The sequence below is a fragment of the Oncorhynchus keta genome, chromosome 34 (genome assembly GCF_023373465.1).
Source record: "Oncorhynchus keta strain PuntledgeMale-10-30-2019 chromosome 34, Oket_V2, whole genome shotgun sequence".
NCBI classification, from domain to species: Eukaryota; Metazoa; Chordata; class Actinopteri; order Salmoniformes; family Salmonidae; genus Oncorhynchus; species Oncorhynchus keta.
This window is the reverse complement of record NC_068454.1, coordinates 39446642-39518730: the sequence shown is the minus strand read 5'-3', so window position 1 is coordinate 39518730 and position 72089 is coordinate 39446642. Positions and strand designations below refer to the sequence as shown.

The 72089-nt window shown below is 41.6% G+C and overlaps 3 protein-coding genes and 1 long non-coding RNA gene across 19 annotated transcripts in view; 1 reads left to right on the top strand and 3 right to left on the bottom strand.

Moving 5' to 3' along the window:
* The window catches only part of LOC118367118 (bromodomain adjacent to zinc finger domain protein 2B-like), a 96643-nt gene extending 94201 nt beyond the window's left edge, over window positions 1-2442 (bottom strand). For 6 of the 11 annotated variants that reach the window (XM_052493846.1, XM_052493849.1, XM_052493850.1 and 3 more), the window contains exon 1: window positions 2238-2441. The gene's annotated coding sequence lies outside the window, so the exon portion shown is untranslated. Of the gene's footprint in view, window positions 1-2237 lie in introns of all 11 variants that reach the window. The other 5 variants (XM_052493842.1, XM_052493844.1, XM_052493840.1 and 2 more) reach the window with 1 other exon arrangement.
* An 8185-nt stretch (window positions 2443-10627) lies between these two features.
* LOC118367115 (CD302 antigen-like) lies at window positions 10628-16272 on the bottom strand. The gene is made up of 6 exons (XM_035750179.2): window positions 16074-16272; window positions 13813-13938; window positions 13288-13398; window positions 12443-12625; window positions 12132-12155; window positions 10628-12030 (listed from the first exon to the last, which is right to left on the bottom strand). Exons 1-6 carry the CDS (start codon window positions 16156-16158, stop codon window positions 11813-11815), a joined length of 747 nt encoding a protein of 248 aa, XP_035606072.1. The 5' UTR covers window positions 16159-16272; the 3' UTR covers window positions 10628-11812.
* Window positions 16273-26022: 9750 nt separating this feature from the next.
* Window positions 26023-70960, bottom strand: LOC118367114 (RNA-binding motif, single-stranded-interacting protein 1-like). Of its 6 annotated transcripts, none has more exons than XM_035750177.2 (14): window positions 70710-70960; window positions 52533-52711; window positions 43726-43784; window positions 40505-40602; window positions 36097-36254; window positions 35205-35284; window positions 34290-34405; window positions 33921-33970; window positions 33660-33747; window positions 33162-33212; window positions 31264-31329; window positions 30893-30970; window positions 30516-30594; window positions 26023-28577 (listed from the first exon to the last, which is right to left on the bottom strand). In XM_035750177.2, exons 1-13 carry the CDS (start codon window positions 70779-70781, stop codon window positions 30523-30525), a joined length of 1167 nt encoding a protein of 388 aa, XP_035606070.1. In that variant the 5' UTR covers window positions 70782-70960; the 3' UTR covers window positions 26023-28577; window positions 30516-30522. The 6 variants fall into 6 exon arrangements, with proteins under 6 accessions (XP_035606070.1, XP_035606071.1, XP_035606066.1 ...); XM_035750178.2 differs by having other exon boundaries at window positions 40511-40602; window positions 70710-70954; XM_035750173.2 differs by having other exon boundaries at window positions 31264-31374; window positions 70710-70953.
* LOC127915110 (uncharacterized) lies at window positions 54453-58791 on the top strand. The gene is made up of 3 exons (XR_008090217.1): window positions 54453-54557; window positions 56427-56991; window positions 57040-58791. It is a non-coding gene; the product is annotated as an uncharacterized LOC127915110 (long non-coding RNA).
* Window positions 70961-72089: the final 1129 nt, after the last annotated feature.

The following is a 72089-nucleotide window of genomic DNA, read 5'->3' as shown; positions in this document are numbered from 1 at the left end:
AGGACTGTGGCTTGTTGTATTTAACACTTGTTTTCTCAGGTTATACATCACCTATGCCTATTCTTCATTTTCTTAGGGAACGAGCAGAATATTTTGTTTTCCTCACAGAGCATGCGGTAAAGCTTCCTAGGACATCAATGTTCGCTTTGTAGCATCTACAGTTGGAAACATTCTGGAGTGTTAAAGGAGACCTAGGTAAGGCCAAAATGTCAACTTTAATTATTGCTCACTTATGCTTTTAGATACAAATGTCAAATATATGTCAACAATCCTTTCTCCAAAGGACTATTCTATAGATTACATTTAGTTGAAATCCCCCAAATAATAGTGTTTTGTGTATCTTACTTCCGTGAAGAATCCCTCAATAGGCATTTGTAACCAGTGTTGAAACTGAGTGTCTGCACGTCTCTGCACGTGTGTGTGTGTGTGTGTGTGTGTGGTGGGGGTTCAATTAATAACCACCAATGAATGATATGTATTAACCCATCATTGATTTCCACCGTTGATTACCTACTAGCATCTCAACAAAATTATGCAGATGTCAAGTCGATGCATCATAGGGAAGTGGAAGGCATTCCCATAAGAGAAAAACCACACATCAGGATATTTGGCTAAACATTTGCACCTTTACATGTAAGCTATGCAGTGAATATCCAAACAAAGAAATGGGCTAGCACTTAGAGCAGAGGCATTCTGCTCTCAGAAGAACACAATTTTGGGGGTAGGCAGCATTCAAAGAATTCCCTGAATGAACCACAGATTGGCAGAGCCAAAGACCAGTATAGCTTAGTGCTGGTACAATATCAGGTTCATTTTCGGACAGTGGAGTGAATAAGACAAAACGTTAGGAGTGACATACACAACAATATGCTGTATATGTCTGGACTGCTCATACATTTGTAGAGCATTAGCCTGCCTAGGAAATCTATTCAATCAAATTGCATAAGCATAAGTTCTGAAGGTAACAACCCTTTACACACACATCACATTAAAGATTCCTTCCCTTAATATTGAAAATTAAGATCAGTCCAGTAAGTCAAACATTGAGAACACTCAACCCCACCACCTGTCACCCTTTAAAATGACAAGCCATTTTAGGCCAGTGTGCCTTTGCATTGTTTAAACCTTCTCGTCATGGGAAAAAAATACTTAAGACACGTGAAACCAATAGCCTCAGTCATTTAGAAAGTTAGACAGAATAAAATGTTATCACAACTTCAGTTGACGTCATGTATCGTCCTCGTGAAACATTTGATCACTTTTGGTGTCTAATTAAATAAGCATTCTGGATCTTTGAAATGAAAAGAGTGGGTGAATTCAAATTGCCCAAGATGGCGAGTGGCTTGTTGTTTAGAGGGCAGACAAATGGTGCACATTGTAATAAACAAAGGGATACATTTAATAAACTCTGCTGGGCTGCAGTTGCTTTTCTTTATACGAAGCCATACAAAAAGATAAGAGGAAAGGAGCTTCGGACCCAAGCAGTGGACTGGCTGACACGGATGGGATTTCCACGAACACCTTCAAACATATTGTCCCGAACATTAGCTACAACACAAATAAGCAACAGCGAAATAATGTAATATGTGACTTAAATTAGGTTTAGTCAATGAAGAGCAGACTTTGGCATCTTCAGCTCAATACACACTGAACAGACCTTTTCTCAGCATTCGCACTCTTTCCACATAACTTGCCTGCAACATCGTTTAAAACATTTCAAATGAACACTTCCTAGTGATTATAAAATCTAGCCGACACCAAATGCATTTATATGTGACAGACATTCAATGATATCTTCTTTTACTCCGCGTTCTTTTTAAATAAAAAGGTCAGTCAAGCCGCACCAGCTACGGACACAAAGACGAGATTCGCTAGCTAACCAGCAAGCTGACACTGACAGTCACTGACTCAGTCTACCCCGTAAATAAGTGATAGAAATATACGTGAATCTCGCCATTAAGTTAGCAACTAGTTAAAGTAACAAAACCCCGAGTGCTGGTATTGTCGATACATTTACAAGTGATCATTATTGACAAGTTTGTAGCAACCTGCTCCACTCAGGATAGGTTACATGATAAAGGGCAAGCTGCTGGACAGCGTCGATAGAACTAGGTGCTAGCTAGCTAGCCAGAAATCGAGCTAACAAGCGTCGAAATCTCTAGCGAAATTGCAAACTGGACGTCGTTATGAACGATAACGTAAGCTAACTTCCCACTCCAAAACATAAGAAAACTCACCTAATTTCCGTCACTTTATGTATCCTCCTTCGCGTTAGTTACTATGTAAGAATAGCGTTATGTTCCCCCAGATTTGCGTTGTTTGCGGACAGTGCCAGGAGATTATAAAGAACGAAATTGGGCTGTAATTGAGTGTGTGTGTTAGTTAGGCTACTACTATACGGCAGATTGAAGGAGACTCTTCTCAAGGTTTGTTCAGCTTCACTTCAAGGCACAAAAGTGACGTCAGCTAAAAGCTCCAACAATGCAAACTTTTGTCTGATTATGAACTTAATTCATTGCTATAAATGACTGTAAACAGATACCAGACTATGCATTTGGTAGGTATTGTTTTATTCAACCTAGAAGCAATCTATGATTGATATTGCATTTCAACAAAATGCTGGATTCAGGAGTCTGGGGGGGGAGCAAATAAATCAAGTGAGCAACACATATGTAGGCTAAATAAACTGGTTTCGGGGTAATTGTGGTAAACTAATAAAGGTATATGCTGAGGATGAATGTGGAATGCAGTGGTGGAAAACTGGGAAAAGATATGGATGAAAGTGTATATACACTGATTATGTATTTGTACATTAGGTCATTACAATTATGTAACAAAATGCATAATTAATCAAACAATAGGTGAAAAGATTACACAAACACTTTTTTTTTAATCTGTGGGTGAACACTGTTTTTGTCTTGGGATCATACAATATGTGATCAATTAAAAAGGTACACCTTGAAAGACTACATAATCACAGAACCATTTGAATATGTGAACCATTGGTCTTTTGATTAAGTGTCTTAGGATAATTTGCAGTTAATACAGAAACTCAGTCTTATCTGTTAGCACATCTACTAGAGTTGGGCAAAGACTGCCATCTGTGCCTAATTGTGTTTTTTCTTTCTTTGATCAGACATCTGCAACAGGCTGAGCGGAGACCTTGTGACCTAGTCGGGGGATGCACAATATTACATTCAACAAACACTGTGAAAATGGAGATAGTTTATGTAGGTACTGTTCATTGAATCATCAAATTGACAGGGGGAGGTGGAGGTAAAACAAATATGTTTGTGGTTCAATTTAACTAGAGTGCATATAAGAAGACATTTTAGGTTTGGAAAACATGTTTTAATGCTTTTATGAGACATATAGGCTACATTTAATCACCAAATCCTTCCATTTAATTGTTGATATGTTGCTTTTAGACAGATAGCAAAATATTCAGAGCGTGCCGAAATTAGCAGCGAAAGCTTTTGTGACTGTTCAAGGGAGCAAAATGCTTTTGAATTAAGTTGTTTTTTTGTACATGCACTAGAAGTAATTGTATACACTAATTAAGAAACAAAGTCACTCTTGTATTATGTGGGGGGAGAAAGCGTATTCAGCATTGTGAATTTTAAACAGGTTTATTTGCTTGTTCACCATCCTTGGCCTCATTGATTTCCCCCCTTCCTCTGGGTCAGTGAAGACACTACATTCAGACGTCCTTAACTGGATAAAACAAGCTTGCCTGGATCGACAGAGATGGTGGGAGAAGAAAAATGATTTGATGATTTTGTCATTTTAATTGTATTGGATAATCTTCATTAGGGACAGCGAGTGATGAAAGAGCTCAAAGCTGCATCAAGAGGCTTCACTGGCCAGGCGTGTTCACATGCAATGAGAATGTCAGCCTTTACTCGGTCATTTGTAACACAATAAGTGCAAGTCCAATGAGTGCAATGCAAGCACACGGGGGGGATGGGCAAACAGTCTGTGTCGATAAAATATATTTTTAAAGAGTGTTGATTAGAAAGTAGAATGAGATATCAAAAGACATAGTAAAGCTGATCTCTTCGGAGACTTATGGAAAACAAATAAATGTGCTGATTTGGTTTGAATTATTATTTTTCTGTCAGTCCATGGCAAGCCCAGGATACCCATCAGCCGCTGGGGCTGTGCTTGCCATTATCGATTTTCACCTGACACATTCAGATAATACAGATTATTACAATCTCAGTACACAACTCCCTATAATTCCATTAAAAAACAGTCTCCCAGCACCAAACATACATTTAATTTACATAATGCAAATTCCCCTTTCAGCTAAAAACAGGGTAAATGCAGTCCAAGGTTTCTGTCCGTGATTAAATTCAGGGTTCATCTTGCTAGGCCTCTTTTAAAAGCCTAATTGTAATATATGCCATTAAGACAACAGTTTACTGGTGTTGACTAATTAACCTATAGTGAATTACAACGTTCAGTTAAATTACTGTCTTAGTGCCCTACAAAACAGGGCTTTCACATTTTCAAAGCACAGCAGTCTGTTTTTCATGCAATGGTTGCTAACTTTCTTTTTCCATGGATGTTTTAAATATCACCCAGTTTGGGCCACTTAGAAGCTATTTAATCACATGAGCTTCAGGTGAATTATGACAATGAGGTATTTATTGCCCTTTGAACAAAACAATACTGTCCAGATAGGTTAGAAGGGTTAATGATGACATATGTGTCTGTCCTGGACACCAACACTCTATGGTACTATGTGTCTATGGTACACCCTGGTGTGGGATCTTAAAATATTAGCTCAAATGTTGCGTTGAAAATATTGAATGATGGTGTAACAACTGGAATGGTGTGGTATCAGTAGTGGCATCCATCCAGACTGATATACATTTTATTTCAGGGGTTATCAGACACAAGTATCAAGGGAATTATTACAGGTCTGACAATTTAGTATAGAACAAGTGCGATTCCTTTTAACGACATAGGTATAAGTCAAATATTTATCCCTTCAGGTGTTCCAACGCCAGGCCAATTTGGCTGTGCTTACATCATAACGTGTTACATGTCTTTGTAGCAGCGGGACTGGGTGATAAACATTGCATTCAAAATGACCTCTAAGTTTTGCACTCGTCAAAATATTTAACAACTGCATCTAGCACACACAGGCAAGGCTTTAATGTGTGGCAATCACATTTACAAACCTAATGGCCCTTCACGCAGAATTAAAAATGACATAAATCAAGGGAAACATCACCCACACTGACAGAAACATGATCAGGATTAATACAGGAGTGCGTTGGTGGAATAGAGATAGATCCATACAACATACCAGATCAGTGACTAGGACCTGTCATCTAAACATTGTAAAATCCCACCAGAAAGTGTACTCATTTTAATATATAATAATAATAATATAATATATGCCATTTAGCAGACGCTTTTATCCAAAGCGACTTACAGTCATGTGTGCATACATTCTACGTATGGGTGTACATGTACTTCACATAAGAAGAAGCATTCCCAGCAAATTATAGACCCAGAGGAAAGAGAGAAATGACCAGGAAAATCTGGCATGGAATGTGCTATCAAGTAAGCCAAATTCATCCATCCATATATAACTATCACATCACACAAAACAAATTACAGACCAATTTTGGCTCAGAAGACTTTCTTATAAAAATTATTCTGCAGTGGACGGCCATTTAAATAGTGGCCTTTGTTTTTCCTCTGTTAATCGGAGCATGTTCCTGGACAGTGAATGGAGGGGAAACGTGAGCCTGCTAGAACATGGGAAACGTGAGCCTGCTAGAACATGGGAAACGTGAGCCTTCGAGAACATGGAAAACGTGAGCCTTCTAGAACATGGGAAACGTGAGCCTTCTAGAACATGGGAAACGTGAGCCTTCTAGAACATGGGAAACGTGAGCCTGCTAGAACATGGGAAACGTGAGCCTGCTAGAACATGGGAAACGTGAGCCTTCTAGAACATGGGAAACGTGAGCCTTCTAGAACATGGGAAACGTGAGCCTTCTAGAACATGGGAAACGTGAGCCTTCTAGAACATGGGAAACGTGAGCCTTCTAGAACATGGGAAACGTGAGCCTTCTAGAACATGGGAAACGTGTTCATGCTCCATACTTCTGTCTACAGGCACCTTTGTTTGAAAAGGCAGGAGAGGGGGATGATAGTGAATACTAAAGAACCGAGTTGAAATGTAATGAAATAATTGAGTTTGAAAAGAAACCTGGATTTGATTGTGGTAAAACCTGATACTTTGAGGAAAATAATGATTTGGATGAAATAATTGGTTTTCGGTAAGAGAAAAATCACATGAATCACAGAGTAGATTAAATTATTGGCATCAGAAATGTCTGAACGTGTGAAATTCAGGGAAATATTTCAGGAGTGTTTTACAAGTTGGCAGAGCTTAAGAAATATTCACAAAATTGTGAGTACATGTACTATAAGCGCTGCATAAAATATTGAACATTTCAGAGTAATTGTTGGCATATTTGTAGTGAGCTTAGCATCTTTTGTCCACAAATGAATGCAACAATACACATATTACTTGATAACCTCTAGTGAACAGCAGTGGCTCTGTGCATCCCATTTTCATACCAACTGTTAATGTCATATCTTATTTATGCATACCACTGTCCCTTTTAATGAGCAATTTCAGGTCAGTGCAAAGCCCATCCTCCTCCAAGCTGTGGCAAGGCAGACGTGTGAATGAAATGCCTTCAGTGTTATTTGATCGAAATTAGGCCATTACAGCCATAATCATAATGGCAACAGTCTTTACATAATGTATGCTCTCCAGAAATGATCCATCTTGGGGTGAAACAGCAACACTTGTATTGAGGAAGCAGCAGAAAAAAATGAAAACACAAAAGCATAGATCTGTCTGGAAAAAAATAAAGTACCATGCTAGACAAGGTAATTATAATGTAAGCTGGTCCCATCGTAGAAAAAAAACTCAAGCTAGGCATTTTTTTGCCCACATTAATGCTACAATTAATTATGATAATCGCTTCTGGGCATGAAAACAAACATCAATTTTAGAAAACCTGGCCTTGCACTACATCTAAGAGATATATATATATATATATATATAAAAAGATGTGTGTACTGTTTAATTTTGGGACCACTTCTATAATAAATGGCTGAATTGATCTGGCATTACTGTTAAAACCAAAGACAAAGCAAAGTTAATAAAATTTATTGTCAATGGATTCGTATAAACATTTAAAATGCTCTCTCAGCTCCAAAAAATTACCTTAAGCTCTTGGGTTGGGTTCAAATAGCATAGTTTTTCTAACCTACTCAAAACCATTCTAAAAGCTTCATTCAAGGTTCCTTTCATGGACAACTGCATTCACAGCAAGCTGCTATTGTATTCCTATCTAATGCATTATGCTTTGTTGAATATTCATAGCTGCCTTGTCCAGAGCAAGGAGGGTGAAACAGACTGGGTCCTGGGAAAATTGTGGTGAAGTTGGGTTGAACAAGTCACAAAGCATTCTTCTGTGATTGCAAGACATCTGCTGAAATCCCATCCAGACAGAGGGGCATTTCTAATGTCTGTCTGCACAGTCTATTTCTAGAATGTATTGTTGTATATAACCCCTTGGCAACAAAAAAAAAAAGAAAAGATGATCAGACTGACAATTTCAATTGGACTCATCTGCAAGCCACAGAGGGCCATGATTAGAAAGGGATAGTGAATATTGTGAACATAATATTCTGTTTAAATGCATTTTGTCTGAAGGATATGCATTCATAATATTGAAATATATCCATAGTGCCTCCATAGCAAGAAGTATACATGTTGTGCATGCTTATACATTTTTCAGGTGAATAAGCACAAAGTAACTTGAGGAGCACTGAGGAGGAAAATGCCCAATAAAAACAGTTTAAGGACTGAAATATACCTTTTCCTAAGAGGAACTATGAGAGTCCTGATGTATCACATTACAAGAAAAACACTCCTCTGGGCCTTGTGTTTTTCCTGACCGGATCATTTGTTGTTCTTAGTTGCCATTTGATCTGTGGTCCTTCTGTAGCTCAGTTGGTAGAGCATGGCGCTTGTAACGCCAGGGTAGTGGGTTCGATTCCCGGGACCACCCATACGTAGAATGTATGCACACATGACTGTAAGTCGCTTTGGATAAAAGCGTCTGCTAAATGGCATATATTATTATTATTATATTATTAGTTACTGGTAATCTATGTTCCTTCAACTGAGTTTTGAATCAGAATTGGCTAGCTTTGTTTAAATCTAGATACATGGCCATGCCCTACTCAGTAAAGTTAAAGCCTATACTTTTGAAAACAGACTGCATGCTGCAGTTGAAAAACTATGCATTTGAACAGACTTTTCAACCAATCATATAACCGTTTTTTCCCCACAAACTAGCACACGTGCCATAAATCAAACTGAACAGATAGCAGCCCGGAATATTTATCTTAATCAAGTTCAATTCTTACACTTGATCATTATCATAATCTCTACCTGAATAATCTAATTATTCTACAATTAGATTAGACAATTATCAAGTTGATTTTTTTACATTAAAAAAAAATACATACACAATGCATGATGACCTCAAAGAGTTTATGCAATCTGTTTCTGTTGCTGTTCCTGGAAAGTACAGGCTGGAAATGTGATCCACTATCCCGCCTAGTGGCCAAGCTCCTAAATCAACGTTATATGAGTTCTCTCCTGATCTTACCCTGCGAGATGTCAGATGTTATGGATCTCTAACTGTTGACATCACCATTGGACCCTTGCTGGAGGGCTACATGACCAAAATGTACATACATTCTCCAGATGGAAGTTATTTTCTAGGAGCAAAATATAGATCGCTTAATCCGAAGGTACGGAACAAGGACAATTGGGTTGTATTCATTAGTGTACACCATTTCAAAACGTACCAAAATGCTTTGCAATGGAAACTGAAAGTGAGTTTTTCTTATTAGACAAATTCAGATAGATCCTTCGCCCACAAGTCATTTTTTGTGCCTAATGAATACTACCCTCTAGTGCCATGGCAGAGCCAGGACAGGTTTTCATACAGATGGAGGGTCGGTGCGATACTTCTCATGCCTGACAGATGACAATGATTTATAATATTAAATATCCCTTAAGGAGTAATTAGAATGTCCTCAATCCGGTGTCCTAATTCATCACCCATTTAATTATGCATTGACAGATGTATATTTAGCTGTAAAGTTCTGTAACGATCTGAGGAATGGACAGAATAATGCTGATATGGATATGGTTGACATCACTTCAGATCGTTCAAGTGTTGCACTTTGGGGTTAGGTAGGTTTGCAAAAATCCCAGAAATTCATGTCTATCGGAATTGGGGGGGTCCAAAAATCCAGGAGTCCTCCAACTGTGTTTTCTGGAAAACCTGGACATTTTGTCACTTACTGGAATTCTGAAACCCTAGGGTTGGGTAGGATTCTTCTGATACAGTACTTTATAGAAGGTATTTCCATGCCTTTGGGTTAAAAGGTTGAAGCCCCTCCTAAAGGAAAGGAAATGCAAACCAATGTATGAGGGATTACTTTGAGATTCCATTGACAAACTATGTAACACAGTCATGTCAACCTGTGCCATGTTTGCCAAAAGAAGCAACAAGTACAGCAACTACATCAACTGCATGTACCGTCTCAAACAAGCACAATCTTACAAAATTTGCCCACAAGAAGAGATGCTCACATACAGGGTACAAAACATTAGGAAAACTTTCCTAGTATTGAGTTGCATACCCTTTTGCCCTCAGAACAGCGTCATTCCGTCGGGGCATGGCCTCTTACAAGGCATCGAAAGCGTTCCACATGGATGCTGGCCATGTTGACGACAATGCTTCCCACAGTTGTGTCAAGTTGGCTGGATATCCTTTGGGTGGTGGACCATTCTTGATACACACAGGAAACGGTTGAGAGTGAAAACCAAGCAGCGTTGCAGTTCCTGACACAAATCGGTGCACCTAGCACCATACCCCTTTCAAAGGCACTTAAATATTTTGTCTTACCCATTCACCCTCTGAATGGCACACATACACAATCCATGTCTCAATTGTCTCAAGGCTTAAAAATCCAGACATCAATAAGGGATCATAGCTTTCACCCGTTCAGTCAGTCATGGAAAGAGCAGGTGTTCCTAATGTTTTGTACACTCAGTATAAATCAAACATAGGACAGGCAGGCTCATAACTCACAAGTAGCCTCGGACTTCAGGCTTCAACAAGAATGGACTTGAAAGGGGCCTCCCGAGTGATGCAGCGGTCTAAGACACTGCATCTACAGATCCTGGTTCGATTCCAGGATGTCCTTGTCCCATCACTCTCTAGCGACTCCTGTGGTGAGCCGGGTGCATGCAAGCTAACACGGTCGCCAGGTGTACAGGGTTTCCTCCGACACATTGGTGCGGCAAGCTTCCGGGTTAAGCAAAGAGTGTGTCAAGAAGCAGTGCGGCTTGGCAGGGTCGTGTTTCGGAGAACGCACGGCTCTCGACCTTCGCCTCTCCCGAGTCCGTATGGGAGTTGCAGCGATGGGACAAAACTAACTACCAATTAGGGAGAAAAAGGGGTAAACATTTTTTTTAAAGAATGGACTTGGTCACACGAGACCAGCTCACAGGTGATGCCCAAACTTTATTGTGTGTAAGAAACAGGGCTTAGTTTAAGCCAAATGAAACAAATAAAGCAAGGTAATCAGCAAAACGCTTTCAAATACATTCATAGGTTCAGGGATGCAGTGCTGACAAAACACCATTTAAAGGACCACTCCTCAAACTGTAACATATCACTAATGCATTAGTAAAACCCCTGACCATATTCATGAATTAGAATTTGGATTAATAGCTTTGTAAAAAAAAAAAGAATTATGAGTGTTTATTCAGGTCGTCCCACCAAGGACATTGTTAGAGAAAGACAAAACGATCCTCACTCAAAAATGTTGTTTTCTCCCACGAATAGAAGTTCATACATGTCATTACAGACTAATGCACAACAAATCATATCTATTATAAATGTAATCTGTAGAAGCCTTTCACAGCACACAAACGACAATGGGACACAGGATTACAGATCCCTTGCTGAGAAACAAAAATGCGCACTGGTTAAAATGTGTCTCTTTGACCTATTTTACAAGCCTTGATCTGTTTGTTTGAGGTACGAATGATGGATTATTCCCTCTGTACTTTCAATGACTTGTATTGATCTCGTATTGATCTCATATTGAGAACTAAGAAATTCAAAGTTCTGACACTAGGGTAAGAGACACATTGAAAAGTATGAGCACTTATAAGGGCAATACAACAAAGATGTGTGAATGATAACATATGTCAGATTCGCCATGCGGTACAAAGATCGCCAACTTTATGCAGACAGAAGACGTCGGGAGACCCAACTTCTTTGACGATTGAAACACGTGATTCTCACAATTCAAAAGAGTATCGAATTAACGGCATGCAACGCATTCGGTGCATAGGCTAAATGTCATTTGACAACATATTTTCATTTGTATCCTGTTTGGCTAGCACAACAAAGAAGAAGAAAAAGAGCAGACTGACCCAATACATGGGAGCCCATTCAGACAGGCAAAAGTGCAAAGGACGGGACATACCGTGGCACTAGTTGGTGGTAAAAGTGTTGCTACGCATGTCATTCCATAGCAGGATGTAATTTTACCTGTCAAAGCATCTCTTCGGAACAATGGAACCAGTCTTAATTAAGAGGGTCACCTTTTTCTCTCTCTAGGCCTCTCCTCCAACAGTTACTCCACACAGCAGAATCTAAGAGCAGGATCTCCATTAAGCCATGTCATCAGCCTCATCTGTCTCCTCTGTCTCCTCGGTCTCCACTAGGCAGGCCTCGTCAGAGGTGGGAGCCCTGAACGGGGGGTGGTACTCGAACGATGCGAGGACGGCACCGAATTGGTGCTTCTGGTGCAGGAACCAAAAGACTGCCGAGATCCCCATGATGGCGACCACACTCAGAATGACCAGAGCTGAGAGCAGTGGACTAGTAGCTGAGCAGGACATAAACAATGCAGGGAGAGAGGTTACCATTGATCTTACTGTATGGCTATTTAAGAACAAAATAAAGGGGAAATGGCTTTGCTTCACTTACCGGGTTTGCCGTTTTTCTCTGCTTCTGAAAAATAAATGAACAATATATTAGTGAAAAATAACTAAAAATAACTAAGATGAATGAAAATAACAACATCTGTATACACTTGTTGATCAAATTGTCAAAACAACACATGGCTGCTACAGTGGGCCTATGTCCGTCCACTGGTCTATGTCGGTGGGAAATTAAATTTTTCTGTGTCTGGAGCTTATTTGAAGGCCGCCCGCTGCGCACAGACGATGTTCGTTATGGGGTGTCCCGAGTAGAAAGACAACTGCTGCTAAAAAAAAAATACAAAAATAGGGCCTTACTTTCAGCAGTCTCACAGACCACTCCATTCTCTAGGTTTTCAACACAGCTGACTTTCTCCCACTCCCCTGTGGTGCTGTGCATTGCCACACAGGTGTCCATGGGAATCAAGTCAGGCGAGCTGGAGCTGTTCCCCCAGTTCTTAAAGCTCAGGCCCGTCTCATCTTGCCACTTAAAGTCCTCATCTTATTAAACAGAAAAAACAAGACATCAAAATTTGAAAAATAGCAATTACTTCACTTATTCTCTCTCCCGCTGTTAATTTGACTTGTCTTTCCTTCATAAGCCAAACAAACATTGTCTGAAAGAAATAAAGTTATGCACAGTCAAAATAACCCTGTTATGTCGGATTTTTTCCATATAATAATAATAATATATGCCATTTAGCTGACGCTTTTATCCAAAGCGACTTACAGTCATGTGTGCATACATTCTACGTATGGGTGGTCCCGGGAATCGAACCCACAACCCTGGCGTTACAAGCGCCATGCTCTACCAACTGAGCCACAGAAGGACCACAATGTATAGATGCTTTTTATACTGGAGATCAAGTTCATAACTTCCCTTACTGGGCTGATGAGAAAGCGGATTGCGCAGTCAGATGGAACAGAGTAAATCGGCTAAATCTATGACATTAAAATGCCTGTGGTAACTTGTGGAATAGACACCGGCTGGAATGTGCTTTTTAACCAATCAGCATTCAGGATTAGACCCACCCATTGTATAATATGGATTATGCCAGCCGGTGACGTAACCACATTATTCGGTACAATCACATAATAGGGCAAAGTAGCCTTCATAATACAGAGGTGCCATGATTTCAGAATAAATATCAGTTCTTACTTACCGTCACTGTCATAATACATGCCCAACCACACATGGATGTTGCCTTTCCACACCTGCGGACTATACTTGATGATGAAATCATTCTCCTCTGCACTTTGGACACTCACCAATTCTAAGAGACAACACAAGACAATCTGTTGCAATTGAAAAACAAACATTGAGAGTAGTTTGAAATGGTTAAATTAAATCAAAGCCTATCAGCTAAACCAGGAATGGGCAAATTTGAGGGGATCGGGGCCACAGTGATTTGCTGAACTCATCATGGGGGCCACAGTGATTCACAGGTTTGCATACCTACATCCATACATGCAGTCAGAGCTGGCCTTAGCCTTCTTGGAAATTTACAAGACGAAAACTGCTTATGCACAAGCTAATTTCGAAATTGCACCTTGTGTATTCTACTACTCTAACTTTGAATAGTTGAGGCCCCGACAGTTTTTTGTATATTTTTTTTTGTCTTTGGAAATTGATCCCTGAGCCTACAATTATTTTTAAAAGTTGCAACATATTGATGACTTGTAAATACCATGTCCTGAGCAGAGAGACTTCGCAGCTGCAATCGTATAACTTTTAGCCATGTCTTCTTCTCCATGGACAAAGTGGTAGCATCTTTGTCCAAAAGGCACCCAGGTGCGCCCATCTGCAGGACAGTCTGTGGGGAGAATTAATCATTAGACAAAACCACTAGTCTCAATCCTCATTTTCAAACAAAGTAAGGTGTCCCTGGTCCTAACCTAAATTTCCAACAACTCACCGAAAACAAGTCAAACAAGAGCCACCAGTGTTATCAGTTGGGATGTGGTTGGTGTAAGAACGAACCGTAAGCCCACTCCACAGCTAGATTGAAATGTCGCGGATGGAGCCATCCAATTGGTACCTTTTGGGTGGCTCAAACCGTTGGAAAGTTGTCAAGGTTTGTTATGCATGTTACGAAAGCAGAGTTCCCAAGTTCGAGCCATATATGGGCTGAATCAAGCGACATGACATCCATGTTGAGCTGCTAAGCAAGCAATATGACATGCATAACAGTGATGCCGTGATCCGGATGCGCAAATGGGCTCAGCTCAACAGCTGGGTTCGCTGTGTAGCGAGTTTAAAGAGGGTGAGTGTAACAGAGTTAAGAAAGTACCGTAAGCCCACTCCACAGCTAGCTTGAAATGTCACGGATGGAGCCATCCAATTGGCTCAAAACGTTGGAAATTTGTGAATCAGCGGAGGGCGGTCACCTGTGTTAGCAAAGCAGGGGTCCCGGTTCGAGCCAGGGTGGTACTCGCTAAGCAAGCAACGTGAAGCTGTAACACCGGCAAACCAGGATGTTTGGAGTGATTCTTCACAAAACCCAGACACAATATTTATCCATCGAATAGTCATTTGGAGGAAGGATTGTTGACATTTGTATCTAAAAGCAGAATTGAGAAATACTTTATCGAAGCTGGTCTATTTATGACATTTAAGACTCCATAATGTTTCATCTATAGGTGCTACAAAGTGTCAGATTAAGCTTTACCGCTTGCTCTAATAGGAGTAGTATTTTGATTTCGAAAAGTTTTTTTTTTTTTACATTTAATTTATGAATATTCCAAAATATAAACATGAATATTGAAAATAAAATAGTTTTGATTTGGCTAATTTTTCTATTTTTTAAAGAACGTAATATACTCTACTTGCAAGTGGGATCTCTGCTGCTTTTAGAGTTACAGGTATGATCCAATTTGTATGCATTACCAACAGAGTGAATGTGAATATATATATATATATATTTTAAATGGTCACCTCTGTCATTGCACAGGATGCGCAATGATGCAAGTAAAAGGAGGGCTGGGATTGGTTACATTGCCTACCATTCCAATGTATATGTTTTTTTTTTAATATAACCTTTACTTAACTAGGCAAGTCAGTTAAGAACAAATTCGCATTTACAATCACGGCCTACACCGGCCAAACCCGAACAACGCTGAGTCAATTGTGCACCGCCTTGTGGGACTACCAATTACGGCCGTTGTGATACAGCCTGGATTCGAACCAGGGTGTCTGTAGTGACACATCTAGCACTGAGATGCAGTGCCTTAGACCTCTGCATCACTTGGGAGCCCAAAGTATTCGACGAGGATGGGATAAAATGGTCCATAACCTTAAAACTAGCAGTGATCCCACTCGTTTTTCACGTACTTTTTTTTAAAGCAAGAGAAGCATTAAGTACTTTTAAAGCCACCGTCTGGATGTTGTCCAGTAATTTCAAATAATTACATTTAATGTATATATACCTTCGTGAGATTAGTGCAATTGCATTATCTTGTCAGATAGAAATCAAGTGCCATGTCAGCGAAAATGTCATGGAGTAAATTGTTTACATTTTGTAGGTGGGCCCACTTTGACATTATGCACATTTTACAGAAGACGATTTGAAGACTAGGCTACACTGCCTTGCTACCTTTGGAAATTATGTGGACATATATTGTTTGCTTCAACAGTATACCTCGATGTCTGAATTATAACGTACATTGTTACAAGCCAAATTATGGAGGGCAGCTTTATTCGTTTCTAATAAATACTAGAATATTTGGCATGTAACCGAATGAAAATATAAATCCCTACAAAAAAACACATGCCGACAAAAAAATCGTCAGCAATGTTACAATGTCGTTCAGTGAACGTTTGTCGAAATGTTATCCCGTTACATGTTTAAACTGAAAGCACAACAAATACTTCAACTTTCTCGAACAACACGAAGTGAGCATTTCCACTTAATATAATAACATTAAACAATAGTTAATGATCTCAACTTACCACCAGCTAAAGTAGATTGCCAATAAACAACAACGAAAAGGAGATTGCATAAGGATAAGGGGTGCCATTTCTTCATTGACTCCATGTCCGCGAACTCCAACTCATGGCTCCGAAGTTTTTCAGAGCTTCATACGTCAGCATCTCACGTTGAAATGTAACCCCACCTCTAGAGTGCCCGAATTATCATGCTCCCTCAAAAAGTAGACCGGAGCAAAGTTCAGACTCAAGAGTGGTTGAAGCGTGTGGAAACAATTGATCAAGCTGAAACTAATTTGTGAATTGCATGATATTGCATAGCTGCATACTGTTGACATTATTAGTGAAGTTGAAGAATAGCATTACGTTAATTACATTCGATTTCATTTTCAATTGCTTTATTATGGATTGTGGAGAAGGATATTTGGTTGTTTTGTTTTGTCACAGGAGTATGGGCCCCATGAGGATATTGGTTTGGAGAATAAGCCATAAAGCCTCTAGATGGTGCCATAACTGCACAGATGTCTAGATTTCAGTGATTGCAACCCAGTGGTATCAAATTCTGCCTAGAGTGCCTCATTATGTTTTGAAAAGTATACAGTCACACAGGAACATATTTTATACATTAATTCAACTGAAATTAGTGAGCAATTGGATGTAAATATGAAGCACAATAAATTCCATTAAGTTGTAGGTTGGTATAGCCCGATCCTTACTTGTAGGCCTACCATGACTCAAATGATGAATAACATTATTGTCTCATTAATTAATGCAAAACTCCCCGTGATTCTGCTGAGTTGACCAGGATATGGCTTTAAAAAAAACAAGATGCGAGACTTGAAGAAGTGAGAAGACCGTTGGTGAGAGCTGGAATGGCAGAGTGCTCAGTGGGGTACGTGAAAGCCAGTTCTAGACAAAAGAAGATTAGAGACACTGCATTAATAAACAAGACCAAATCAACAGGGAGCATAGACGCAATGTCTACTGCATGTCCACTCCAAAAGTTCTTCGGCGATGCCAGAAATTCTTTGGGGGTTTAATAACATCCAATCTGCATAGTTGGGACTTGGAAGATATTTAATATAAGTCACCACACATTAGCTATGGACAAGACTGTGATTGATATCTCACATGTACTTAATATGTAGGGGAGAATGGGGTAAATTGAGAATATCTTTATTCAGCATCAGTCTGTCAAGGGAAATATATAATTTTTTCTAACAAAGATATTTCAGGATGTTGTGTATCCCTAGAATGAATCAGAATTAATGTAAGCATTACAATTCCAAAAAAGTTGTATCTTGGCACGACTATCGGGGTAAATTGTGCCTCAAGACAGGGTAAGTTAAGCCACCTACACATTTCTATACTCAATGTAATATTACCACCACCATCGTTATTTCCCAAACACAATTCAACACAATCACACTGTTTTTTTTGTCTTTAATGATTTTAAGCACCTTTTAACAAAGGCTTAACACCTAACACTTTGTACTTAAAAAAATGTTTTTAACATAGCCCAGGCCCTGTTGGTACCTCATATCCCAGAGATAATGCCTTGCGTTATGCCAGGGAAGAAAACACTTACATTTGTTCAACTTTCTATTGGCTCAACCATAGGCTCAACTTATCCCAATAGACTGTCACATGGCTATAGAAATGGAAACATTGTGATTTTAGAGACACAAAGTAACAAGAGCCTATGATTAAAGGGACTGCAGTCAATCTATTACTAGGCTCACTCCGTCATCGTCATTATCATTAGGCTATTTACATAATTAAAATACAATCTAATCACATGCACAATTCAATAACCCTCCATTCATTCATTGACATCGGTGAGGAGAGATATATTGGTTTTAACAACAACATATATCTAGGACCAAGTTTGCTTGCGTCTTACCTGCGTCTATTTGGGAAGAAAATACATTATTTATAGCTCTAGATATAGTATAGGCTGTTTTTAGTCTTCAGCCTTCATATACTGTAACCATATGAATGAATTGATAGACAATATTCTGGTGAGATGAGGGCAGTGAACTATTGAACTATTAACATAATATATTTACAAAAGAATACACACACACATACACAATCAAGGGTTTTTCTTTAGTTTAGCAATTTTCTACATTGTAGAATAATAGTGAAGACATCAAATCTATGAAATAACAAATATGGAATCATGCAGTAACCAAAAAAGTGTTAAACAAATCAAAATATGTTTTAAGTTTGAGATTCTTCAAAGTAGCAACACTTTGGGTGGGCCATCATTGTAAATAAGAATTTGTTCTTAACTGACTCGCCTAGTTAAATAAAGGTTATATAAAAAAAAAAACATTTAAAAATAATTTGGCTTGATGACAGCTTTGCAAACTCTTGGCATTTTCTGAACCCGATTCACGAGGAGTTCCCACATATGCTGAGCACTTTTTGGCAGCTTTTTCTTCACTCTGCGGTCCACTCTGCAAGTTCGTCAACCATTTTGAAAAGAAGGTCGACGACATCCGATCCTCGTTTGCTAAGTCAAACGACACCGCTGGTTCTGCTCACACTGCCCTACCCTGTGCTCTGACCTCTTTCTCCCCTCTCTCTCCAGATGAAATCTCGCGTCTTGTGACGGCCGGCCGCCCAACAACCGGCCCGCTTGACCCTATCCCCTCCTCTCTTCTCCAGACCATTTCCGGAGACCTTCTCCCTTACCTCACCTCGCTCATCAACTCATCCCTGACCGCTGGCTACGTCCCTTCCGTCTTCAAGAGAGCGAGAGTTGCACCCCTTCTGAAAAAACCTACACTCGATCCCTCCGATGTCAACAACTACAGACCAGTATCCCTTCTTTCTTTTCTCTCCAAAACTCTTGAACGTGCCGTCCTTGGCCAGCTCTCCCGCTATCTCTCTCAGAATGACCTTCTTGATCCAAATCAGTCAGGTTTCAAGACTAGTCATTCAACTGAGACTGCTCTTCTCTGTATCACGGAGGCGCTCCGCACCGCTAAAGCTAACTCTCTCTCCTCTGCTCTCATCCTTCTAGACCTATCGGCTGCCTTCGATACTGTGAACCATCAGATCCTCCTCTCCACCCTCTCCGAGTTGGGCATCTCCGGCGCGGCCCACGCTTGGATTGCGTCCTACCTGACAGGTCGCTCCTACCAGGTGGCGTGGCGAGAATCTGTCTCCTCACCACGCGCTCTCACCACTGGTGTCCCCCAGGGCTCTGTTCTAGGCCCTCTCCTATTCTCGCTATACACCAAATCACTTGGCTCTGTCATAACCTCACATGGTCTCTCCTATCATTGCTATGCAGATGACACACAATTAATCTTCTCCTTTCCCCCTTCTGATGACCAGGTGGCGAATCGCATCTCTGCATGTCTGGCAGACATATCAGTGTGGATGACGGATCACCACCTCAAGCTGAACCTCGGCAAGACGGAGCTGCTCTTCCTCCCGGGGAAGGACTGCCCGTTCCATGATCTCGCCATCACGGTTGACAACTCCATTGTGTCCTCCTCCCAGAGCGCTAAGAACCTTGGCGTGATCCTGGACAACACCCTGTCATTCTCAACTAACATCAAGGCAGTGGCCCGTTCCTGTAGGTTCATGCTCTACAACATCCGCAGAGTACGACCCTGCCTCACACAGGAAGCGGCGCAGGTCCTAATCCAGGCACTTGTCATCTCCCGTCTGGATTACTGCAACTCGCTGTTGGCTGGGCTCCCTGCCTGTGCCATTAAACCCCTACAACTCATCCAGAACGCCGCAGCCCGTCTGGTGTTCAACCTTCCCAAGTTCTCTCACGTCACCCCGCTCCTCCGCTCTCTCCACTGGCTTCCAGTTGAAGCTCGCATCCGCTACAAGACCATGGTGCTTGCCTACGGAGCTGTGAGGGGAACGGCACCTCAGTACCTCCAGGCTCTGATCAGGCCCTACACCCAAACAAGGGCACTGCGTTCATCCACCTCTGGCCTGCTCGCCTCCCTACCACTGAGGAAGTACAGTTCCCGCTCAGCCCAGTCAAAACTGTTCGCTGCTCTGGCCCCCAATGGTGGAACAAACTCCCTCACGACGCCAGGACAGCGGAGTCAATCACCACCTTCCGGAGACACCTGAAACCCCACCTCTTTAAGGAATACCTAGGATAGGATAAGTAATCCTTCTCACCCCCCCCCCCCTTTTAAGATTTAGATGCACTATTGTAAAGTGACTGTTCCACTGGATGTCATAAGGTGAATGCACCAATTTGTAAGTCGCTCTGGATAAGAGCGTCTGCTAAATGACTTAAATGTAAATGTAAATGTAATGTAAATGTCATCTGATGGAGCACTCCATCACTCTCCTTCTTGGTCAAATAGCCCTTACACCGCCTGGAGGTTTGTTGGGTCATTGTCCTGTTGAAAAACAAATGATAGTCCCACTAAGCACAAACCAGGTGGTAGCCATGCTGGTTAAGTCTGCCTTAAATTCTAAATAAATCACTGACAGTGTCACCAGCAAAGCACCCCCACACCATCACACCTCCTCCTCCATGCTTCACTGTGGGAATCACACATGCTGAGATCATCCGTTCACCTACTCTGCGTCTCACAAAGACAAGGCGGTTGGAACCAAAAATCTCAAATTTGGACTCATCAGACCAAAGGACAGACTTCCATCTGTCTAATGTCCATTGCTCATGTTTATTGGCTCAAGCAAGTCTCTTATTATTATTGGCGTCCTTCAGTAGTGGTTTCTTTTCAGCAATTAGACCATGAAGGCCTGATTCACTCAGTCTCCTCTGAACAGTTGATGTTGAGATGTGTATGTTAGTTGAACTCTGTGAAGCATTTAATTGGGCTGCAATCTGGTGCAGTTAACTTTAATGAACTTATCCTCTGCGGCAGAGGTAACTCTGGGTCTTCCTTTCCTGTTCAGTCCTCATGAGAGCCGGTTTCATCATAACGCTTGATGGTTTTTGCGACTGCCCTTGAAGAAACTTCTAAAGTTCTTGAAATGTTTTGTATTGACTGACCTTCATGTCTTAAAGTAATGATGGACTTTCATTTCTTTTTGCTTATTTGAGCTGTTCTCAAATCAAATCATCATATCAAATTGTATTGGTCCCATACACATGGTTAGTAGATGTTATTGCGAGTGTAGCGAAATTCTTGTGCTTCTAGTTCTGAGAATGCAGCAATATCTAACAAGTAATATAAAAATTCCACAACTACCTAATACACACACATCTAAGTAAAGCGATGGAATAAGAATATGTACATATAAATATATGGATGAGCAATGACCAAGCGGCATATTTCTTGCCAAAATATGGACTTGATCTTTTACCAAGTAGGGCTATCTTCTGTATACCACCACTACCTTGTCACAACACAATTGATTGGCTGAAACGCATTAAGAAGGAAAGACATTCCACAAATTAACCTTTAACAAGGCACACCTGTTCATTACAATGCATTCCAGGACTACCTCATGAAGCTGGTTGAGAGAATGCCAAGAGTGTGCAAAGCTGTCATCAAGGCAAAGGGTGGCCACTTTGAAGAATATCAAATATAAAATATATTTGGGTTACTACACTTTTTTGGTTAATACATGATTCCATATGTGTTATTTCATCGTGTTGATATCTTCACTATTATTTTACAATGTAAAAAGTAAAAATAAGGAAAAACCTTTTGAATGAGTAGGTGTGTCCTAACTTTTGATTGGTACTGTATCTATATATATAAAATATTCTGGCCATACCAATACATTTATTTTAGGCCATAACTGAACCAATTTATGTAGGCTATATAAACAATATTTTGCCCATATCAACGAATGTATAGGCCTATGCAATATTTATAGCCATACATGATTGAATGAAAAGCAGTGAACATACCTGCCCACATGAACGAATGTAGGCCTATATAAAATATAAATAGCCATACACGATTTAATGAAGAGCAGTAAACATTGTTTCACATTCTTTAATAACAAATTCATGAACACAACCAGACAATAGTAAACATGCACAACATTCTTTCACATTCTTTAGTATCATCCTTAAGATTGCGACAATCTAAGTAACATAATAAAATAAAAAACATCAGTTTAAACTAGATATGTCTGTTTTTTTTACATGGGCTGTGTCTCAATCCACCACACCCGCTTATGTCAGCCTTCAGCATCTGCAGTGGAAGGGAGAAGGGTGCAACTGCAGCCCGCAATTCGGGCGTTCCTGCACGTGGGCAATCCTGTATATGCAGGAACCCCTCTTGATACTTCTATTGGTCAATTTATAAGCCATGACTCCAGTACATTGGTGGAAGGCAGGGACGCTCCAGTACATTGGTGGAAGGCAGGGACGCTCCAGTACATTGGTGGAAGACAGGGACGCTCCAGTACATTGGTGGAAGACAGGGACGCTCCAGTACATTGGTGGAAGGCAGGGACGCTCCAGTACATTGGTGGAAGGCAGGGACGCTCCAGTACAGTAGAAGGCGGTAATCCACCATAACCTTGGATGCCAACAGCCGATAAACCCCACAGAAGAGGAAAATGCGGGGGCAGGGGCGACAACTGTAGCTGGTACACACTGGTAGAATGTCCTTTACCTCTGCCTGTCGGGGACTGTTTTCCCTCAGTTCTGTTAATGACGCCAGGGCCGGTGTTCGGCAGGAGGGAGCGAACGACATTGTGTGCTAGCTTAGCCAGCTGCTCCTAAGGAGTACCCAGAAGGCAGGAGGCAGGGGCGACGCCATGTCCTAGCTAGCTAACCATCAAGCTAGCTAGTGCACAGTGATGCTAGCACACAGTGTCACCCAGCTGCTGTGTACCTGTAGTTAGCGGTAGCCAGGGGCAACACCTGTAGACAGTGTCCTTTGCCCTCGCCTGTCAGGCACGGTTTTGTCCGGTACACAGCAGGTGGGAGGTGGTCTTCTCACAGAAACGTCTGTAGTGTCCAAACGGTTTGGCCTACGGACTCTCGCGAACACAATGGTGTTCTCCTTTTTGCTCCACATCCCCCTCAAGTCCCACAGGACTCATCTGAAGCCGGTAACGCTGATGTGCCAACTTCTGTCTGTAGCGTCCAAACTGTTTGGGCTACACTGTGGAAAGGGGAGACTCTCACGAACACGATGGTGTTCTCCGTTTTGATCTATGATCCCCACAAGAGTCACGGGACTCTTGTCCCATACAAATGGATGAAAATACAGGGGTAGTTTTGTGCCAACAAAAATAAGGGGTTAAATATGCATCCAAAAAACCTCAAATATTTCTTGAGGTTTCTTATATCTCCTAGATATAGGACAGACACTTAAAAAAACGTATTCCTTATGATTAATTTTTTTTACTGTTCTTTTTGCCATTTATGAAAGTGTTGTTCAATGTGTTTCTATGGGCTATAGCAGTAAAGGCTCAATATTTCTTTGATACCTAAAGGGGTCCTAAAATTCAAAATCAAATACCTAAATGATCCATGGTACTGTAGGACCATCTTAGAACAATTCCATATCTTAGCTTAGTAGAAACCTCCCCCAACGGCTTAGACTTTTAGAGGTTAATAGCAATAGGCTACAACTGGCTTCACAACTTCTCTGTAAAAATAGAATGCATTGCAGCGGTACTTTGAACATTTGGACGATATTAGTCCACACAGCAACAAGGATGCACTTTCACGCTAGGTTTAAGAAGTCATATTGAAGCTTATGGAGTCCCCATAATCACAATCATGAAACCTCTAACACAAAATGTTTTCATTTGACTTGGTGAAACTTGTTTTTTTACCTGCTTACCCCTTTTTCCATGTGGTTTCTTCCTTCACACATTCCATTAAATGATGGCCTCTTCCTAAATAATTGGTCAAATTATTAATTCATTAATCTTTGTGTATGGTTTCCTAGAAACAAGGGAGGTTCAACTTACCACACTCTCCCCTACAGTAAATACGGATATACAGTTATTATCTTCAGGAGCCCTCCAGGACCTGATACCGAGCAAATGTTTTAGATTGAACCTCTGTGAGTGAAGACAGAGCAGAAGAACAATACACCCAGCCATTCAACGTCATCGGAATGTTAAATGTAACAGATCAAACATAATGGTCAGATAGAAAGATACAACTGTTAGTTCACTCTCCACTGAGATGCCGGAGGTTGATGTTTCCCTGTGTAAACGCCACATACTTTGGTGGAACAGAAGACATGATTTTTCGTAGACGGCAAAATCATTATACCTTTGTTGAGATGGCCCCTCTTGGATAGCTGCTGTGCTGATATTACCTGCAGCCAGACGAAAGGGCAGAACGGGTAGTATGATATAGTTATGGTGGAGGCAGACGGCGTGCCCGGCTTGTACAGTAGATGCAGCTGGCTGCAAGCCACAGACAGCTGCAGCATGGATCTGGCCCCTTGTCGGTCTGCTGCTCATGGCTTCCCGTCGGGTGGCACCACACCCTGCAGGAGACCAGGAAGACCCATCTGCCAGTCCAGGGCCTGGCCACTATGGTCCTCTCCAAGCTCCCGTCCTTCTATCCTCCCTCCCATCCACCTCCCACCCAGGCCTGGCCACAGCCCCCTCCAAGGCCCAGTCCCTCTAGCCTCCCTCCTGTCACCACTCACCCTGGTGGAGACAGGGACATGCATGTTAACACCGTGACCGGGAGATGGTGTTGATGATAATCTCTACACTGCCCTCACCCTCAGGGCTGTGAATGTGCTAGTGCCAAACACACTGTGTGTCCAACTCAACAGAAGGTCTCTTCAACAGTAAGGTCTGTTCAGGCATTCTAATGACAGACTAGAGCAGTGAGTCCTGGTATATTGATTAGATTGCTTCCATAGCGGTTTACAAAACAGTGCACAAGATGAGAAATAAAACAGACAAAAGTTTCATGATAAATTGCATTGCCAGAGTTATATGAATCGGGTTGGATTGACACGGTATGATTCTACCCCATTTATCCAATTTCCTTTTCTTGAGCCTGTCATTTGCAAAGGTAATGGACCTCATAGATAAGTTTCCCCTCTGTCGCGAGAGGAAATGTGTCACATATCTTCATTGTAAGAGAGAGCAGTGTCAATCTCAACTCTATGTGAGGGAAGGTCAGAGTGTCAGTGTGTTGAGACCAATGACTAGAATTCTCATGTGCTCTGAGGAAATTGCTACTGTAGGATTAATCTCACTCCCTGGCCTTGGTGAGCCAGTCGCTGTTAAGGAGACAGGCCATGTTGTACTGTCGCTCCAATCATTTCCTGAAAGCTTTTGGCTTTGTGAGGAAGATCCACAAGAAAAACACTGCAAAGGCTGTGTCAGCGGGAACTGCTGAAATTGTTTTCCTTCAGCACCTTATCTGTGGAAACAGAGGTCAAGGGTATCATTTCCAAAAAGAGACAAAAATAAAAGGTTAATATATAATTCACTTTTTAAAGATATGCTAGTTTTCTGATATGCTTCAAATTTTTCCGGTCTGGACACATTTCACTGTAAGGAAATAAAAGAAAATAAGCTAATAAAACTGTTTATTTAAATCTTCAAAGTCATATGTTTTCAATATATCCTTTAATTTGTCTTCCAATTGTTACTGATAAATGTAACTCTCAAAATGTATGTTTGTATAGAGCAGGAGCAGCTCCCATTGGTCAAATGAAGTACCTACAAAACAGACTCCACAGTGGACTGATGGGGTGTTGATCAGCAAGAAAGAGGGAGGCAAAGACAGTGAAACAATATTTTACATCCAAAGACAATTACTTCGGGGAATTCAGCCTGGACTGTTTTAGGCATAGAGATCCTATAACATAAAGGATGGTAATTTATAATTATATATTTTTTGTCATGTTGCTAGGAAATGAACAAGCTCTTCATAAGCAATTGTCTCAGCTCTGAGGGTGTATGTTTACTATGGGGAAGAATCCAGGGAAATACAACAGTCAGAGATCAATATAATACAACCTCTCCTCTCTTACACCAACCAGAAAGTCAAAACACAGAACAATTCCAATGGAAGTTTTTATTTTTTAAAAATTCGAAGAAATGAACAGAAATAACGCTTAAGTAACAATGTACTGAAAAAAATATTTTTGGCTTTAACAAACTCTACAAAACAAAAATATAGAGGAAAGTTTTCACAAGCTGGACATACAAGTTACCACTGGCAAATGTGTGGCACATGTAAAAAAAAAAAAAATTATAGTATTTACTCTCATATAGATATCTCTATGAAAATCTTTTTTGTTTCTTCAAACGATCTGTACAAAAACTTCTCTCTTCATAAATTACTACTTTTCAATATAACTGAATGACTGTTGAACATGATGGTTAATTAAATTAGCTTTTCCTTCTTTATGCACCCTTCCAACTCTCGACCCAGACGCAGTTTGGCACTTGGTTCAGACATTACTAGCAGCATAACCCTCACAAGAATTCAACAGTATTAGTTATCAGTCTCAGGCGTTTCACAGAAATCTCAAGTATAGTCACAATGGCCCTTTACTTTGGTAACTCAACTTAAGCTGACTTCAGAGGAAATGCTGCTGCAAGTCTGTCTGGACTCTGACAAAGCAACAATGATGTTCTCAGGAGCACAGATCCAGGAAATACCACAACTTTCAGCTTTTATTTATCTTCAACCACCTTTATTAGCCTCTGGAATCTGGAATTGTGATGAAAGCAGCAGTTCTACTTTTGAAACTAAAACACGCTCAACGCACAATTTTCCTCCGAATGATTATAATAATACGTCATAAAAAATAAAACAATTATTGTGAAGAAACTCAAAAAGTATTAAAAACAACCTGAAAGAAAACAAGTGTATATTGCCAGCTCCTGAGCATGGCGTTTGGTCTGGAAGGGCGGGCTGGACCTGCTAACCCGGCTCAATACAGAGGAGAAAGTAAACTCTGAGGTAGATAACTGGTCGGTCTGTGCAACCATCAGGCCAGAACATACCATCTATTGGCCAGAACACAGGCTTCTGGAAGACAACTTAATCATAAAGCCTGTTCAAATCTACTATTATAAAAAAAATATCAAACTTTAGCAATAACATTCTGTTGCACAATGTTAAAACAAATTATTATTATTGTATTTTTTTAAATTTCATAGTTTCAAACTGTCTTCTTTCCTGGTTCAATTAATTTTATAACGTTGCATTTTCCATTTTTCTGTAGTGACGAAATCAGTGTGTGGCACTTGTTGGATCCAAATCCTCCTTCATGCTTGTTTGTGTCCATATTTTCCCATAAAACGTATGACAACTGAATGTAAATGTACAAAAAAGGCACATTCTCCAAACTGCAATCTAGTCTGGCAAAAAGTCAATTACATCCTGGTTAGAAAGAGAAGTTAAACTATTTCCTCAATTTACTAGCTCACAGTTCTTTGGTGAAGTAAATCATAATTGAAAGTGCCGAGCTTGTTTGTTTCCTATCAAAGAGCTGGGTGCAATAATATCTACACATTCATCTCAGTTTTTCCCCAACTAAAACTCCATTAAAAGTTTACCGTAAGTTGCACTGGAAGGCTTTGATAAATCGAAGTTTGCCTCTTTGCATTTCAACTGAAAGTGAAAAAGAACAACAAAATCCCCCAAAAGACACAACCACACCCTCCCTTATTCCATCCCCACCCCTAGAAGCTAATTTTAGGCTAATCTACATCACCAAGTAATCAAAAAAAGGCAAGATTCAAAATGTGATAATTCAACAGAATTTCTAGCACATTCAAACAACCAGAGACATTTAAGGCCCTGTGATTATACAAACATTACATTATATTAAAACATCATCAGATTTAGAGGGTCATTTCACTCTAAACATTTTCTCTCAAAAACTTCTACTTTAGATTCATTTTCAGAGGGGAAAAGCAAGAACATTTAAACACAGCAGATTTATTTTGCTATATCCAAAGGAAAAGCCCTATTTCACTGATTTACAAGGCAATAGCTCTCACCATGACTTCCTCATTTCTAGCCTAGGAGGTTGCCTATACAGCTACTGTAGTCTAGATGGAGAGATCAATCTAGACCACTAAGATAAATCACTTTACAATAAGAAACATTTAACACGTCACCATAGCAACACTCACACAGCAAGCACAAAACATCATTTTCAAGATAAATAATACAACTTCAGAAAATTCTATTTCAGTACAAAATAAGAGGAAAAACTCAATTAAAATTATAAAAAAATATTAACAAAAGACATCTTTACTATCATGCACCATAAACAACAAGTCACATGATCCTCTATAGGTTCTTGCATCTATGTGACAATTCTTGGTAAAAAATAAACATTCTTTCTTTAGTAAAATACAACTACTTTTTCTTATTTTTTTAGAGAATTTGAATCCTTTGATGAAATTAATCACTTATTTGCACCTCATGGGACATACCAAAATTGTCTCACTTGTTTTTCTTATCACAAACAAAAGTAAATCATTGCAGAATTCTGTACAAAATGGGGATAAATCCTTAACGCACAATCCATCACCAGAAGCAGCCATGATTGTTTCAACTGTCATCCCACTCTGTCTTCTGGGCTCCTACCACACCTGAGAACACAACCAAGACAGTCAAATGATTGTACACTCTGGTACTAAAGCCCATTTGCAGTTTGAAGTGACTTAAATCCTATTTGTTTGCATAGCCGATTCGAGTCTGTTCTTTGTCCTGCAGTCTGAACAGCCAAAAAGCACATGGGAATCCCATATTTCAAACCTTGGTAGGTCATTTGAAATCAGAAACAAATCTGATTCCTGGCCTTGCGACTTGTGTCTGTACTTGCCCTCAAGTGGTTTTTAGACTGTTATTTGGCATATCGTGTTGCTCACTAGCTACCCTGTTGACAGTTTGACAAGAACATGTGGTAGAGAACTAGCTTGTTAATTGTTTACAAACAAATGAGTGAACATGCTAGAGAGCTAAACAGCTACCTAGCTAGCTAGTTGAGTGGTGTGGCTAGCTAGCTAGTTGACTGGTGTGGCTAGCCAAAAAGTACTCGTTTTGAAAGTTGTATCATCTTATCCTATGAGGCTTTAAAAGTGTTCTTACACTATGATTTTGAACATTCAAAGAAACTGGGAAACGTCCATGGCAGGCATTGTTGTTACGTTAGCTTGCTAACCTCTTGAGTGATAGGAAGCACAAGCACCACCTCTAATTAGCCTGCACCACTGTGCACACAACCGTCATTACTATGACAACTAGCCATGTCAGCAATTTACAGCTGTCTGAACACACACAAACCCCGATTTTGGTCACTTGTAACTTGCTGTTTGGTCAATCAGAATTTCAAAACCGATCATTAAGCAATAAGGCATGAGAACCTGGGGATTATCGTTGCGAATAACTCCCGAATAAGAGTTGTTCTTAGGCCCAATGTGGAGAGAAAGGCCTGGGGAAACAGCCCTTAGGGGGGAGTTTATAAGCTATGACGATTTCCAACATTAAAAAGAGATTAACAATATGTTTTCATTAAAAATGTTATTTTAATGAGTAAATTCATTTTCTTTCATCCTTCCACCAGACGATATAGTCTGAGGAAAAGCCAGTTGTTAGTTCTGAGATTGTGAAGTTGCTAGCCAAACAGGCAGGCCATTCATTTTATTCATTCTATTTGCAATGGCTGCTATGCCAAACAAATCATTGGCATGTAGCTACATAGGCTAGCTACTTCTGCTTTGCTAGCTAGCCAACTAATACTAACTCACAATCACACCTGGCAGCTGAAATGACAGCAGACTATGTGCATTTGTTTGTTTTACCTTTGTTTCTATTGCCATTTCTATGGATATATCCATTCTAATGATCCTGATAAATGAATTCGCCTGGCTCAGAGAAGCCGTCAGTCTCTTTTGGACATGTTCATATGGCACAGGGGAGATTGCAACATTGTTGCACATGTCAGAGAGGCAGGCAGCAAAGTTTAGACAAACCTAATGCTAGGCTTACACGCATGGGGAAATTTACATTTTAGTAATTTAGCAGACACTCTTTTCCAGAGCAATTTACAGTAAGGGGTGCATAGATTTTTTGTACTTGGTTCCCCGTGGGAATCAAACCCACAACGCTGGCGTTGCAAGCGATACGCTCTACCAACTGAGTCACATGGGACCATAAGGTCTTAATGCCTTTTGCCAGGGGAGATTACGTTTATGAACGGCCTGGCTGGGCTGTGGCACAGTGGACGCGCATTGACAATTGACATGGAACTGTTAACAGGCATTACCTGGGGATTGTGGTGAATAACTCCCTGCTATCAACCAATCAGCATCCAGGATCCAAACAAGCCACTTCATAATATAGAACATTTACCCACAACCATATAGGCTAGGCTGAAGACCCTGGTCCCAAATGGCACCATATTCCATATGTAGTGCACTAAGTCTGACCAGAGCCCTATCTGTACTTGTGTACTATATAGGGAATAGGGTGCCATTTGAGATGCACAGCATGTATGACATAAGGAAAAGATCCCACACTGACTGTACCTCCGTATTACTTGGTTTGTTGGTAGGTGTAAGGGGAATGATCACTTGATGACTCCACCTGTTGTTGCTGACTGTTGTCCTGGAAGGAAAATGAAGCAGTTTACCATCTATAAATACATGAAGTGTTATCTACGTGAATTACCTCTTTAATCTAGCATCTATAAACAACCAAGTAGTAAGTATAGCTAAAATCTTATGGGCCAGTTTCACAGACCTAGTCCTGGACTAAAAATCATTCTTAATGGAGATTCTCCACTGAAATAACTTTTGAGTCCAGAACTAGACCTAATCTGTGTCTGGGAAACTGGCTCTATAGGTACAGCTAAGGTACAGGACAGCATAAAATATGATTCATCAATAGTAAGTTAATCACAAACCTCCACTGGAACATTTGTGGCCTGCATGTGTGTGTACTGGGGAATATAGGCTCCTTGCATAGAGTTTGCAGCCATGTACTGCACAAGGAAGGACAGAACTGTGTTAGCATACATCCATCTAAAATGCACTATATACAATACAGATTCCGACATCAAATGTACTTCTGGGGCCGTATGTAAGCATCTCAGAGTAGGAGCAGTGGTCTAGAATCAGGTCCATGTTATCTTATTTATTAGGATCTAAAAGGCTAAACTGATCCTAAATCAGCACTCCTACTCTGAGATGCTTGATACATACGGCCTTCGCTCTAATTATACAACACATGAACACAGTTTAGACGTATTTGACCCTGTGACCCCAGATCTCTCACCGTTCCTGTGCTACCCATGGAGAGATGACTCATCTGCTGAGTGAGAGGGCTCATCATGGATGTAGGCTGTAGTGACATAGTATGGTCCATAGAGGGCGATATCACCGCTCCCTGGGACAGAGAGTGTGCGAGGATGAGAGCACGGTAGCAGAGGCACACAGACATTCATGGATCCTATATTTCTTTGTACGTATAACAAACAAACGCTACACACATCCACGAATACCATGCAAGATCAAAATGTCAGAAACAGAGGAGTGAGAGACAGTGTAAGAGAGAAAGAAGGACAGACCGGCACGCTAATTCCTATGTAGTGCACTCCTTTTGACCAGAGCCCTATGGAACCTGGTCAAAAGTAGTCCACTGAAAAGGGAATAGGGTGCCATTTGAGACGCAGACATCCTGTTAAGTCTCTGGAACTAGTCAGGGCAGATAGGTGGAGCTGGAGAAGGTTGGAATAATACCTAGATTAAACCCTTCCCTTCCTGAATCATGTATCATTCCACAAGGGCATGCCCTCTTTTAGGTTTCAGACCGAGAGAGAGAGAGAGATCAACTAAGCTCAGTGTGTCAGACTTCATATCCTATGGCCACACTGACTATAGAAGTCACTGGATGCATCCCAAATGGCACTCCATTCTGTATATAGTGCACAACTTTTGACCAGAGGCATAGGCATTACATAGGGAAGAGGGTGCATTTGGGAAGCAGCCACTGACAATCTTGGGCACATGGAAGTACTTGTAAGAAAAACACCCACTGGGAACCACTATTTCCTTGTAAAAGCAGGTACGACTATATGGCACAGAACAACAATTACTCATCTCCCTACTAAATGGAATCAGTCATCAAACACAAGATGTTTGAAGCGCTTCCAACTTGTCCTGTGGTGAGTGTTGAGCATCACCAAGAGAGTCAGGCATCCTGGTTCTAGTATTTCTCTCAACACCTTAGTGCCAGTAAATCCCAGAGTGCCCAGTCACATCCTGTATGTGTGTCCTCACTACCATCCATCTTCATTTTTCACCAGTGGTGAAAAGTACCCGATTGTCATTGAGTAAAAATAAAGATACCGTAACAGAAAATGACTCAAGTAAAAGTGAAAGTCACCCAGTAAAATTCTACTTCAGTAGAAGTCTAAAAGTATTTGGGTTCAAATATACTTAAGTATCAAAAGTAAATGTAATTGCTAAAATAGTAAGTATCATAAGTAAAAGTATAAATCGTTTCAAATTTTTAATATTAAGTAAACCAGATAGCACCATTTTTTTTTACAGATAGCCTGTGGCACACTCCAACACTCAGACATCATTTACAAAAGAAGCATGTGCTTAGTGAGTCCGCCAGATCAGAGACATTAGAGATGACCTGGGATGTTCTCTTGATAAGTCTGTCAATTAGACAATTTTCCTGTCCTGCTAAGTATTCCAAATGTAACGTGTACTTTTGGGTGTCAGGGAAATGTATGGAGTTAAAAGTAGATTATTTTCTTTGGGAATGTAGTGAGGTAAAAGTAAAAGTTGTCAAAAATATAAATAGTAAAGTAAAGTACAGATACAGATAAAACGACTTAAGTAGTACTTTTACTTAAGTACTTTACAACACTGCTTTTCACCTCCCTAGTTCTCCTCTTTTCTAAACATAGAGCAAAGGGAACACCTGCAAACAGCTGATCTACACCTGCCCAGAGTAAGAAAGAACAGAAGAGAGAGGAGAGAAGGAATGAGAGAAGAGAAGGAGAGGAAAAGCAAGACATTCCAACAAAAGAAGAGAAGAAAAGAGAAAGGAGAAACATTTACATTCCAAGGTGAGGGAAGAAAACAAGGACAGGAGTTGATGAGAAAATAAGCAGGGGGCGTGAAAGAGAGGGTCAAGAAAGATTGTTTTTTTGGGCTTACTGGGTGCTGCATGATGTAGGGCTGGTGAGTAACCCAGGAGGGATTCTGTACCTGGAACATCACACATACACTCTGTAAACACACTGGCACAGCACAGGGCACAGGGCAGGCACAGGGAGAGAGCTATTTCAGGAGCTCACATGCCTCTCTGTTTGGCTCAGCACTACAGAATACGCCCCAAATGGCACTCTATTCCCTATAAAGTGCACTACTTGTGCAGTACTTTTGACCAGATCTCTATAGGCCCTGGTCAAAATTAGTACACTAGGGGAGAAGGTGCCATGTGGGACACAGTCCAGGGTGTAAGGCCATAGTGACCTCTCACAGCCCCAGCCCTCTAAGGAGAGCCCTCTGAGGTAAATGTCATAAAAGGTTAATACATACATATAGACCTGGTCAATTACAGAAAGTGTGCATTATGGCTGTGTAGAATAGTGATGCTACTCAAAGCCATGCAAACCCATCCATCCATATCAATTGAATGAGGTAGATGCCAACCTGGTACGTGGAGATAGGTGAGAGATATGGAGACATGGACGTTTGAGCAATCATCCTGTTTCCGATGCTGTATGGAGACGCATAAAATCTGTAGAGGGAAATACAAACGTTTCTAGAGTCCTACACGCCACAAAATGATAAGACTTTGATTGGATTGATTCCTTACTCACAGTGTACGACAACAACAACAAAATGCTGAATTGACATAAAATTTAAAAAATGGCAATATGAACACAGTGGATTTGTTGCGGTGGCTCTTACCCGTTTTGCATAGCCGCTGTGGTGGTGTCGTACGTGAGGGTCATTCCAGCCTGGGGACATAGAAAAGAACAAGAGAGCTAAAATGAGACCAGATAACTCATACCCTGAGGCAACCCACACACACACAGTCACATTAGCCTTAAACAAATCTCCCCTTGACACCTGTGGAGACTGATTACTGCACTTACACCTCATAACTCTGTCAAAGAGTTCTAGGTATAGGATTTAACCTTTACGTTGGTTTATTAAAACTGGAACTGGACTAATTTTTACACATCTAAACGCCATTCCTATAGATGTGCTCTGCCGTGTGCAGCAATCCCACTCCATCTAGCATGCATGCTGAAACGAAAGGGCAGCAGCACTCACCAGTCTAGCATCGCCGTCTCTAGCCCACGCACGGCTGTTCTGCAAAAATGTATACTGGCTTTGCCTCTTTTTCTGCCCGCCGTCAGCAAACTTACACAGTAAGGGCTCCAGTGGCACTGGAGAGAAAGAAAGGGAGAGAGAGAGAGACAAAGGGAGAGAGAGGGGCTTCACAATCACACAAACACTACTACAGTATGCATGGTGCTGTCTGAATCGCTTACTGGGGAGGCAGGTAGCCCAGCGGTTAAGAGCGTTGGCCCAGTAACCATAAATTCACTGGTTCGAATCCCTGAGTAAACTAGGTGGGAAAACTGTTGATGTGCCCTTAAGCAAGGCACTTAACCCCAATTGCTCCCGTAAGTCTCTCTGGATAAGAGCGTCTGCTAAATGACTCAAATGTAAATGTTACTATACAGTCATTCATGGAAGCTGACTGAGCCTGGGAGTGGTTTTTTAGCCCGGCTGAGAAACACAGACATCTCATTTGTCAGCTGGGGCCCTGTAATCCCTGTCCTTTCCAAAAGGCGGCAGGGCCAGTGGACACTATTTCAGTCGATTAATCCAATTAAATAGCTTAAACTGGCAAATAAGGCAGCTCTCTAGCCACAGAAGGCTGCTCTTCACTCTGCCTCTTAGTAGAGGGTCCATGGCACCTGATTCACTAGGGCCCTGATCAACAGTAGTGCACTATATAAGGAAAAGGATGCCATTTTTGGACACAGACCCAGCCTCCTGAAGGGACCACAGATCCGCTGCTTGACCACTTACTGTATTGGTTCACATCCCAATGAACCAATAGGCAATCCACCTTTGACTATAATTTGAAGCTGTTTAATAAAAGAGCTAACCCTTGAGAGCCAGTGCAGCTGCTGAAAGGGTGAACAATTATTGGTTCTTAAGAAATCAGTCCCTTACCAGCAACTCCAGGTGGTGTCTTAATAAACTTCCCGTTGAAGTGAGAGATAACGGAGTCACATTTCTCTGTCGACTCCATCCTGAAATATGCAGGAGACGAGAAGTTACACTGCAGAATCTCATGGTGGCATCCTACACTGCTTTATGTTTTTAAAACGGAATATAAATGCAGACCTTCCCAATAAATGCTTTTTTAATGGGTCAATATCCTGGGCTTTAATCTTGGTTGCAGGTCCTAGACCTAAATGTAATGTAGTAAATATATCTCTGCCCTGGATCATTGCTAACATGCATGCAGGCAGGGACTTGACCACACACCCTCTCATAGACAGACAGACATTCCTATGAAGCAAAGATAGTGTTTCTGCTTTGTGAATCAAGGGCCTGGCCTCCCTTTCAGGTTAGTCAGTCAAGTGCCCTGTTATGTGAGCGTGAAAGGAGGAGGCCCACGTTAACACTATAATTACACCATCCCAGTCATAATGAAACTGATCTTCAACTGGCACTTCAAAACTTTAACTCTTCGTTGTCCATTAAAATCCACGGCTCACCACAGTGTGTTCACTCATCCTCTCTGGGGAAAAGTGGAAATACAATAACTCCTGGGCTACAATGGCTATAATGGCTATAACTATCTCTAATCAAGGAATGTAGTTGTGAATTTTGATTACGTGAGAATACAGTTTTAATCTGATCTGTATGTGCTCTTGTAAACTCTGTCGCTATCCTTGCCAAGCCAAACATTGGTTTTGCACGACAGTGAATGACAAGGAGTTGGCGTGATAGCACAAATGGACCGGCACGTAGGCTATCAATTTCAGTCACGTGAATAAAAACGCCATTCAGGAATGTTGGGTTGTGGCTCCAGTTCATTCTACTACTAGTGGCTGACCTTGCAAAGCCCACTCCTCTACTGGTTCCATTGGAGTCCCTCAGTATTCGGGTAGAGATGACCTGGCCAAAGGGCTTGAGCATGGTCTCAAGCTCCTGCTCGTCCATCGACAGCGGCAGGTTGGAGATATACAGGTTGGTTGGGTCTTGTTCTTGTTGCTGCATGGTGATAAAAGACAGGAAGCATTGACGTGTTAACGGCACTTAAGAACAACCTTGACACACCTGGGGGAAAAAAATCAAACACTTAAACTCCGTCTCTTTATTGGCATCAATTTCAGTTTCAGGCACGGCAGTCATATCCCTTGAATAATTCCTACTCTCTGTCTGTGTCCCAAAATGCACTCTATTCCCTATATAGTGCACTACATTTGTCCAGAGCCCTTGACCAGGGCCCAGTAGTGCACTGTATAGGGAAGAGAGTGCCATTTGGGACACGCTGAGACCTCTTTGACTACCGTGATGCCTCTCTCGACCTCCGCTGTCTTTGTCTGCCTGGGTTTTTAGCTAATAAAGGGTCACCATGAATAGTGATTTGCATGCAGCCCACGGCTGGTTGAGACCCACATCAGCTGATTTCTTCCTGTATTTCAATAGCATCAGCAGAAACATAAGACACGGCTACGGGTCCCCGGGGAGCAGCCGCTCACCATTAATATTCATCAGCGTCCTGCCGCATTCAGAGCCCAGCCTAACACACTCGATTGGATTACTAAGTTAATACGCTGACAGAGAAATCTACATCCAACTATTAGGAACAATGAATTGGCACCACACAGAACAGCAGAGCAAAGCACCCAGTGGAGGTGTTCAATCAGAGGGATTGGTGAGGAGTTGAGGGAGGGATGGATGGAGGAAGGGAGGAGTGTGTTTCAGCACTCAGCAGCAAAAGGGTGTGTGTGTGTGTGTTCTGCTCTAATAACTCTAAAAAGTGCTCTAGAATGAAAAGAGGGGGGTGGCCATCAGCAACAATCCTCCCTACTCACCACGCGCACACACACACGCACGCACACACACAAATTATATTCAAGGGCAAAAAGACTGCCTTACCATTTTATCCTTTATGGCTTACCTAAAGGGTAATGGTAAAGCATTCATCCAGTTAAATGGCCTTTAAAACATTTATATTGAATAGGCCACAGATATCCATTCAGGATAACAGGCTGCCTACACAGGAAGTATGGAATAGACGATAGACGGAAGATTAAACTAACTTAGTCAACACACACGACCTGTATTCCACTGAGAATTTCACTAGTAATGTTTTCAGTGGCTCAGAGGGAGGAATGAGTGTAGAATAATTACCACATGGTTTACCCGTGAGTCATCCCGAATAGGAGTTCTCTTAGTATAAGCCCCGACTCAACTCCTAACTCCGCCACCATCTGACAGAAATCAGAGAGAGAAAAAGCCTTTCTGTGCGTGTGAAGCGGCTCTTAAAACGTAGGGACCGAAATTTGGCAGCAAAATAAGACATCTGTTTTGGGCAGCAGTGAATGGGGTCACCAGCAAAACAAGTAATGTGACTAAGGCGTGCTCATTGAGGGTTATGTCTAGAAGGGATACAGATTTTGTCAAAATGTACTTTTTGGATCAGGTTTAGGAGAATTTACGGAGCAGGTTAGGAGGGCCAGTGGCGGCTGAGGGGAGGAGGAGAGGTGGCCTGGCAATTGCTTGTCTAGCCATAGAGGGAGTCCCTCCAAATGCTGTGCTTAGGCCACAGGTTTATTATTACGATCATCTGTTCATGTCCAAAATAAGTGAGAAAGTAGACCTCACTCATCTGTCATTAGTAGGGGATGTTCACGTCATCCTAAACAAGTTTATCCACTTACAATATTATGATACAGACACATTGTATCATTATTATGTTATATTGTACTCCTTCTGTAACATGTTAGAAATGGAGAATATAAGTATGCAATCCATCTAGGAAAAGGAACATATCTAGGTGGAAATACCATTAGGAGAACATTTTCAACAGGAAACCCCCATCTGCTGACTTCCTACCTGCCTTTGAAATAATAATGAGTGAATGCCTATTAAATGTTTCCCGGGCAGAAAGAAAATACCTTTGTTTGGGGAGTTCATTAAGCCCAAGCAAGCCCTGGTAATAATGAGAAAAAGTTAACTGAAAAGGCTCCGACTTTTAAATGGCCTTTACCTTGAACAATGCCTAGATTAAATTGAGGCATTCCTCACAAAACGGCTTTATTTTAATTAAAAGTTAAATAGGTGCACAGAGGCATGTCAAAAAGCGGAGGATTTTGAGGATTCCTGTTTAGGCTTTGCGGGCCTGATTTCCACAACTATAACTGACTCGGTTGCCATGGCAATCTCCAAACGATTTACATCCCTTTCTTCTGTCCAAGATTGTAAACTACCTTGTGCAAAGTTATTACAGCCCCTGCTGGCCCTTTGAAGACCAACCATGTGAATTCTCTGTCCAATTGACTCCCACCAGAAACTGGCCTCAAAACTGCTCCAGTAATGCTTTACCCAGCTCAGTCTGCCTGACACATAGGACTTTCAAAGGACATTCTATTAACAGGACAAACTTGCTACGCGTATGCTGTTCATAACCCTTTCATTACAGTCTGTCTAGTAAGTCAGGGCTTTTTAAAGTGACACAAGCTGGTGTGACTTCAGTGAGTAATGCTGCAGCAAGCTGGATCGGTTACACGCAGAATGCAAGGCTCATGACTCATGCTTCTCAAACTAATATCCCTCTTCACCACTTTAGTCTTAGTCAAAGTTTCACATTACTTTCATCCTCTTTTGCCTCCAAATTTCCACAGTAATGCTTCCAGGAAGCTTGAGAAAAAAAACCTAATGGCTCACCTCTTTAAGGAATACCTAGGATAGGATAAGTAATCCTTCTCACCCCCCTTTTAAGATTTAGATGCACTATTGTAAAGTGACTGTTCCACTGGATCTCATAAGGTGAATGCACCAATTTGTAAGTCGCTCTGGATAAGAGCGTCTGCTAAATGACTTAAATGTAATGTAAATGTAATCTAATTTATACACTTTACTTTATTACACTGTACACATATACTGTATGTTTATACAAGCACATGTGAATCATTTTCCAGTCATTTTAGAGCTACGATTTCTGTGAGACAAGAATATTCACCATTGTGTCAATAAGCAGCCTTCACCTGTCCTGCCTAAAAACAAGGGGATCAAACTTGTCTCAGTGCCAGTCGGCACTGAAACCATTAAGACTTTCCAGACCTGGAACACCGTTCATTGACTGTCACATCTTCTTTGGATGTGGAGCGGGGAAACAGGAAAATATACTGTATTTCCCTAAATTTGTGCCTTGGTTGGTTGTGCTCATGAAGCCCAATTGGCTGGAGCCGGGTTTGGAAATGCCTACCAGGGAACAGTGGGTTAAATACCTTGTTCAGGGGCAGAACTGTAGTTTTTTTGGACCTTGTCAGCTCGGGAATTCGATCCAGCAACCTTTCAGTTACGGTCCCAATGCTCTAACCACTAGGCTACCTGCCACCCCAAGGCTAGTGAAAAAGGCTAGTGTAGGCTAGTGTAAATGAGCCCTTTGAACAGACCAGATGAACCTCCTTTAGAAAGGACACACTGGATGTGTCCCAAATGGCACCCTATTCCCTATATAGGGCACAACTTTTGACCAGGGCCCTAGTGCACTAAATAGGGAATAGGCTCTCATTTAGGATACGGTCTGCCCTATATGCCTCCTTTAGAAAGGACACACTGAGTCCTCTCTGCTCCTGCTGAGGCTTAGACACACGTCCCCAGGGGGAATTCCTTCTCCGGCACGTCACCCTGTTGTCATCGCAGAGTATCACCAGCCTGTTCTCTCCACCCAACAGTCTGCCTGTCGGCGCCACTCACCCCTGGTGCCCCTCCAAAGTGTGTGACAGGATGCCTTTAGGAACTGTCACACACACCACCACCACTCACGCGAACACAAGAGCACACACACACAAATGGAAGAACACACACACATACACACACAAAGGCAGGAACACACACATGAACGCAAGAGCACTAACACAAACACAAGCAAGCTAGCACACGCACACACACACACACACACACACACACACACACACACACACACACACACACACACACACACACACACACACACACACACACACACACACACACACACACACACACACACACACACACACACACACACCTATGGGCTCATGTTACTGCACAATGACCACAGAGTCACAGGGGGGCTGCAGACAAACATGAGAGGTACACATGCAACCCGGACAGGGAGATACATATTCATCTATGTAATGCTGGGTGGGTCAGGTTTTTGCTGCCTGTAAATGGACTACCAAAATCCATTGAAGACTGTGTATTGTCAGGTGTTAGTGTGTGCGAATAGGAATAGACTGCAAGCATACCCTCACCTTAGCCATCTGGGCTTGGACCCCGCCCGTCTTCAGGGCAGTGACAGCTTTCTGAGCTGCAGCAGGGCTATCAAAGTCCACAAAGCCGTAACCTGAGGGACAGAACACCATACCACTCAAGACACTTCTCACTATATGCGTTACACAGCCTACCTGGAAAGACAGCATGGCACAACCATGCTACGTAATGCATCATTCAGCTTTATCATTACTATCTCCTGTTGGCAATGCAATTAAACATATAACAATTACGGACCCTGGTCAAAAGTACTTCACTACATTTTTACATATTTATATATACATTACCAGTCAAAGGTTTAGACACACCTACTCATTCAAGGGTTTTTCTTTATTTTCCTATTTTCTACATTGTCAAATAATAGTGAAGACATCAAAACAATTAAATAATACATATGGGATCATGTAGTAACCAAAAAGTGTTAAACAAAGAAAAATATTTTTACATTCTTCAAAGTAGCCACCCTTTGTCTTGATGACAGCTTTGCACACTCTTGGCATTCTCTCAACCAGCTTCACTTGGAATGCTTTTCCAACAGTGTTGAAGGAGTTCCCACATATGCTGAGCACTTTTTTGCTGCTTTTCATTCATTCTGCAGTCCAACCAGTCCAACCATCTCAATTGGGTTGAGGTTAGGTGATTGTGGAGGCAGGTCATCTGATGCAGCACTCCATCACTCTCCTTATTGGTCAAATAGCTCTTACACAGCCTGGAGGTGTGTTGGGTCATTGTCCAGTTGAAAATGAAAATATAGTCCCAAATAACGGCAAACAAGATGGAATTGCCTATCGCTGCAGAATGCTGTGGTATCCATGTTGGTTAAGTGTGCCTTGAATTCTAAATTAATCACAGACAGTGTCACCAGCAAAGCACCCCCACAGCATCACACCTCCTCTTCCATGCTTCACGGTGGGATCCACACATGCGGAGATCATCCGTACACCTACTCTGCATCTCACAAAGACATGCCGGTTGGAACCAAAAATCTCAAATTTGGACTTATCAGACCAAAGTACAGATTTCCACCTGTCTAATGTCCATTGCTCATGTTTCTTGGGGCAAGCATGTCTCTTCTTCTTATTGGTGTCCTTCAGTAGTTTCTTTGCAGCAATTCAACCATGAAGGCCTGATTCACACAGTCTCCTCTGAACAGTTGATGTTGAGATGTCTGTTACATGAACTCTGTGAAGCATTTATTAGGGCTGCAATTTCTGAGGCTGGTAACTCTAACGAACTTATCCTCTGCAGCAGAGGTAACTCTGGGTCTCCTCATGAGAGCCAGTTTCATCATAGCGCTTGATGGTTTTTGCGACTGCAATTGAAGAAACTTTCCGAATTGATTGACCTTCATGCCTTAAAGTAATGATGGACTGTCATTTCTCTTTGCTTATTTGCGCTGTTCTTGCCATAATATGGATTTGATCTTTTACCAAATAGGGCTATCTTCTGTATTTGTTTGTATTTTATTTAACCCTTATTTAACTTGGCACGCCAGTTAAGAAAAAAATCTTATTTACAATGACGGCCTACCCTGTCCAAACCCTCCCCTAACCCGGACGAAGCTGGGCCAACTGTGCGTCGCCCTATGGGACTCCCAATCACGGCCGGTTGTGATACAGCCCGGGATCGAACCAGAGATCGAACCAGGGTCTGTATTGAAGCCTCTAGCACTGAGATGCAGTGCCTTAGACCACTGCGCCACACGGGAGCCCAAACAAATGATAGTCCCACTAAGCGCAAACCAGATGGTTATCGCTGCAGAATGCTACGGTAGCCAAGCTGGTTAAGTATGCTTGAATTCTAAATAAATCCCTGACAGTGTCACCAGCAAAGCACCCCCAGAGCATCACACCTCCTCCTCCATGCTTCGTAAAATACAGAGAATATTGTGCCATTTGGTTGGCACTCTAAATCTCAGGTCAACATTGACGTCTACAGCAAGCAGAAGGTGACAGGATGTGATTGACAGCCACCACAGTGAGGCCAAGCCAGAGGAAACCATGTTCTGTGGTTGACCCCCACCTCTCTGTGGCCCATGGTGGTCAATCAGTGACTGGTGGTGAGGTAGTGTAGTCGCCCAAGGGGAGCAGAGAACGGTGCTGAAGCTGCAGATTGCAGTGATGACGCCCAGGGCTCAGGTCAGTTCACTGTCCCCCTGTGGCTACATGCAGGCCAGAGTCAGACCTGCAGTCCCTCCCTGCCCTCTGCTCTGCTATATTTGACCATAAAACAAGCTCACAGGTCCACAGCAAACTCTCTGCTCAATGTGGAATCTAATTACAGATTCTAGTTTGATCTTGGTGATAAACAGCACAAACCAAGTATATACCTTTCTTCAAGCAAGCCGTGAGTTCAAGAAAAAATCGTCATGCAAGATGAAAGGATGTTTCTCAGTCGCCACCTGTGATTAATAAGGGTATAATAATCCCCAGCAGGACAGTGACCAAGCTTATTTCCTAGCCCATCTGTGGTGCGTGCTGGCTGGGCTGGGCTTCAGTGTCATTGCGCTTCTCACTAGTCAGAACAGGGTGTTGGGCCCAAGGCTGCAGCCAGAGCCAAGACTGTTTGTCACTCTCCAGAGGGAGGGGCATGAGCTGTCACTTCCTCTTGTGATCCCCCCCATAGCGCGCTGCACAGTGACAGACAGCCAATCAGTAAAGGGACTAAAATAACATGAAGTAGTGGCAGCCTTTTGCCAGCCTGTCTGTCTGTTTCCTGATTAGACCAGCCCCTCTGAGCCACATAGCTGTTGGATGACTGAATGACTTCAACAAGGCAGAGCCAGTACACTGTGACACTATTGGGGTGCCAAACCCACTGCGTGAGTCAAGAAGGCCTTAAGCAAGAATCTTCATTCATTCCTTAGCATGGCCTTTGTCTTTAGTACAATAGCATTAGGAGGATTATGGTGAAAATCCTTTGTGTCATCATATCACAAACTGGAAGTCTAAGTCAAAGCTCCAAAGCCTTAACACTGATCTCCTGCTTTACAATGAGTCATTGCGATACCTACGTACAGTATCCTCTCAATGAAGACGCATGTGATGAGTTTTTATTGCTTTGAGCCTAGGGGTTGTTATGAGCATGACTTCTTGAGTTGTGTGCAAAAATAATAATAATAAAAAATCTGTTAGCAGAATCAACCACGTCCCGACTTACTGAAAGTCTTCGTAAAAACAGAGGAAGCCATACACACCTTTACATTTGTTTGTCGTCTTGTCCAGGATGGCCTTTGTTGATACAATTTTGCCATACCTAAAAGAGGAAGAGAGAAGTATGTTTAGTTGTGTTGCGTTATGTCCCCGACAGAGGCAGCCTGTTATAAAAGACAAAAAGAGTGAGGCTTGCACAAGAATGTATGACATCACCAAAAAAAAGCATGAGAAACAGGAAGCCGTTTGTTTCCATGTGGATTTGAGAATCTCTGCGGCGCTGGAGCAAAGGTTGCCGTGATTTTTACCAAACGACAGAATCATGGAGGGTTACCTATCCTACATAGGCATAAGGATGTCTGACTCGTGAAAAAGACGTACCGAGAATCAGAAAACATTTAGGAATAAACTTGAATGAAATATGCATTATACACACTGATATATTTACGATTTCTTGACAATGCAGGCACAGGGGAACTGAGTAGCATTCCATAGACACATCCTGTGCTTTATAACAGTTATTTTGTGCACTGTGTTGCTGCTGCTGCCAGCTCTGACAAATGAACTCAGCGGTGACCCCTAAACACTGGCTGCACTGCAGTTCCTTTCAGCGCTAAGCTAGCTCACTCTATTCAAAATGAATAGCAAATCAGTACAAAGAACGCAACTGCGACATATATCGCAACTTTCTCTCTGTACAATGATGAATGCAACCAATAACAACGCACAGACGCCAGGCCGTAGTAGTAAATGAACCTCCCTTGTAGTAATCAGCGCGGCAGACAAATGGTCGATGAGGGGATTGGCTCTCTAGACGGAGGAGGAAGTGTGAGTTTTGACCTGAGCTGGGAGGCGGGGCAGGTGGTGGCTTTATGAAAATGAGGCCTCCGTCCCGACCGTGAGTCATAGATATAACCGATTGTGACAGATCTGGTTGTGTGTCATGGTGTTATGATTGTCGCAGAGGAAAAGGTCACCTATAGTGCCTTTGCCATTAATGATCGCAGATCAGCAGTGGCTTAATATAACCAAATAAATCTCCATGATATTTGAAATCCAATTACAGAGCCTGACTTTGCGAGCAGCAGCACATGTCTGTGTGTGCTGTGCTCGTCTCCGCGGGCCGGCCTGACCTTACTCTGTGCTCCACTGGGTAAAGAGCCTCGAGGATGAAGGGGTTTCCACTAATTGACTCCAAATAAATCAGTTACAGGAATCACCACAGTGTCAACGGCAACCCCCCCTAGAGCAGCTCACCAATCAAGGGACGCGAAAATCTAAACCTTGAATGCAAGAGGTTAAAAAAGGCGCAGGATTACGACACCCGCTTCCCAATCTGGGCCACCGTTGGATGACTGAGAGGACACAGTTTAACTCTCTAACTCTCAGCATCGAATGTGTATGACATTGGTACAGAAGTTCAGGGTAAAGGTGTCCGGGATGCTTCCCATCTAAAACAGTTTGTGAAGATACAGTGCATTCGGAAAGTATTCAGACCTCTTCCCTTTTTCCACATGTTGTTATTTTACAGCTTTATTCTAAAATTAATTATTTTTTTTAAAGTCCTCATCAACCTACACACAACACCCCATAATGACAAAGCAAAAACAGGGTTTTAGATTTTTTTTGCAAATCTATTACACCTAAAAAAAACAGAAATACCTTATTTCCATAAGTATTCAGACCCTATGAGACTAGACATGGACCTCAGGTGCATCCTGATTCCATTGATCATCCTTGAGATATTTCTACAACTTGATTGGAGCCCACCTGTGGTGAATTCAATTGATTTGGAAAGGCACACATCTGTCGATATAAAGGTCCCACAGTTGACAGTGCATGTCAGGGCAAAAAACCAATGCCATGAGGTTGAAGGAATTGTCCGTAGAGCTCCGAGACAGGATTGTGTCGAGGCACAGATATGGGGAAGTGTACCAAAACATGTATGCAGCATTGAAGGTCCTAAAGAACACAATGGCCTCCATCATTCTTAAATGGAAGAAGTTTGGAACCACCAAGATTCTTCCCAAAGCTGGCCGCCCGGCCAAACTGAGCAATCGGGGAGAAGGGTCATGGTCTGGGAGGTGACCAAGAACCCGATGGTCACTCTGACAGAGCTGCAGAGTTCCTCTGTGGAGACAGGAGAACCTTCCAGAAGGACAGCCATCTCTGCAGCACTCCACCAATCAGTCCTTTATGGTAGAGTGGCCAGACGGAAGCCACTCCTCAGTAAATGGCACATGACAGCCCGCTTGGAGTTGGCCAAAAAGGCACCTAAGGACTCTCAGACCATGAGATTACAAGATTCACTGGTCTGATGAAACCAAGATTGAACTCTTTGGCCTGAATGCCAAGCATTGCGTCTGGAGGAAACCTGGCACCATCCCTACGATGAAGCATGGTGGTGGCAGCATCATGCTCTGGGGATGTTTTTCAGTGGCAGGGACTGGGAGACTGGAGAGAATCAGAGAGATGAAAACCTGCTCCAGAGCGCTCAGGAACTCAGACTGGGGTGAAGGTTCACCTTCCAACGAGACAATGACCTTAAGTACACAGCCAAGACAACGCAGGAATGGCTTCGGGACAAGTCTCTGAATGTCCTTCAGTGGCCCAGCCAGAGCCCAGACTTGAACCCAATTGAATATCTCTGGAGAGACCTGAAAATAGCTGGGCAGTGACGCTCCCCATCCAACCTGACAGATCTTGAGAGGATCTCAGGATCCTCTCAAGCAGAGAAGAATGGGAGAAACTCCCCAAATACAGGTGTGCCAAGCTTGTAGCGTCATACCCAAGAAAACTTGAGGCTGTAATCGCTGCCAAAGGTGCTTCAACAAAGTACTGAGTAAAAGGTCTGAATACTGATGTAAATGTGATATTTCCGGGGTTATTTTTTATACATTTGCAAAAATGTACATTTGCAACAAAAAAAAACTGTTTTTGGGGTGTTGTGTGTAGGTTGATGAGGGGGAGAAAACAATTTAATCCATTTTAAAATTGGGCTGTAACAAAATTTGGAAAATGTCAAGGGATACTGAATACTATGGCAACATTTTGTGACGTGTTAGTTCAATTTTTTTGCTCCAGCCGAACAGAAACATGTGTGTGTGTGTGTGTGTGTGTGTGTGTGTGTGTGTGTGTGTGTGTGTGTGTGTGTGTGTGTGTGTGTGTGTGTGTGTGTGTGTGTGTGTGTGTGTGTGTGTGTGTGTGTGTGTGTGTGTGTGCTACAACACATCTTCCAGGAAAATAAGCTTCTTAAGACAACCTTAGCCATTAGACTCCCCCTTTTCCATTAGCTTTCACTAACCATCTATCACAGTGTGTTGTAGCTGCTTGGTGCTGTTAGACAAATGAGGGTGAGCTGCTTGGTGCTGTCAGACAGATGAGGGTGAGTTGCTTGAATCAGGTAGAATGTCTTTTTTGAGAAAGTGGTGGCAGTAGCAGCTAGGAGAACAATGTTCTCCCATTCCACCTGCCTTTCCCCCCCCCCTGCCTTTATCCCATTACAGTGGCTAAAAGGGCTCTGATTACTATTCACTGCATGCTTATTGATTCCTGTGGATAGCACTGAGGGATACTGTTCTGTCTGCTCTGAAAATAGCAGGATTGAGTTATGGCCTCGTATTGACTGAGGGCTGTAAAGTGTTCCTGAGTAGCAAGTGATTCTTTTTTTTTAAATGCGATATGAAGAATCACTTTGCTATCAACAAGAACTGATTATACCTTGTGCTTTTTGAATCCTCAACTAATGCCTCAAGGTTTTAAGTAGACATTTCAGGATTTTATTTGGGGATATTTTGGGGTCGAATGGTGGATCAGCTCAGATGGGATCAGTTGGAAAAACACAGGGATCTATTCCAACCTCTTTAGATTGTCTAAACAACTAGCTACGGTGCATTACCCCTGACCTACTGACTGAGTAGACTGGTGGTCCAGTCTGTTTGTGCATTAGCCAACTCCTGTTTGTGTCCATTCATGGTCATACCAACCAGAATGGCCTCTACAATCTCAATGTTAATATGCACTCCAATTTCAAGCGGGGTCACTGATTGGTTGTTGAACACAACGTTCTTCATCTAATGTTTTAAGAGTTTATTTTGGGAGAGCGTGGCTGAACTGTTGCCAGTATTTAGGCTACTAGTCACTGAAAATCAGCATTGATATAACATTGATTAGGGTGAGTTTATACGCTAAGAACATTTCAGTCGGGGGAAAGATTAAGCTAGTTACAACACAGGGTAAAAGAGCAAGAGCCGTTGACCCGGAATCTCTAAAGTGAGCTCTAATCCCAAATCTTAAAATGGCAACAGAAAGCGGCTGCGCTATGACAAACCATCAACAGTGCTAGAGATGGTCCGGATTTCACTCCCTTATGTACATGACGTTATCAGTATGAATCTAACTGCCTTTCACTGTACGTACAATAGAGTCCTGCATCGGGTCAGATACCCATGGTTCCCCGCAGGTAACCCACAAAATAAATCAGCTGGCGGGTGGAATTTAAAACATTCTTTCAACCTGCGGGTCGGCTCGCGGTTCAGAACAAATATATTGCGGGTCGGAAACGTTTTAAATCAAGATCTTACATATATATTTTTTTTTACCCAGGAGCATGTTGTGTGGTGCTAAAACATTCCTAATTTGATCAAATTCAGAGATTATGTTCCCTCCCCCACACGCACGACTGTGTTCTCAAATTTACTTTCCCTGGCTCGCCTAGCTTAAGCGAAAATGGCTAACGTAGCCTAACCAGAGTTCATTATTACATTAATTCAGGCTTTAGTTAATTTAGACCATATGCAGGCCGTATAACGTTTAAACCTGTGGAACTGGTAAAAGTTTGAGTAGCCTATAGCCTACTAAATAAATGTAGGCTATTTTTGCAGCCTGTAGCCTATTTGAATCTGGGAATTGTTTATTGGAGTTTTTATTCAACTATTTGATGATCTATGCACAAAGGTTTTGTTATGTCAGCTATAGTCCTTCATTAGGTAAGAAGGCTAATTAGAAGGCTCCTTTTTTAAGCCATTTGAATTGTCAATGTGCCGCTTCGCATTGTGAAAATAAGAACATATTGTTCTTAATTAATGATACGTTTTCCTTTTATCGAAATGTTGAAAAAACATGCAGACAAATTAATTGATGCAGGGAAAGGGAATAGCCAAATAAACTACTTTGGCGTCATACAAACAATTAAATAAATGTATGTTATTTTGGCGGGTCACAGGTCGGCTCTCACGATAATTATATGCGGGAGGGTCCGGTTGCGGAGAAGAATCTGTCCTGATATCGGGTATCGGGTGGGGCTTGGAATTAATGTGGCCGGGTACAGCTCCAAAAAACGAACCCGTGCAGGACTCAAACATTCAATACCTGTTTGCTTTCTTCAATTATTCAATTCCCCTCTAAGTCATTTTTTAGGAAAAGTAAACATAGTTTACTAGTGTTCCAGACAATCTTGCGTGTGGTGTAGGTTGCTAAACAGCAGCTATCACTCTGTATCTCTCTTTCTAAACGCAGGATAGAGGATCTATGCAAGCCGATTGGGAGATCGAGGGGTTGAATGTGCTGCAAAGTCAACATCACATTGTGTAGGTGGGGTGGGGTGGGGTGGGGTGGGGGGGGTAAAGCAGGGGGTCTGATGAAAATGAGATTTCAAAGTCACCTCGGTGGTCTTTTCCATAGATAGGTACACAATAACACAATGGGGCTGTGGATGAGAGCGGGCTGGGATGGCTCCTTTATCCTCTGCATACATGAACTCCCCACTGTCTCGCTTCAGATACTGTCAGCTGCTAAGGCTCTCTGGGTTTGCCCTTGTAGTCTTCCAATATCATCTTTCATTTTAAATTCAGATGTAATGCCCCTGTCAGATCTCCCCTTGCAGTGTTGGACATCATCTACTCAAATATCTCCATCCCCCCTCCTTCACTCACTGCTATCTCTCTCCCTCTCTCTATCTGGTCCAGTGATCTGTCCCAGCTAGGTTCTACTTAAAACACGGCAGTAATATAACAATAATAATAATATATAACATTTAGCAAAGCCACTTACAGTCATGCGTGTATACATTTTACATTCTGATGGTCCCAGGAATCGAAACTCACTATCCTGGCGTTGCAAGTGCAATGCTCTACCAACTGAGCTACGTTGAGTCATCTAACCTTATTAGTATCTATTAAATGCACATTGAGACGGTCCACTGGTAACTGAGGTCTTGTTCTTCATAAAGCATTGTGACATCACAGGGAGACCATGCAACACCAGACATAATGTTAAAGTGCACAAAACATTTGGAACAGCTTCCTAATATTGAGTTGCACCCCCCTTTGCCTGCAGAACAGCCTCATCGGGACATGGACTCTACAAGGTGTCGAAAGCGTTGCACGGGGATGCTGGCCCATGTTGACTTCAATGCTTCCAACAGTTGTGTCAAGTTGGCTGGATGCCCTTTGGGTGGTGGACCATTCTTGATACCCATGGGAAACTTTTGAGTGTGAAAAAGCCAGAAGCGTTACAGTTCTTGACACACTCATACCGGTGCACCTGGCACCTACTACCATACTCCGTTCAAAGGCACTTCAATCTTTTGTCTTGCCCATTCACTCTCTGAAAGGCACATATTCACAATCCATTTCTCAACTGTCTCAAAGCTTAAAATACTTATTTAACCTGTCTTCTCTCCTTCATCTACACTGATTAGAGTGGATTTAACAAATGACATCTATAAGGGATCATCGCTTTCACCTGGATTCACCTGGTCACTGTACACTCAGTGTTTGTTTCTTTGTATGAATTAGATTCAAAGAAATTATGCTTGCAGAGGTCTGACAAACAATGACATATCATGATGACTTCGGAATTACATTGGGGAGTACACCACATCAGTCACTGGCTTAATCAAAAAGTGCATCGATGACACCCCCCCCCCACAATGACTGTACGTACATACCCCAACCAGAAGCCATGGATTACAGGTGAGATCCGCACTGAACTGCCGATTCAAGGAGTGGGTCTCTAACCCGGAAACGTATATGAAATCCTGCTATGCCCTCAAACAAACCTGTGCCAAAGAACATTGAGGTAACCTGCCTAAATGACTACTGACCCATAGCACTCACGTCTGTAGCCATGAAGTGCGTTGAAAGGCTGGTCATGGCCAACATCAACACCATTATCCCAGATACCTTAGACCCACTCCAATTTGCATACCGCCCCAACAGATCCACAGATGATGCAATCTCTATTGCACTCCATACTGCCCTTTCCCACCTGGATAAAAGGAACACCTATGTGAGAATGCTATTCATTGACCCTCGCTCTGCATTGAACACCATAGTGCCCTCAAAGCGAATCACTAAGCTAAGGACCCTGGGACTAAACACCTCCCTCTGCAACTGGATCCTGGACTTCCTGACGTGCCGCACCCAGGTGGTAAGGGTAGGTAACAACACATCCGCCACGCAGATCCTCAAAACGGGGGCCCCTCAGGGGTGCGTGCTCAGTCCCTTCCTGTACTCCCTGTTTACTCATGACTGCATGGCCAGGCATGACTCCAACACCATCAAGTTTGCTGATGACACAACTGTGGTAGGCCTGATCACCAACAACGACGAGACAGCCTATAGGGAGGAGGTCAGAGACCTGCCAGTGTGGTGCCAGGACAACAACCTCTCCCTCAACGTGATCAAGACAAAGGAGATCATCGACGGGGCTGTAGTAGTGGAGCAGTTTGAGAGCTTCAAGTTCCTTGGTGTCCACATCACCAACAAACTATCATGGTCCAAGCACACCAAGACAGTCGTGAAGAGGGTACAACAAAACCTATTCCCCCTCAGGAGACTGAAAATATTTGGCATGGGTCCTCAGATCCTCTAAACGTTATACAGCTGCACCATCAAGAGCATCCTGACTGGTTGCATCACTACAGAGGGTAGTGGGTACAGCCCAGTACATCACTGGGGCCAAGCTTCCTGCCATCCAGGACCTTGGCAAGTAGCCTAGTGGTTATAGCATTAGGCCAGTAACCGAAAGGTTGCTGGATCGAATCCTCAAGCTGACAAGGTAAAAATGTGTCGTTCTGAGTAAGGCAGTTAACCCACTGATCCCTGGGTGCCGTGGATGTTGACTAATGCAGCCCCGCGCACCTCTCTGATTCAGAGGGGTTGGGTTAAATGCAAAAGACACATTTCATTTGAAGGTATTCTGTTCTACAACTGACTAGGTATCCCCTGTTCCCCTCTATACCAAGTGGTGTCAGAGGGAGACCCTAAAAATGGTCAAATACTCCAGCCACCCTAGTCATAGACTGCTCTCTCTGCTACTGCACAGCAAGCAGTACTGGAGTGCCAAGTCTCGGACCAAAAGACTTCTCAACAGCTTCTACCCCCAAGCCATAAGACTCCTGAATAGCTAATCAAATGGCTACCTGGACTATTTGCACTGCCCCCCCCTCTCTTTTGCACTGCTGATATTCTCTGTTTATTGTCTGTGCATATTCACTTTGGGTCTACCTGTGTACATATTACCTCATTTGCCTTGACTGACCGGTGACCCTGTGCATTGACTCTGTACCGGTACCCCCTATTGTTGGTTATGGGCTTGTAAGTAAGCATTTCACTTGTAGGTAAGCATTTCACTTGTAAGTAAGCATTTCACTTGTGGTATTTGGCGCATGTGACAAATAAAATTTGATTTGATTTGTTTTGAACAGGCTTTTATTATCTCCAACTCAGGTCAAATAAGTAACTGCTGCTTTGAATCTCTCTACCACAGTCATGGTGTTGGTGACAGCAGCCAACAAGTCAATAACCAGTCAATAGATGTAATCATAAGACGAAGGAAGTGTACTCACGGCTGGCAAAGCTTGACCAGATCATGGTCGGTGGTGGCTGGGGCAAGGCCTCGGATGTACAGGTTGGTTTTACTGAGTTGCTCCCAACCTGCAGTGCTGGAGCTACTGCTGTTGTTGGTGCTGCTGTTGGTGCTGGGGCTGGGCGGAGCCATGGGCTGGGAGGAGGAGGCAACAGGTGGCTGCCAAAGGGAAACACACAGAATGGTGTCAGTCCAAGAGAAAACAACATGTCGGTGAGAAGTGCAATACTGGCGTTCCCTTTTGCTAAACAAGAGGGAGAAAGTCAGAGAGAGAAATAGACTTCTCAAAACGAAGCAGACTACATTGCCTTGCCACATGGATGCAGAGCCATTTAATTACTCAAATAAATATATCTGTTACATTTGTATTGATGTCTTGCAGAGCTAATGATTGCCAGCCAGAGAGTAATCATGAAACAATGAAAGTCTGCATTTCATTAGTGGGTTAACAAAGTGTGCGTGGATTTGATTAAAACCCTCAGCTTTGTCTATGAATCTTGTCTCCACCATGAGCTGCACAGAGACATTCTTATTACTCACTCCCACTGTAACCAATAACAGTATTTTAGTGCGCTGGACCAGAAAACCATCTGTCTTCACCACAAGCATATCGTTGTGTGGCCCAGCTAAATCTTCCATATTGGTGCATACTAAAAAATGAACTGTCCCGATACTCCATCATTTGAGACTATTGAGTGGGTGCCTGGTGTGAAAATTAATATTTCACAGAGCAGTGATACATAGAGAGAAGTCAGCACAAACTGGGTCCAGAGAGGCCTGCAGATCTGCTCTGACACTAGTGTGAGACTGGATGGTTGTGCGTGAAAGAGTGAGCCCTTCTGAGGCCATCGCCCCCTGGTGGCTGACTGACTCCAAAATAGACATCTTAACAACTACACCGCCAGCATGGCTTTCTTCCCATTCCACTGCTCTCCTACACTAACATGCAGACTTAAGGCATGGTGCAGAATGTAACTCAACCTCAAGACCAGTACTGCTATTTCTGAACTCTGAGGATCAGCGTGATTGAAACAATGACATGCCATCCATTTTCTGAAACTTGCCAGATGCTAACGATGTACCCTCTCGAATCAAATGGAAAGACAATGTGTCGACCAGCATTTCCAGCATTGAATTTCAGATGTATTTCCAAGATGCTTGCTCTAATTCAATCAGCATCTATAAATCAGATGGGCCTTGTCAAGAATAGCTTGTTTTCCACATCTCAGAAAAGATCCATTGTGTGATTGAGCAATAGGCTATTACACAGATGTAAGATCTTAATTTGAGCCAGTTTGCTGTGTGGATTAATAAAACAATTGTTATGTGGATTATAATTATGGACATTTTTGTAGGGGTCGATACATTTTTCGTAAGGGAAAACCAAGTCTGATATTTCAAAGTGGAAATTACAAACTTCCGAAGACTTTTTAAACATCAGAAGCATTGCAGGAACATTCTCCTGCGACAGGATGATGAAATTAACATCCTACATCTGTAGCATGCTTCCTGTTTGTAGGGCCACATATGTTATGATCTTAAACGCTGGCCCTCTTCGAAAACTGATCTGTGTGTCTGTTCTGTGTCTGACACTGATTATCACCCTTCCCCCTCTGAGGAATCACAAGAGAGGAAGTTGAGATGATACAATAGCGCCGGTGGAGATGGCTGCCTTTTTTTAACGGGCTCCTAACCAATTGTGCTATTGTGTGTGTTTTTTCCCCGCGTTATTTGTAACTTATTTTATACATAATGTTTCTGCCACCATCTCTTATGACCGAAAAGAGCTTCTGGATATCAGGGCAGAGATGACTCACCTCGTACTTTACGAAGATCTTTAAAAAATAAAAAAAATTATACGAGTCGGACGCAAAGGATTTACTTCATTCGGATGAAGAAGAGAGAGAGATATCGGGGACGTAGGTCGGGGTGTCTTGTAAGGATCCGACGGCGTGTGGGTAATCCGCCTCTACCATCAAACCTACAGTGGTTCCTCCTTTAAAATGTGCGTCATACTGCGGCACACCCTGCGTGCTGCTGCAGCATTCTGTGGCACGTCATTTCATTCTCAGCCATTTCTTCTGTTACTGCAAGTTATTGATAATTTGACCACCAGAGGGCATCTTTGAGAAGCATTTGATAGAAGCATTTGTAATAACGTAGTATATGGGATTGATTTTAAGAAATTTGGCTTCATTAATTTGATTAATATTATGGTGTTTCCATTCAGAGAAAAATAGTCAGTTTGTAAATTCAGACCGTTTCGCCCTCGGAACGCACACTGGACGTTCGGGTTGAGGAGTAGGGTTGATTTGAGAGTTCTGGCCTTACAACGGCAGTTAAGTACCCAAGCTAACATTGGCTAGCTACTTCCAGACACAAATGACACCACTCTGACCATTTTACTCACCCTAGCAGAGCTGGTAAGGCAGTTTTTGTGTTAACCAGAGCGTTGGTGACTTTAAATGTGCTGCTGGAAACAATTTAATGACGTTTTCTTCCCAACATTTACTGACACCGGCCATATTCAACGGGTGTTGAGCGCTCGTAAAGTAATTATTCTGCGCTTCGGCACACTGAAGACGAGAGTGCTCTGAAATCCGTGTAGATAGTAGGCTGGACACATAAAATTTTTAACAACGTTCTTTTCTGATAAAAACTAGTTCATTGCATCCGCCGTGGAGCCCCGTTTCATAATATTTCCCAGCTGCTTGCAGTCGTTTTGATGTAATCGCGAAAAAACAGGACTTATTTTAGTGCATTTTTCACCCTGCCAGCTCCTATTAGTTCTATTGAGCATGGTGGCACCAACTCGCCTTCCAAACGTTCTATTCCCAGCTTGTTGTTCAATGTCACAATGCCTGCTTCGCTATTGTTGGTAGTGAGACCTGCTCACGTTGTTTTATAGTTCAAATGTAAACAACAAAATGTAAACAACAAAAATAATATTGGAACTCTGCGGTCTTCCCATTGTTTCCTATGGGGGAATAATAGGCATGTCTGTCTATTTCGCCAAATATCTTGCAATGTGTATATTTTGACTTTTTTCAAGTCGGGTGTAACCAGTGTGAAATGGCTAGCTAGTTAGCGGGGTGCTCGCCAATAGCGTTTCAATCGGTGACATAACTCGCTCTGAGACCTTGAAGTGGTTCCCCTTGCTCTGCAAGGGCTGCGGCTTTTGTGGAGTGATGGGTAACGATGCTTCGAGGGTGGCTGTTTTGTCTATGTGTGCAGAGGTTCCCTGGTTCGAGCCCAGGTAGGGGCGAGGAGAGGGACGGAAGGAAAACTGTTACACGGACACTATTTTAAATCAGGAGAATCTCCTCTTTGTAATTATGTAAGTCTGGGCAGCGAGCTCGTTGGTCATCGTTCGCTAGACCTGAAATAGTCCGAAGTTTTTATTTTTCCCCTACTTTTGCATTACGCAGACATACTGGCCCTACACCATCGAGGTGCAGATGTTTACTTTCTACACAAGTAGTTTTTTCCAGTTTCGTCCGACGAACAGATTGTAGTGGTAAAATGAAAAGAGATACATTTTTTATGGAATTTTAAGCATCACACCAGTCAAAACAGGCTCCGCGAACGTTCGATTCCATTCATTTGCTATGGGCTCGCACTAGTGTTCCAGTTTAGCCAACGTTCTTAAGCCGTTTTTCAGCCTTGGGTGAATTTTGACTCATTCTATTGTCCAGCCTATACATAGCCAGAGCAAATTTACAAAAGCACCTGAATGTCCATTGAGTACGCACAACGACTATACCATTTAGCTAAGCTAAGAATGATGAGAACACTCAAGTCAATAAACGTTGGGTAGTTAGATAGATAGATAAAAATAATTGTTCTGAAAGCAACTTTTTTTTCCGACACAAAGGAAGTCAAAGCGGACACCTATGAAGACGGCATCTCAGGTAAGCAGCACTGGGCTGTATTGACGTATCCTAAAGACGGCATCTCAGGTAAGCAGCACTGGGCTGTATTGACGTATCCTAAAGACGGCATCTCAGGTAAGCAGCACTGGGCTGTATTGACGTATCCTAAAGATGGCATCTCAGGTAAGCAGCACTGGGCTGTATTGACGTATCCTAAAGATGGCATCTCAGGTAAGCAGCACTGGGCTGTATTGACGTATCCTAAAGATGGCATCTCAGGTAAGCAGCACTGGGCTGTATTGACGTATCCTAAAGATGGCATCTCAGGTAAGCAGCACTGGGCTGTATTGACGTATCCTAAAGACGGCATCTCAGGTAAGCAGCACTGGGCTGTATTGACGTATCCTAAAGATGGCATCTCAGGTAAGCAGCACTGGGCTGTATTGACGTATCCTAAAGATGGCATCTCAGGTAAGCAGCACTGGGCTGTATTGACGTATCCTAAAGATGGCATCTCAGGTAAGCAGCACTGGGCTGTATTGACGTATCCTAAAGATGGCATCTCAGGTAAGCAGCACTGGGCTGTATTGACGTAACCTAAAGATGGCATCTCAGGTAAGCAGCACTGGGCTGTATTGACGTATCCTAAAGATGGCATCTCAGGTAAGCAGCACTGGGCTGTATTGACGTATCCTAAAGACGGCATCTGCTGCTTTAGATTGAACGGTCATATCTCAGTTATTGTTTTCATGTCTATAAAAAATAAGCTGTTTTCTTTACTTTCAGAGAGCGAGCTGACCTAGGGGTCGAAATGTAGATATTGCCAGATGTTCACTGTCCGAGGAACAGGCCATGGAAGCTTTATCGCTGGCAAAAGTGTCTATAACCAGAGCTAATTAAACTGTCCTGTGTTCTTTTTCTCAATATCTGCCTGTCTTGTTGTACATGGAACCTGTCTCACATTCATTAAAAAACCCTTAAGATGTCAGCTGCTAATTTTCAGAGTTACACCACATAAACACAGCCATTTTCACTCGTCTTTCTGTTGCTGCCAAGTCATGATTTCCCTGGGGGTTAGCCTTGCAATAACCAAGTGGTGAGACACATAGCCCTCTATATTTAAACGCTTCAGGTACCCTCTGATAGGTGTCTGCGTCACATACAGTATCTTATATTGATATGATCTTCTATTGTTTGTCCTTGTGTGTCTGTTTTTCAGCATAAAATACTCTGTAGCCACTTAGTGTGGACACCAGGTAAGACCACACACACACACAAAAACAGTCTCTTCTTCACTCCATCCCTCTACCCCTTCTCCCTAAATCCTCTAGGTTATATCAGTTGTTTTGGTGAACCCTTCCCCGCATCTGAACAGGCTGACACAGAGGGCACAGCATGATCATAGGTGAGATGTCACTTGGTCGGGTCAACAGGAAGTATTATTAAAGAGATGCTTTACATTGAAATACAGACAGAGCGGTAGTAGTCCCAGAGTTAATGATCCAAGGTCAGTTTTGCATTTCACCTCCTGATTTAAGATGACTGACCGTGTTAGATTTTTCAAAACTTTTAAACAAGGCTTAATCATGCTCTCTCATCTGCAGGTATGTTTTGATGTGAGAGTGGAAGCCAGTCCCGTCATCGCCAGTTCACCCGCTCTTAAGATAACCTTCGGACCAACTGGGGGCCCAAGGCTGGTTAGGAGACACCGCAATTGTGATGAACTGAGAGAATATTAGGGTAGTACTGTAATTCATGAATCATATGTTGTCTGCCGCTGTTCTGACCTCTTTCCCTTTCTGTCTTCTACACCTCTCTCCCCACCTCGTCTTTCTTCCTCGTTTTATAATGCACACATTATATTGTATTTATAATGTTACAATTATCATAGTTATAATGCATTTATAACACCTGGATAATGAACGTCTTTCAATAAAGCGTTTCACATTCTCCACTCCACTTAAGTATCTCATTGAAATACTATCCTGTGTCCTCAGATTAATGCAGATGAAGGGAGTTAGATATGCATAGTTTTTCCTGTATATATGAATTACAAATCAATCATGTTTCTAGTCTATTGCATAGTTACAATGTGTAATCATTGATGTCCCAGGAGCTGGGGTAGTAAACACTGTTGAAGTGTATAATTGTAATACATACATGCAGACACAGCATCATTTAAATAATGGAGTATGATATGGCTGAAAAAGAAGTCTCAGAGATTCATTCCTGAACCGCCAAGGAAGTGTACATCAGTGAATATATTCAATGTACAGGCTACAATGTGGGAATCTCATGCGTGGTAATAGCGACAGTACATGTGTATATAGGACTTACTCCTTGGCACAATAAAGTTATTGTATTCTACTCTATCCATAGGCTTCGTTAATGCCATTTAGACTTGAAGTTTATGCAACAACTAAGATAGCTGAGGTTCATAGATTGGAAAGAATATTAGTTCAGAACCTAACGTTTTAGGGTCCATACACAGATCTGCTACATACTGTAGCTAGCTACACATCCATAGGCATACAGTTATTTTTATCCTCCACTACACAATAAGCAAGTAAATAGTTAGTTAGCTATGTTACTTCAGCTACATTGCAAGGCAAGCTTATACAATTGTACATTCCATTTGCAGTAAGTGCTTTAGCTAGCTCGATTCTTTACATCCACTGTTTCACAAGACGACAGCCTGGTTTGTTGGATTTCTCAGGAGTCCCTAAAACATTAAACAACACAAATTACAAATTCATTCTCCTAACACTAGCTAGCTGGCTAATATTGGCTAGTAAAATTTACTTTATGACAAAAAAATATGCACAAACGTTTATCTCTCCATTTTTTGGCAGATTTTCGAAGGTATTTTTTGGGCGCCGATTTGCCGATTTTTATTTTTTATTTTTATACCTTTAATTAACTAGTCAAGTCAGTTAAGAACACATTCTTATTTTCAATGATGGCCTATGAATGGTGGGTTAACTGCCTTGTTCAGGGGCAGAATGACAGATATCTTATGTTTCACCAAGTCGTGGCTGAACGACAACATGGATAACATACAGCTGGCTGGGTTTTCCGTGCATCGGCAAGATCTGTGTCTATTTGTTGATGCACGAAATCTAATATTAAGGAAGTCTTGAGGTTTTGTTCGCCTGAGGTAGAGTATCTCATGATAAGCTGTAGACCACTATTTACCAATAGAGTTTATCTATATTCTTCATAGCTTTCTATTAACCACCACAAACTGATGCTGGCTCTAAAACCGCACTCAAGAGTTGTGGGCAGGGACCTAGTGGCACGGGACCTTAATGCAGGGAAACTTAAATCTGTTTTTCCTCATTTCTACCAGCATGTTACATGTGCAACCAGAGAGAAAAAAACTATAGACCAACATAGACCACCTTTACTCCACATAAGGTCCCGTACATAGCTCGCCCTCACCCTCCATTTGGCAAATCTGACCATAATTCTATCCTCCTGATTCCTGCTTACAAGCAAAAACTAAAGCAAGAAGTACCCGTGACTCACTCAATACGAAAGTAGTCAGATGACCTGCTGTTTTCAAGACGACGATGATGAGTATTTAATTTCCTTCATTGTTTTCCTTTCTGACACAAACTGCTCTTTGTATGGTGTGAAACTACTCAAATGAAATGACTACCTTTTCACAAAGAGTGCTGCTATGACTCTAAAATTATCTCAGAGGGCTGTCCTCAATTAACTCTGACGGGGACTCTTGGCGGTTGAAGGATCCCATGTATTTTCCCTCTATATGGTGGGAGGACAGGTTAAGACATTAAATCACCATGGCGTGCATGCTTGAGGTCGTAACATATCGGCTAGAGGTTTTGAGATATGAGGCAAGATACAATTTATCTATCAAGCATCATATCTGACATACGGGCTATTATTAACCTCTAGACAAAGAACTGACATAAACTGACATGAATGCAACTTTCTTATGACAAGCTGCCAAAAATAACCCTGGTCTTTGTCACTGTGCCTTCTGAACAGAGAAGTCCAATTCCATGAAATACAGTTGAAGAAACCCAACACCCCACTATTACCATGTTTATCTTGCACTCCCTGGATGTTTCTGTTTCGGGCATAAATCTCATGGTGGGATCTATAGGGAACAGGAATTTCCATTTTAAACCACCTTTCGCAGCATTTCACTTTCCATTTCACGATCCTTGGTCAGATATCCCAAATTCCCACACTTACTGTTTCATTCTGTTAACAACAATGTTACCATGCAAGTGCATTAAATAAAGATTACATTGAAAGTCTGGACCCAAAGGTGGCATCGAATACTCTCCTATTGAGTTGGCCTTATAACTCAATACATAGCCCTAGCCTAAAAGACATGAGAAAAAGGAGATAAAAGGTCAACGCTGACATGTGTCCTCCAAGGTGACACTGACAGTAGAACCTGATTGAGAATCATTGCATGGATTTTTTAAAAACATGTCCCAAATTTCATGAATTCAGGTAACATGCAAGAAGAAGGATCACATGTAATCTCCAGGCTGTCACTCAAAGAGTGTCACGTCCTGATAGGTCACTTTACAAAACAGTCAATTCTTTCACGTGTTTTCTGTCAACTGTAAAGGTCCTTCAATCACAGTCACCTTTTGAACACATAACAGACGCGTCTGGTATGAAGTGCACATGGTACAGAAAGCATTGGGTATAGGTTGAGAGCCATGTTGATTGTTCTCATAATGTTAAAGACGGTGTTGTTGGGTATTTGTGCTTTATAAACATTTGAACAACAAGCACTTCATGATCATGTCGTCCTTCACAGCAATCCAATGTATTCAAATGGCTTGTTTAAACTTTCTATACATAACTATCAGTCTGCTCCATGTAATTAGCGAAGAGAAAGAGAACATTTAGATAATGTTATAGCTCGACATAATCATCTGATCCCATCATCAGGCCCCCAACTAGGAAGTGTGCCATCAGCTCAAGATATATATGAACAAAGACAATCTTTGAGGAAAATGCCCGCAGTTCCCTCGGCTAAACCCACATACTAAAGGATAGAAACTCCCTTTTCTACAGGACTGAAAGCCTGCTTGTTTTCATACATCTGCATGCCTATTGAGCTCCAGAGTCTAAGGGAGTGTGATGGGGAGAACCCAGCCTCTTATCAGCATGCTCCAGACCAGCAGAGCCGTCATATCCGAGCTGGAAATACACTGGGCTTCCAGTAACACAGACCGCGCCCTCACAGCACTATCCCAGCACTGAACTAAAACTGGCCTCTTGTCATGACAGCAGACTTGAATTATACTGAATATGAATAATCCTGAAGTCTTCAACTCCATCAATAGTTCCATTATGTCAAGAATGTTAATCCATTCTAAATTGGGAAAATCGGATGCATGATTGAATTGCATTCCACTATGCATTCATTTAACATGCGAAACAGCAAGCTACAGAGGCACATCATATTTTCCAAACTATCATTCAATTATATCAAGGTCATTCCAATACATTTCCTCATGACCTCAATGTTATCTGTGTGGATTATTACATTGTTGTAGGTTTGAAAAATATGAAAAAGTGATATATGATGGTTTACATAGAATCCTTCCAGTCATATAAATAGCTAAAATATCAACATTGTCTAGGCACTGCTACTGAACCAGTTCTACATTGGAACACGAGGGCAATTCCACAGTAACAGAGCGGCGATGAGACTCCGATTTTCATTGATTGCAAAGTTAAACAAACCAGATAACTCTATTTACAAGGACTACTTTTAACAATTTCCACTTGAACATTTTACAAAAACATACTTAGTTGAATAACAGTGCAGATGCAAAGTTTGGTAACAGAATGACGGCACAAACATCACAAACCGTCATTCTGTGTGTTTTTGTAAAATATTCAGTGGAAATTGTTAAAAAATAGTCATTGTAAATAAAGGTGTATGCTTTGTTTAACTTTGCAATCATTAGTTTTTGTTTGGCACACAATGTCAAAACAAATCTTAGTCTCATTAACACTCTGTTGTCATGGAATTTCCCATTACAGTAGCCAGGACAAGCTACTGAATCTCCAAAGTTTAAAGATAAAGTGGAATTTCAGAGAGCCTCTCTTGAGGATGCCTTCACTTCTCTACCACGACATATCAAATTAATTGCATTTGATAACAAACTATATAATAGAAATCATAAACGAAATTAATTGTTGGTTAAAATCCAGGTCACAGAAAAGGTTGATGAGTGGCTAGATTCACTTTTAAAGGTCTAAATACACTGACATAAGGACCAACAAACTACAGTAGCAATAGCCTACCCGTTTACTAAAATAATACAACGAGAATAGAGCAGAGTTTCAGAGTAACCCACTAATACTATATGAGTAGAAGTACGTTTTTAAATGCCCAGCAAAAAGTCTGTTAACAAATGAAAACGAAACTTTCTGTTCTTAAAATTCTCTCTGCGATTAAGCTATTCACCATAGACTGATCAACAAAACATTCCTGTTTGGCGATGTGGATAAAGTCCGCTTGGTGGTGAGGAGGATTACTATTGCATACCTCTTGTATAATCAAATAGGCTATTTACCTGCTTACGATACGGAGTCCTCAATGGATTCGCAGAATTCGCAAAAATCATCGTCGGTTTCCAAAATCCCAAAACAGATTTATTTCGAACTATTCCAATGGCTGTTTTATGAGAAGTTGTAGTTGTTTTTTTTAAACAAATCGTATCCTTGCTACACTAAAGCATAGATTATAGGCTACTGTAGGCCTAAATAGTATACTGTATTTGACATATACTACTGTACTATACAGCGATGGCAATGTATCCGCGAATCAGTCTGAACTTCGTTTGCCCAACCCCGATCTTTTGACTGAGTTCATTGATTTGCATTGGATCTTCCGCAGAACCGACTCTGCTACGGTGGGAAAAACCATTACTCTATCTGGTATAGGGATTATGACTTCATTGGATAACATTAAAACAACACTATATAAGAACTTTTTCTGCAAATTCCAAGGAGATAATCTACAACAAAACAGCCTATGTAAGATGTAGAGGCCATGCTGGTTAATAGCTGGTATGATAAAATAATAGGTCTATAAACGATAGATTGTTACAAACAATGTTTCCCTGTTTTGCTACACTTCGTCTAGTCTGAAATGCATACCATACATTCCATAGTGCGGCCATCAGATAGTTAAAGGAGCAGTACGATATTTTTGATCGATCCAAGACTCGTAAATTATTACAATTTGAAGAATATTTAAGAAATTGAATAACACAGGCCACAACTTAGTCCATTAAACACAAATGATTGAATTGTTATGAAGATAATCAACACTGAAAGAAAAGAAAAAAATACATTGAGGGTTGTTGCCATAGGATACTCGTTGAAATAAGCATTAATCAGACTGATGAAAGCAGACAAAAAAGAGCAAACAGTGAGATGAAAATACACATGGAAAAATGTACTTGAAAAGATATACAACCAATTAAAAATGTCTAACTGTTCTAATCCAGTAATAGTTACAAAGTCTATGGACGCTATCGATGAGAAGTGACTGTGCAAAAGACACTGCATGTAACAGTAAGGATTCAAGCCACTCTTTCGCAGAGATCCCAATTGTGAGTGATAGGGTGACCCAGCTTTTTTATGATAGCAAAACATACACTTAGAGGCTGCGCTAGGCTATAAATCAAAACCAATTCACCTGCCATTCTCAGTCTCTTATTGGAAAACCAACTGTGGTGATGTCGTCAGAATGTGAATGCATGCTGACCTTAAAGTGGCCGTTGCCTTTGTGGTAATCTTTCTGACCTCTTTCTTGTTCTACCAGGCTCTCTCGTTCACCTGGCTTGTTGTCATCCTTTACATCCTTTCCCCAACTGCATTTCCTGTCTTTTACTAAGTCTATTAGTTTTGTTCGCCCTTTTGTGTCAGGGGTTTTGAACCAACCGCTAATGAGATTATGCAACATCTGGTCTTTTGACCACTGCAAACAGAGCAATGTCAACATTGGTCTAAAACCAAATCAGCCCAAAAAACAAAAACCCAATCATAATAAAAGGATTCCTTTTGGTTTCAGCAGGTGCTCACTTTACCACGATCTACCAAAAACTCCCATTTGAATCTTTCCTTCCTCTTTTTTTCCTTGGTGATTTTTTTGGAGGTTGTTGAAGTGATACATTGTGTTCATTTTGAAACACACAGACGTTTTAACATACGGTTTCCTAAAAGACAATGCAGAGTCATATAGATAGAGTATGTAGGGAGGTCCTATGGGCCACCATGAGGTGTCAATATATGTCAGCCTTAGAGGGAAAAGAGAGACCTGGATTAGCACTCCATGGAGGTCACTGAGAAATGGGGACAAGGGCAGGGAGAGCGACAGACAGTGCAACTATCCCTTTTATATAGGAGTCAAAGGTACATATGTCTATTGCCTTAAAGGTCTTACATAAAACACATAGCCAACTGTAATTGTTCTTTCTTGTGAATGCATTTATTGACCTGAAGCTTCATTCATTCTTTTCTATAGGAATTGATGCTGGCAATAATGTAATCTAATAATATATTTCATTTAGCAGATATTTTTATCCAAAACAATTCAGTCATTTGTGCATACATTTTACGTACACTACCGTTCAAAGGCTTGGGGTCACTTAGAAATGTCCTTGTTTTTGAAAGAAAAGCATTTTTGTTGTCCATTAAAATAACATAAAATTGATCAGAAATACAGTGTAGACATTGTTAATCCAAGTTGATAATTTTAAAAGGCTAATTGATCATTAGAAAACCCTTTTGCAATTATGTTAGCACAGCTGAAAACTGTTGTCCTGATTAAAGAAGCAATAAAACTGGCCCTCTTTAGACGAGTTGAGTATCTGGAGCATCAGCATTTCTGGGTTCGATTACAGGCTCAAAATGGCCAGAAACAAAGACCTTTCTTCTGAAACTCGTCAGTCTATTCTTGTTCTGAGAGATTAAGGCTATTCCATGCGAGAAATTTCTAATAAACTGAAGATCTGGTACAACGCTGTGTACTACTCCCTTCACAGAACAGAGCAAACTGGCTTTAACCAGAATAGAAAGAGGAGTGGAAGGCCCCGGTGCACAACTGAGCAAGCGGACAAGTACATTGGATTGTCTAGTTTGAGAAACAGACGCCTCACAAGTCCTCAGCTTCATTCAATAGTACCCACAAAACACCAGTCTCAACGTCAACAGTGAAGAGGCGACTCCAGGATGCTGGCCCTGTAGGCAGAGTTCCTCTGTCCAGTGTCTGTGGTCTTTTGCCAATCTTAATCTGTTCTTTTTTTGTTGGCCAGTCTGAGATATGGATTTTTCCTTGCAACTCTGACTTACAACGATCAACTTGGATTAGCTAACACAACGTGCCATTGGAACACAGGAGTGATGGTTGCTGATAATGGGCCTCTGTACGCCTATGTAGATATTCCATTAAATATCAGCCGTTTCCAGCTACAATAGTCATTTAAAACATTAACAATATGTCTACACTGTATTTCTGATCAATTTGATGTTATTTTAATGGACCAAAAATGTGGTTTTCTTTCAAAAACAAGAATATTTCTAAGTGACCCCAAACTTTTGAACGGTAGTGTATGTGAAATAAAACGAAAGATGTGGTCCTCTACAGACTTAAAGCAACACTTCTGGTGCTTGAGAATTGCTGTTATACATGACGTATGACAAATATCTCACCTATGTCTGAACCTACAGTCACGGAAAGGCCTGCAGTGATATCCAATTTCCCACGGCCACAAATCAGTTCCTAAGCAGGCTGTTTTGACATGATACAATCTCTGCTGAATCGGCAGAGCTAACAAATTATCAATTTAATTCTGGCTCTATGTCAGACCAAACCCTACAGACATCAGGGCTCTTACAAAGAATCTAGCAGCTTGCCTAATATATGACGACTATACACACCATGCCACTATACATGCCAATTTTAGCCCTTTATGAGAACAGTAGGTTTAAGACTTCATCATTCAAGGAATCAGGCACTCACAGCCCATAATAATTATAATAATCAGTTTGTCTGGAAACTAACAGCAGCTATACGGTTTTAACACAACAGTTTGTCCTCTTTGAAACACTGACATCTCCCATCCATTTCCTTCCTCTCCGTTAGCTCGCTCAGAGTGACATCCAGCAATACCACAGCACCCTGAAATTCAAGTGGAGGAAAGAGAGTCCCACCAGTACCAGGAAGGCTTTACAAACAGCTCTGTATATTTACCTTCCTGCCTGGATGGAAGGGGTGAGTTCAGGGGACAAAGCCCCTCTGAGGCAGCAACAGAATCATTTTCGACGACATCCAGCACGTTAGGGTGGAAGCAAGTAAGCCACAAAGACAGACGTGTGTGAGTGTGTGTGTGTGTGTGTGTGTGTGTGTGTGTGTGTGTGTGTGTGTGTGTGTGTGTGTGTGTGTGTGTGTGTGTGTGTGTGTGTGTGTGTGTGTGTGTGTGTGTGTGTGTGTGTGTGTGTGTGTGTGTGTGTGTGTGTGTGTGTGTGTGTGTGGCATGGTGGTGGGGTAAGAACAGCTCAACCTGAAGTTGTCATCATCCAGGAGTAGATTACTGGAAAGTCTTTCCATACTTCCAAATTTATCAAATTAAAATAATACGATGAAAAGTCAGTTAGGAAAATCTCACACAAAACATTATCAAAGTATTACATTAGATTAGTTATAAAGGAGACTCTGCAAGGTATTAGGAGTGTCAAATTGCACAGGCAATTCAAGAAAAGCTTGTAGAGTGGATGCTACACTCGTGACAATGACGGTCTTACAAACTTTTGCTTTAGACAAACAAAACTTCCCAAATGCCTGATCCTGAAAATGTGTGTCAACCTTAGTTTTGACAGAAGTCAGCAGACAGTTTTGCAATGATAAACAGAGAGTAGCTTGGACAGGACAGTAAAGTACAGGGTAAACATGCTGTACTGCCCATCTGTCTGAAGCACTCACTGGTCATGTGATGTCAGCACTAGGGATGGGATCATGTGGCAGGTGATCTAAGTTTGACTTACGGCACCAGCGCTGAGGGATAGAATATCAAAAACTGATGTTTTGCTGTCAAGAGCACATTGCTCAATGAGAGAGCTTTGGCTTTATTGTTGGTACGTTGAGAGGGGTTGTAATAGAACATTGCAAATGAACTTTTCACATTTTCTTTATGTCATACTGAATGCCACATTCATATAAGAGTGCTTCTAAAAATTTGAAGAATGTTTCATCTTGTGTACTGACTAAATGTAGAGCATGCAATGTATTCCAAGTAGGAAACAAATATTTTCATTTCATACTACTCTATATGGCAACAAATTAGATATTGTATTATTATTATTATTATTATTGTTTTGCTGTGAAAGCAAATAGGAAACATTGAATAACCCACATCCATTCTTTAATATCCATTTGAAAATCATTCATATCCATATTGCTTGAAAATAAATACATGATTGACATGAATGCACCCATTTTCAATTACCTTTCCTATTCTCCGCCTCAGATCCAGTGAGGTGTTTCATAAATAATTCAAGAAAGGGGAAATTGATTATAAATGCAATAGCCTGATACAAGATGTTTATGTTTTTCTCATAAATAAGATATGTTCTCATGAAAAAAAGACAAGGGCCTTGATGAGACGTGAAAATCCCAAATTCTAAAACCCTGACTATACTCTGCCTCTATAATAATTGACTTTGCAAAGTGAAAAAAAATATTTAAAAAATAGATTGAAATATTCCTGCTATATTACAATTGATATAACAGCTCCTGTTGCTTTATTTCATTGCATGCTCATTTCAATTGTTTGAACGCAAGAAGCAATGAATAAGAAATTATTACCTTGATGGTCAGTGTGTCACCATTGACATCTTTCTCACTCTGATGAGGCTTTTCAATGTTTTCTCTATTTTTTATGAAAGAGCCTCTTGGCAGAGAGCACCGTGTAAACCCACATTTTGTTAATGTCAAAAGTCCCCAAGAATGAGAATCATAGGAGCACAATGGATGCTCTTTCAGCCCTGCACCAACATAAAGAGCAGCAACATTGTGCTGTTCAACTGTGTACATTCAGCTGCTAGGCAACTCTCCAAACTTTATTGTAAACATTGTATAGGGCTTTTTCAGCCTCGGCGTAATGCCATTGTTCACAGTCTAACATTGTAATGTCCAATGGCAGTTAATGTCCTTACCTTCAATGGATTATTATAGGCTTGTGTTGACATCAAACAAGAATACAAAATAGTGATTTAATTGGATTTTAATCATTATTAAGCTTGGAAAAGCTAATTTCCTTCAATGTAAACACTTCTTCACCAGTAAGGACCATCTGTTCTTCAAACTATTGTAAATCTGTGAACCCCTAGTCTAGTGGATCCCTGAAATACTGGATCGCTCACATAGATATTCGACACCAGTTTGTACCGAGCACTTTGTTCTGAAACTAGAAGCAGTCTGTTCTGCTCCACTTGAATTACTCTATCAAAGTACTGTAGCTTGTCTCCTGCCGAAACAGAAATCCAGTTGCTTGACAAACATGCTAAAACACGCTATGAATTTCTGTGCTTTGTCAATGCGATTCCTGTGAGAGTATCTCAAAACGTAACAACAAATGGACAACAACAAAAGCACATATCATGAATAATGCAATATTTTGCAGCTGACTGAACATGATACAGCTCTTCTATACAAAATCAATATCACAACAAATAACCTACAATATCACTAAACCTTTAAAGACTCTCAACATCACATACACACCAAAATAGAGGAGAAATCTGTGCCAGGCCCCCTCAATAAGATTATAACAGGGTCATTGCATTTGGATCCAAGCAGAGGCCAGCAGGACAGAGCAGGACAGTGAAATGTAAACCACCATGTCAGTTATCCACAAATCCATGAGCAAGGCCCTGTTTGAAGTGGACAAGCCACTTCTGTACTAAGGCCACCACACACATATATGGTGTGTCATAAAACAAACTGAAAGGGGCCACGTCCCTTTCCATGTGGAAATCACATGAATGACCCTATTTTTAAATCGAATACAAAGAATTACTCTTCAGCCAATGGAATAGTGGGATTTGAAGGAGAGAAAAAAACACATGGCATTTTGCTCATCAGTAGGAAGATGGAGTTGCGTGTCATTTATAAAGTCAGCATTTTATGACTAAATTACTAACGAATGCAGGTAACTTTGGCGAATAGGCTAATACTTCCTCTTCAAATTATATCGTCAAATAAAAGAGAAACCTGCTCTTGCTGGTATCACTTAGTTGTATGGAAGCTCTTCAAATGATATCAAAATGGAAAATAAATCGCCCATGCATTCATAACTCAGCTATAATAGGCTGTGTAGCTAACACAATGGAATTCCCAAATCCCGTTTAAGGTCTTTTTCATTGGATCGATACACTCAGATGTCTATCTCTGTTTGAAAACATATCCTCATTTTACTGTTGCATACAAAGCAGCCTATAGGGCTTCCGCTCTGGGACCTTGTCATTTAAATAGGCAGCCAAGCTGATTAAACATGTATGGAGCTTAAGTGAGGCAAAGTATTCTGTAGGAGCCTCTTGATGTTCAGTGGTGATGTCTGTAGGTCAATTGAGGACTGTAATTTCACCCCCATATGCCCTCTGATTTTCAACACATAATTCATTAATGATGCTGTAAAGAATTTCGATGAAACCTGACTTGCGCTCTTATCATCATTCATCAATACGTAAAAGCATATAAAAAAACTACCTAAACAATTCTCAATAAAATAAATTGGGTTGGGAGATGCTATCTTGATCTAACACTTAATTATACATGGCAGTGTTTAAGGGATTTAGGAATAACAGTAATCCTATAAATTGTGCATCGTTTCTATTAGCTAACCCTGGAGAGCCACAGTCACTCCAATGTAAATCCAAATGATCCAAGTCAATAGTGTAAAGAAAAATCTGTCAGGAGAGTTTTACAGGTGTTGAGATGCACTAAATTGCCTACAGCTGTCCAGGGTGCTTAAGTCATAAAGTGATCTCAAATCATTTTTTTCCTGAAAATATAGGCCTATGCGTTTCAAATGACTTAATAAACAGAAGCCCAGCGAACAAGAAATCTGACAGACAAAATAGAGTACAATAATCTACCGAGGCAGATGAAGAACATGTTCTTATCAACTGTCGAATCTAACCGCGCATTGATCATTTTACGATGTAAAGTCAATCGCCCATTTTCAAGTACATAGAGCACTGTTTTACTGTACCTTCGCTTGCAGGTATCGGGGGTAGTAATAGGAGTACTGGGGGTACATCTGTTGTTGCCACACTTTTCCCATGAATATAGAAATATGAACTAGTCTCGCCGGAACTGAAGGTTACTTCAGTATTTCCTTCAATTCGGTTTTTCTGTCAGTCAATTCTCTCGTTGTTGGGAGACCTCACCCTGGAACCAAACAGCGAAACAGTGGAATATCAACCAGCCTCTGCGCAAATGAACTGCGTTTCTGCGTGGGCGTTGGACTTGCTTCGGGTGATGGGTTCTCTCTGCTCTGGGTACATTCTGACTGGAGCCAAAGTGGTCACTGCGAATGCTGACCAGTTGGCTATTCATGCAATCTCATTCAGAATAGTGTCAAGACAACAGTTTGATTAATTGTGATAATACATTTTGTATTTGAAGACAAAATAAGGACGTTTTAGTCACTGATGCACTGAAAGTCCATAGGCCTACTCTCCAGACATCAGTCTCCAATGCTGGACAGGCACTCTCACCTTTGCACCAGCAATACAAACATTGCCATGTGACATCAATAAGTGCTTCACTGTAATGACACACACATATTGGTTCAAGGAGTGATGGTACATTATATAAGGATACCTTTCATGGCATCCAGACAAGGCAATGTAACCGCCTTAACAAAAAAAACAAAGCCCGACATGATCACAATGCAAGATCACATTATGCACATTTACTTAAACCACAGTTGCATACCAACAAACATCTGCCAACTGTGCCAAGTCAACAAGTTCCATGATTCTCCTCGGGTAGCTTATAAGGACTTAAATTACAATCATATCTTCACACATTATTCATGGCAACTGCAAGGGAGCATATCATATTGCATGCATTTGTCATCAACAAATTGTTGAAATAGTATTTGTCAGTAAGAAACTCATGTGTTCACAAGGTCACAACATGAAATGTAGTGGTTGACCCAATATGGCCCCAAGGCTGCTCTCTGAGTATTTTTATTTATTTAACTAGGCAAGTCAGCCTAGGAACAGTGGGTTAACTGCCTGTTTGGGGGGAGAACGTCAGATTTGTACCTTGTCAGCTCGGGGATTTGAACTCGCAACCTTCCGGTTACTAGTCCAACGCTCTAACCACTAGGCTACCACCCCACTGTATAGAATGAAAGTACTACTGAAGAACTATTGCATGCATTTCTCATCAACAAATTGTTGAAATAGTAAGGACACATAGCCACACTGTACATTTCTTATCAGGTAGAACCGACTACGAATCACTGTGGATGAGAATACAGAATGAGGAACTATGTTGTGTTCTTGTAGGGCGGAGTTTAGGATACAAAGCCACGGTTTCACGAAGGAAGCTCAGAGAGGTTACTTACAGGCAACATTAT

Excerpts from the sequence above, each read along its gene's own strand:
- LOC118367115 (XM_035750179.2), bottom strand. The coding sequence starts at position 16,158 with ATGGAGTCAATGAAGAAATGGCACCCCTTATCCTTATGCAATCTCCTT. Across the intron at positions 12,156-12,442 it reads GGTCTGTGAGACTGCTGAAA|AAGCAGAGAAAAACGGCAAA; the intron begins GTAAGGCCCTAT and ends TTTATTTTTCAG. Across the intron at positions 12,031-12,131 it reads AGAGAAAAACGGCAAACCCG|CTACTAGTCCACTGCTCTCA; the intron begins GTAAGTGAAGCA and ends TGTCCTGCTCAG.
- LOC118367114 (XM_035750173.2), bottom strand. The coding sequence starts at position 70,781 with ATGGGAAAAGTGTGGCAACAACAGATGTACCCCCAGTACTCCTATTAC. Across the intron at positions 34,406-35,204 it reads GACACCACCTGGAGTTGCTG|TGCCACTGGAGCCCTTACTG; the intron begins GTAAGGGACTGA and ends CTTTCTCTCCAG. Across the intron at positions 30,971-31,263 it reads CCATGGGTAGCACAGGAACG|TACATGGCTGCAAACTCTAT; the intron begins GTGAGAGATCTG and ends TTCCTTGTGCAG.